Genomic DNA, 72,089 nt, shown 5'->3' with positions numbered 1-72,089 from the left:
GCGTAGGTGTCTAGCGGGATTGTGGCATTTTAGTCGATGGTTGAGGTAGGCAGGTGATAGGTCATTGAGAGATTTGTAGACACCCGTGAGGATCTTGAAACAGCACAGTGGAGGTGGAGTGTGGGTTAGTTTGGGGAGGTACAGGATGAGTCTGGCTGCTGGCTTTCTAAATGGTCTGGAGTCTTCTGAGGTGCTGGATGGAGATGCCAGAGAAAAGGGTATTGCAGTAGTCGAGGCGGCTGAAGATGAGGGACTGAGTGACGGTCTTTCTGGTGTTGGTTGGGATCCATCTGTAGATTAAGGGAGCTCGTGACCTCTCCCATACTAAAGACGAGGCAGTCCTTTAGTAGTACCTTAATGTGATTGTTACTCTGGATGTTTCTGGTTAGATTCCAATAGTTTTCATAATATTTGTTAAATGGATTTTATAACATTAACAATAACTGTTTAATTTTTTTAATATTTTTTTGCTATCTTTATCACATGCACTGTTCTACACCAATTATATGATCATGCCTGCACATTCCTATTAATTGCCTGAGAATTTATACCTGGTGTTGCTATTCAGTTTTTGATGAGACGTACAATGTCACTTAATTCACTGTTACACTCTTAGTGTTTGATTATGTGTTGCTGCTCATATCTGCACTGTGTGTAATAGGACCCATAAGGCACTTCTTTGTCAAAGGAACCATTAGGGATGGCCAAGGCTGATCCTGTACTCCAAGTATGTGCGGCTGATGCCACTGAGTGAGACTGTACTCCGCAGCACTGAATTTACGCCAAGTGAGTGAAACTGTTTCTTGAGGCATAAAGGTCACTCAAAATCAACAACACTAAAGCATGGGAGACACAATGAGTGTGAGTGTGCTCCACAATGCACAACTCACACTCTATCAGTGACATTGTGTTACAAGACATTACACAAACACCAAATTACCAAGACCACTTTCCATTGTATGAAATTCATATTCAGTGATAGAGACTGTGCTCCAATATCTGGGTCTGTGGTTCAGGGCCGGCTTTAATGATGGTGGCGCCGGGTGCGACAATCACCTTTGACGCCCCCTCGTTCCATGACCACCTCCTCGTATTCTCTCAATACCACCTGCAAAAGTGCCCCTCATCTCTCCTATCATAAGATTTTTCAAAACACAGCGCCCCCCTTCACAGGTCAGTGCCCTGTACGGCCGCACCAGTCGCACTGCCCTAAAGCCGGCCCTGCAGAGGTTCATACATTTGGACTCACACAAAAGGAACGAGACTGCACAAAGCTGTGGAACTCACATTACAAAGTGTGTCTGTGATTCAGGGTGCACCATTTTCAAACAGTATGTGAGATTGTGCTGCAAGAAATAAAAATCATGCCTAGTGAGTGAGCTTTGTCCAGAAATTCAAATCATACAGAGTATATGAGACTTCCCTAAGTTGTAAGTTACGCACCCAAAGAGAGTGTAAGGCAACGCAGTGCAAATCGCTGGGTTACCATACACTGTGCTCCAGAGGCGTTCCATGGATGGTGCGGCAGGTGTTGCCACGCAACACCCATGGATTTTGACGCTGCCCCAGTTTTACAAAATCATGTAAACCTGGGTAAACACCAAGGGCCACATGCATCAAGCGTTTTTGCATTCGCAAACGGTGCGAATCGCAAAATTTGGCCGTTTGCGAATGCAAAAACCTTTTTTGGGATGCATCATTTTTTTTCTTCATTTTTTACAATTTTAGAAATCGCTATTTTTGCGATTTCTGGAATTTCGATAGCATTTAAGAAATCGCAAATTTTGCGATTTCTAAAATGCTATGCATGATTTTTTTTAAATTGCGAATTCGCAAATATGAAGGGAAAAATTACCATGAAGTAAACCTTCATGGTAATTTGCGAAAAGTTTCAAAAATGCACAAAAGTGCATTTTTGAAACTTATATTTTACACACACACATGCCCTTGGGACATGTGTGTGAGTAAAATGTACTTACGTGACATTTCAGGGGTGCAGGGGGGGATCCTTTGGACCCCCCTGCACCCTTGAAATTGCATTCTCATTTTGCGATTTCTTAATTGCGAATTCGCAAAATGAGAATGCCTTCCCATTGATTCCCATGGCCCTCTAGGCCCATAGGAATCAATGTAAAGCGATTACTTAATTGCGATTCGCAATTAAGGAATCGCAAATAAGGAAAATTAAGAAATCGCAAAAACTTTTGTGATTTCTTTATGCATAGGAATTTGCGATTCCTAAATTGCGATTCCTTCATTTTTCGCAATTTAGGAATCGCAAATTCCTACAATGATGCATGTACCTGTATATTCTTACGCTGCCCGAGGTGATGCATTGTGAGGAGAAATATCTCTATTTCTCCTTGTTTTTTCCTCTATCTATGTGTGCTGCTTTCTGAAGCACACATAGAAAGAGGAAATGCCTCCTAGGACTGTTTATGTGCAGGAAGGTGCCCCTTCCCGCACAAAAAAAACTTAGCATGTGCCTGCGTTGGCTCAAGACAGCCGAAACGTCACCAGTGTAGGGAGAAAGGACAGAAATGATGACAGGTGACTTGCTGAGCTGCCCTATGCCAAAATCCTGTAAATAAGGGCTTCAACGTTTAAATATACACTAAGATATGGGGCACACATCAAATGAGTGAGACTGTGCTGTAAAAGGCATATAATCAAAAAATAAAACTGTGCGCCAAGAAGTGAGAATCAAACCCACTGAAAGGAACCATGCTTCCTGGATGTATGACATTACAACGCATGCTTTTACCACGCAAGCCTTTACAACGCAGTATTTACAACGCATGCCTTTACAACGCGTAGCACTTTGGGGTGCTGAATAGTGAATAGTTTAATTTACTATTCCAACTCCAGTACCCGTGGATAGTAGGGAAGGTGTTGGATAGTAAATTAAATCTATTCCCTATCCTAGAGCGCCCCCCAGCACAATGCGTTGTAATGGTTTGCGTTGTAAAAGTTGCGTCGTAAGGGCACTGCGTGGTAAAATTTGCGTTGTAAAGGATGTTTCCCATGCTTCCTCCTCCCTGTGCAACCCTCTTGTGTGGGCGATCCTGATCCTTGCTCACTTGCCGTATGGCTCTGTATCTGTATGTTCAATCCCTGTCCAACTAAGCAGGCTCTGGCAGATCTCTCCATTTAGGAGCATGATTTGGTACAATGTGAAATGACTTAGCAATACTTGATGTGAACCTTGGCCCTGATAGACCCTCCATTTGCAAACCAGAGACCTGAATAACATCTCCTCTAAGAGAAATATTCTGACTTGATACCAGTGCTCAAAATATCCTGATGAGAGAGCAAAGTGAGATGATGAAGATGATGGCGAGAAACAAAGACAAACAAAAATCATGTATTTCTTGAATCAGGTTGTTTGTGTCTTTATATTGTGAAATAATAGACATTTAATTAGTAAACAGAGGACTGCCCGAGCAGTCAAATAATACATTTACTTCAATGTCCAAACAAGGTAGATAGTAGTAAGTCCACTTTCAATCCATATATGAGTCCTTGAGTATACAATCACAAAAGATCATCACATTCGGTAGAAATTTTGATACAATCCACAAAAGTTTACCAACAGAGGTGTTATGTATTCATGACTGAAAATCCGCAAAATTAGATAGGAAATGGCCACTAGACACATCCACGCCAATTTTGCGCTGAATGGAGTATTCTCCCCAACATGTTATTTCATTTTTCGCTTCGCTAATACTTTGAGATTTATATATAATACTTGGCTTCAGGTTTTTGCGCTTTCAATGGTTTTTCCAACATTTTCTGGTGGCTATATCCTGTCTAATTTTGCGGATTTTCAGTCAGTTAAGCCCTGATGAAATTATGGTATTATCTACCTAATGATGAAACACGTGTTGGCTGATCTCTTTGTGATGGATTGGTAACACCACTGATGTTGGAAACTTTTATGGATTGTATCACAATTTCGACGGGATGTGAAGATTTTTTGTGATTCTATACTCAAGAACTCATACATGGATTAAAAGTGGACTTACTACTATCTACTTTGTTTGGGCATTGACATACATTTACTATTTGAGTGCTCGGACTGTCCTTTGTAGATTAAAGTGCCCTTGTGTTGAGGGGCCCATTTGGGTTGTAAGGTAACCAACCCCTGTTCTTGAGCACCGTGTACAATACACATTCTATTTACTTGTCCCATACTTATTGCAGAGTGCCTATTACTGTACACCGATTACCATATCCTCATAAAGCATTTAATTAGTAGCTTTAATTAGCTTCAGTTAGTCTGACCTTCCCTTTCTGACTTTGCATTGAAGTGGAGATGTGTGGCTCAATGGTTAGAGCGGCAGACCCTGATGCAGAGGTCTAGCCCAGGACCAGGGTTCAATTCCCGCCTTGGCGGGTCTTGGGCTCAATTTCCTGGGACCTGATAATTCTCGCCTCGGTGCCTATTCCAATCATGGGTCCCACTCTGCAACTCTGGGCAATAGCTTGCTTAATCTCCACAACAGCCCCAACAACGCTAGGATGCCTGGCTTCACCTTGGGGGTGCCCAGGAGTGGGCACCACACAGAGAAAAGCCAGGAAGGGTTCCACAGAGGTATGCGTACAAGTGCCGAGATACCCTCATGGCTCGATTCGTGCGCTATACAAGTACTACTAAAATTGCGTGAAAATATGCGTTGTTCAAGAATTTATATTGAAATTAGAATATTTTATCTCCCTTGAACAAATAATTCTTCCATTTGCTATTCCAATTTCCACCCCCTGTTGTAATTGATAAAGTTCAAGGGAGAAAAATAGATTGTTTAGCCTTTTTTTTATTACAGAGAGATTTCTGTACATGTGAACAGTAAGCTCTAGGACTGACTGAATTTTCCACCTGAACTGGACAAACATGTCCTCTAGTCGTTTGATCATTGAGTATTTTAGTTAAATTGGTGATCAGTGAATCCTCATGATATCACTGCTGTGTAATCACCAAATTACGTGTAAAAAAAGGTTTACTGATAGTCTTAGAGATGGCATGATTGCTCTAGATGAATATCCATATTGTAACAAACCTCTCTGCCAACTGAGATGAGCAAGGATTGGCTACCAAATGCAGTGCTGTAATATGGGACAAAATCCAACAGTTGGCCTGCTGTGTGGTTAGAACCATATTACCACTGTCTGAAAACTAAAGATACAAAAATATTGTTTTAATAAATAACGGGGCGCAAATAGAGTTGAATCACATGGATATTAAACAATAATATTGTTCTCCACTGTTTGGAATTGAAAGGGTGTGAAGAAGAGGCCATCACAACACAATATTTCCTAACGCAGGGGAAAATTTGCCAGGGCTTTATCTCTGTTTTTTTTGGCTTACAAAGCCAAAAAAGTGGAGATAAAACCAGCGCCCTATTTACAAGAGGGTGGTAAGATGCATAATCGCATGTTAGCACCCTTTTCCCCAACGCCTACCTTTGCATCTCCAATGAGATGCAAAGTGGACGTTACTGGGCGTACCCCAGATGGACTACCTTGCAAATATCGCTGATGTTTATATCGCGATATTTACAAAGCAGCCCACATGATGTTAGCACACATTAGATTTTTGCGAAAACTGCATTTTTCGCCAAATTCTAACGTCTACTAAAATCCTGACTTAGTCATCCCTAACATAGGGGGTGGATTATGCTGATATGACCCTGCGGTTGTATCAGCAAGGTTATCGCCCTTTTGCAGGGAACATCGCTGGAAAACCAGCGATGTTCCCTGCAAAAGGGCGATGACCTCGCTATCTCTGCCGATAAATACCAGAGATAGCCTCCAATAAAATAATTATCTCTAAGCACGGCCACCGATAATTATTTGATATTTGATATTTGAAGGGGTATTTCTAAAGCGCAGCGTTCGCTCCGGAGGGAGCATCATGGCGCTGAGATTCCTAAGGCCCAGTGTAAGAGGTTGTTGGAGGCTAGATGGCAGCTTTAGCCCAGTCATCGGGTAGGGAAAAGATCCACGTTTTTAGGAGATGTCTGAAGGGTTTTTCCAGGGTTTGATGTCTCAGATGATTGGGCAGGTTAATCCGGGCTTTGATGGCCAGGAAGCTTAACGTCTTTCAACCTTTCGTCTTCAGGTTGTACCTTGCAGGGGACATGAGGTTGTCATGAGCAGAACGAAGGAGACGAGTCGGGACGTAGTGGTGGAACCGTCTGATTAGATATTTAGGGCCAGAGGTGTTAAATGACCGGAAGGCGATAACAAGCATTTTAAAAAGTATTCTTTTATGCAGAGGGAGCCAATGCAGGGATCTGAGAGCTGCAGAGGCAGAAGATTTACGGGGTAATTTTAAAACCAGTCGGGCAGCAGTATGAAGTACGCTCTGAAGTTTGGTCAGAGTGGACTTTTTTGTTCCTGCCAGGAGGCCGTTACAGTAATCCAGGCGCGAGAGTATGAGGGCCACTGTGACAGTTTTCCTGGCGGCCAGTGGTAAAAAGTCGAAAAACTTTTTTAGGGATTTAATAATCCCAAAACATTTGCCGGCGACATTCCTGGCGTGCTGATCAAAAGAGAGATCCGAGTCGAAAAGCACGCCGAGGTTTCTGGCTGTTGTTACGGTCTGGGGGGGAGGGCAACAGAGTTATCCGGCCACCACAGAGCTGGACAGAAGGAGGTGTTCTTTCCGATGGGAAGGATCTCTGTTTTGTCAGAGTTACATCTAAGATGATTAGAGTCCATCCAGTGGAAGACCGCTGTTAAACAGTTTTTAAAATTGAGCTCAGCTGAGGTTGAGTTGTCCTGTAGGGGTACAATTAGCTGTGTATCATCGGCATACGAGGTGACCGGTATGCCGAATGATTCTATCAGGGATAAAAGAGGGATGAGGTAGACATTAAAAAGAAGGGGACTAAGGATGGATCCCTGGGGTACTCCAGAGGAGACCTTTTTCTCTTTGGATTGAAAGGGGCCAAGAGCAACGGTTTGGCATCTGTCAGTAAGGAATGATTTAATCCATGCTAGGGCAGTGTCAGAGATCCCTATGTCCTTCAATCTGTTGATCAGGATGGAGTGGGATATGGTGTCGAAAGCTGCTGTGAGGTCAAGAAGGATGAGAATAGCCTTCTTCCTCTCATCCTGCAGCAGCTTAATTGTGTCTGATAGTTCGATCAGAGCTGTTTCGGTCGAGTGTTTAGGACGAAAACCCGATTGTTGCGGGTGGAGTATGTTGTGAGCGTCCAGATAGGTTTTAAGTTCTCTATGGACCAACAGTTCTGTTATTTTTCCCAAGGCCGGGAGAAGAGTGATCGGGCGGAGATTAGTCAGGTCCATCGGGGGTTTATTTGCCTTCTTCATGAGAGGTTTCACTATGCCTGTCTTCCAAATGCGGGGTACAGATCCGGTACTGAGAGAGGAATTAACTATGTCGTTAATAATGGGATTCACCACATCTATGAGTTGGTGGAGAATCTTGGGGGGGCAGGGGTCGGCGGGGGAACCGGATTTGCAGGATAGGATTGCTTCTCTGGTTTGCACAAGGGTGACAGGGGTGAAGTATTTGAGTCCGTCAACTGAGGGATCCAGTTGGACAGGACTAGAAGGCCCTGGGGACGTGATTGGGGGGGGAAAGTCATTTTGAATGGAGGCAATTTTTTTCTCAAAGAAGTCTGATATCTTGTCGCAAAAATCTTGGGAAGGGGGAATTTCAGGTTGGAGTGCTCTTGGCTGGGTGAATGATTTGACTATTGAAAACAGGGTTTTTTGTTTATTGCTAGCTTGATTAATGGCGTTAACGTAAAAGATTTTTTTGGCTGATTTGATATCGGAAAAATTATTTTTTCTTTGTTGAATGAAAGAAAGGCGGTCGTCGTTGTCGTAGGATCTGCGCCATTTAAGCTCGGCTTTCCTGCAGAGTAGATGGGCGGTGGCTAAAGCGGGGGTAAACCAAGGGGCGTTGATTTTGTTTTTTTTATGGATTCTACAGGGGCGGTTTGAGGGGTCCCGAGTTTTGATTACTTGTGAAATCCAATTATTAAAGAGTTTTGCGTCTAGTTCGGTATTACCAGATAAGACGGGGGATTGAGTTTGAGGGATGGGATTAAGAGTGAGATTTTTTTGTACTGTTTTCCAATTGACGGAATCGACGCAGAGTGGCTTAAATCTATTGCTGGTTTGAGGATGTACATTGGTGATATGGAAGGGGATTAAACTATGGTCTGTCCATATCATGGGGAGAGGAGGTAGGGTGATGTGTGAAGGGAAATTAGAGCATACCCCATCAAGGGTGTGTCCTAGTGAATGGGTTGGCAGAGTGACACTTTGTTGAAGATTAAAAACTTCAAGGGTCTGCAGGAAGCTATTAGTTTGAGAGTCCGATGAGGATTCAAGGTGTAAATTAAAATCCCCAAGAAGAGTAAAATGTGGATAACGGAGTAGGAAGTGGCCCAGGGAGTCGCTCAAGGAGTCGAGGAATTTAGAAGCATTACCAGGGGGACGGTAGATCAAACCGCCTGAGAAGGAGGAGGATTGGCTAATTTTGATTGAAAAACCTAAGCCTTCAGTGTTGGTTAGGGGGTCTAAATTAAACGTGTGACAGGTGTAAGTATTTTTCAATATGATTGCGACGCCTCCCCCTCTTCCTTTTGGTCTGTCTTGTCTAAAAAGAGCGTATCCCTGGGTTAGGGAGTTGGCTATGTCAGGGTTGCAGTCATCAGTAAGCCAGGTTTCGGTGACCAGGAGACAGTCAAGGTCAGAGTCAATGATGAGGTCATGAATGTCTTGACTATGCTTGCACATTGACCGTGCGTTTATCAAACCGCCGATGAAGGGTGGAAGGGAAGCTTTAGGAAGGGGTGGGGAAGTGAGGAAGTGGGTTGGGTATGAGGTAAGGGACCAGTGACAATATTTGCAGCTGGTCGAGCTAGAGAGAATGGGCAGGTCAATTTTGCATGAGCAGTAGTTCTTACCTCGCAGTAGGTGGAGGGCACTGGAAGAGTACCTGATGTGCGGGGAGACTTGGGCAGAGTTACCTGCGCCTGTCGCGGTCTTGGCGCGGACGGGCGCAGACGGGCTTGCCTTAGGCGCGCCTTCGGCGCGCAAACGGCGCTCCCGCTGCGCTCGTCCGCTGCGCTTCCTATGCATGCACATTTGTATAACAGAAGGGGGCGTGGCCTGTAGGGGGCGTTGTCAGCGCGCACGCCTGTGCTGATGGCGGCCGCTCAAGAAATGCCAAGCGCGAACAGAGTCAAGATCGTCTGTGCGCTGCGAAGAGGTCAAATTGTGGCGTTTTTCAAGCACAGAAAATAAGTAAGTGACACCACACAATATTACAATATTAAAAGCAGTTGTTATTTTTAAAAAATAAATTGAGCAAAGTCCTCGTACCACCAGCTCCCGGCTTTTCGCCTCAGGCCTGGGAAAGCAAGCGATGTTCCCTGCAAAAGGGCGATGACCTCGCTATCTCTGCCGATAAATACCAGAGATAGCCTCCAATAAAATAATTATCTCTAAGCACGGCCACCGATAATTATCATTGGCTGTTGTGAATAAGCCCACTTATTCCTCAAATTAGAGCTGTCCAATGGGGCTACAGCAATATATCATTCTCCAAGAGGTTAACTATGTCCTTCCCGGCATTCAGGAACATAGCTATCACTAATGTAATTAGTCCAGTTGCACCAGGGTCTAGTAGTGTGAGAAGCCAATTGAACCCCAGTTTTGGCAGTATATTATGATGCAACCACTGGGGTGTGAGGAATCACTTCCCTTGTTTGTGTTAGGACACATTTCACCCTTGCACTATTATAGAAGGATCTCTCTAGGACACTTATCTCCATACCACGGATGAGGGTGTAAAGTGACAGAGATGCCAATATTGAACAATATATTTGTTGGATCAGAAGGCCTATATCAGCAATTGCTCTTCATCTGCCAAGCAATTGACTCCCCTGGAGATCCCAACAATCCAATGTCTAGTGGCTACATTGATCTATAGGAGACCTCTCCCTGAATTGTAGGACCATATTGCAGGAAAGGACATATAAAAAAGTAGAAACCCTATTCAGGCCAATATATCCCAGTACAGAAGGGCTACACTGCTGTTAGAACACTCCACCAACAGAGAGTAGCATGTTCCAGTGTGAAGAGGTAGAAACAGAAGAACAATCATTAGAATGTTCAAGCAGAACATCTGGTACCTGTGATTATTGTCCCCCTAGTACTCTTATCTACCGTGCCGCACCCCGCATTCCTTTATTCTAGTATACATTTTACCATTCCAAGCTAGAGTAAACAAATTGTGAAGGCTTGTTAATGGGGGTTGGGGAAGTGCATACTTGTTACTGGGTGTGAATTTATCTTTGCATTGTCTCAATGGATGTACTGTAGGGGTTAATTGTATGCCAGTAATTGCCATACCTTCAAATTCATTTTTACATGGGCATAAACGTGTCAATTAAGTGTCAGTAAAATAAAGAGGTCTCTAAATACACATTGAAAAGAACAAACATGCCATAGTTCCTGTAGGCTGGAATGAAAGTTACGGCCACATGCTTCATTGCACCCGTTTGCGATTCCTAAATTGCGAAAATTAATGAATCGCAATTTAGAAATCGCAAACTGCAATGCATGAAAAAATCGAATTTTTTTGGCGATTCGGTATTTTTCCTTAATTGCGATTCACAATTTGCGAATCGGGAAGGCAGTCACATTTTGCGAATTTCAAATTGCGATTCGCAAAATGTGAATGCAATTTCAAGGGTGCAGGGGGGGATCCAAAGAACCCCTCCTTGCACCCCTGAAATGTAACTTCAACTGCAATTTACACACACACTCATGCCCCAAGGGCATGTGTGTGTGTGTAAATTAATACTTTCAAAAATGCAATTTGTGCATATTTGAACATTTTTGGTAAATTAGCATGAAGGTCAACTTCATGCTATTTTACCACTTCCAAAATGTGAAATCGCAATTAAAAAATGATCATGCATTGCATTTAAGCAATCTGAAATTGCGATTTCTTAAATCCAATTGCATTTTTAGAAATCGCAACATGGTTGCGATTCCTAAAATTGCGAAATGCATGATGCATTCCAAATTAGTCAATTGCATTAGCTAACGGCGAATGCAAATGGCTTTGATGCATGTGGGTGTTAGTGTGTGTGTGTGTGTGTGTGTGCATGTGTGTGTTTGGGTGTGTGTGTGTGTTTTATTCTTTGGGTTCATGTCTTTTCTATGCATCCACTCTCTAACCTGTGTTGCATGTCTGCTGCAGTCTGCTGAGCTCAGTCATCTTTATCTTGCAGGTATTTTTAGAAATCTTGCATGAACAGATCTACTGTCACTTGCTGTGCTAATGCATTTATAGATAATTAAAGTGGTCATTGTCTGGATGATATGATGTCTCTCTTTACTTCTGGTTCATTCACAGGGTATACCATGTTTCATTCCTCTTTTTTGAATGCACGAGAAACCTGTAAGAGCAGGAAGTGATGAAATAAAATATGTCATGATTTGTTTTTATAAATTTCATCTTTTGAATGTCGTTTTTTCCTATAACATGAAAGATACTGTTATTACAAATTGGTCAAAGTATCTCATAATGTGTTAAATTTGTGTTTTTCAATAGTAAAATGTGATAGGGTATGGCCTTCTAGGCTCTGGGGCAGAAAGTGCTCTCTTGTAGCTAGAGCATGGCCCTATCTTTTGGGTCCCACTCTGGGGACAGCTAATAGATAAGCAGGACCAGAAAGGTGCATCAGGCTCCTTCTGGCTCCTCTGTAGATTTGGAGGGGTGCCCCATGAGTGCCCGGGAACACCTGGTCTGCCTGGAGGTGGCGGTATGAGTTCTTCTTCGTGCACCTCAGAAACAAGATTGCGCAGCCTGAGAAGCAGGTCTTGAAGTGGAGTAAACTGACCCTTGTAACTTCAGATGTTGAGTGGTGGAGGGTTCAGTTTGAGTGGAGATCAGCTACCCAAGAGGGCCTAGGATGCCTGGCCAGTGAATTGGTACTGTTGTGCAGATGAGTGGTGGGAAGAAGCATAAGGGGAGTAGATGGGACATTGGGCGAACAAGGCTTATCCAAGGCCGGAAGGATGACTTACTTTTTTCAAATAGTGGGCACACAACAATAGTTTTGATATTCGGAGGGGATATAGTTACTCGTCAGAAAATTCCCCAAGATGTACTAGGAGAAACAGAGGAACAAAAGGAGAGTACTGAAAGACTTTTGTTGCCTGAGTGCAACCACAGTCTGAATCAGTGGATGATGCAGGAAGCATGAAAACCAGAGAGATGGAAGGGAAGAGGTTGGATAATGAATTGCTTGATCTGATACCATTCTGAGACCTGAAAAACATAACTTTCAACACAGGCCTAAAGACTATTTCGATAGACAGAGCTTCTGTACTTCGGAAAAAAAGATTGATGAAAACCAAGAAGAAATACAATAGGTGTTATCGTAGACATTCTGGGTTGAGTGTGCGGTCTTTAAGTATGAACAGGCTATGGAGGATCTCAGTAATTTCAAGAAAAGGTTGAATCCTGTGTTGATTCATGTGGGATACAGCTGGAGTTTGTGGAGAATACCCTGAGGGCTTCTGTAATATTCATTTTCTTGGATTATTTTCAAATGTTTAGTCAAATGGAACACTTCTCATTACAATCCAGAACTTCCACGAGAAAATAATTGTGCAGGATGACACATTTGCAGGGGCAACAGACCTACAAGGCATCTGATACAAATTCAGAATTTAAAGGCACTATAATTACGAACGTAGATACCCGTGGATGGTCTTGATATTTGATATTTGATATTTATGGGATTTTGTAAAGCGCGACTATCGCTCCGGAAGGAGCATCTTGGCGCTAAGCGTGCAGAAAAAAGAAACATAGTGATGAATGAATCAGACCTAAAAAGTGGAGCTGGCGAGGCAAGAGACATGAAATTATTCAGCATATTGCTACTCCTGAGGCGGAAGCCGGGAGGTGAGAGACACGTAGAGAATCAGTGCAGAGGGCTAAAACTTCGATTTTAAGATTTTTAAGCTTGTACTTTTATGTGTATTGTGGAGAAACTGTTGCTATTTTAAAATTACCTATTTTAAACTGCTGATTGTGAGAAACTGTCGAGTGCAGACTTTGGCTCACATTATCTTTTAAATTCACTCACTGGCAAAGCGCTTGATTTCCGCTTCCTCTAAACCTCTGCTGGAACCCCCGCAGCCGATCTGAGCGCTGCTAGGGGGCAGGAAAAACAAGGAAACAGCCGCCATCGTTGGGGAGGTGGGAGGGGAGCGCTGCTGCTGCCTGGCCACGCCCACCCCGAGACACACCTCCAATAAATGTCTGACGGTCACGGGAGGCGCAGCGGACGGGCGCAGCGGGCGCGACGGAAGCGCGCCGAAGGCGCGCCAAAGGCAAGCCCGTCTGTGCCCGTCCGTGACTGCCCGGGAGCAGGGGCAGGACCCCCTGCTGGTTCCAACCTCCGTAAAAGGTACAGCGCCTCGGAAATACGGAAACTTTGTCCCACCCTAGACCATCCCTGCCGACACAGCATTAATGTAAATAATCTAGAGAAAAAATGCGCTCATTGTGCCTTCTCCGTAAACAGAAATCTGGGATCAAGGCAAAAAGGGAAGATATTGAACCTGGCTCTACTAAACTGCCGCTCCCTAGGAAAACACAAGATGGAGGTGCATGACTACCTTACAGATGGCCGAACCGACGCCCTCTTTCTTACGGAAACGTGGCTTAACGCCACCTCGGCACCTGACATTTTGATGGCCCTCCCACCAGGATACGACATCAAAAGAATAGACAGACCAAAGGGAAAAGGGGGTGGGATCGCCATAATTCATAAACAGGACTTGACCTGTATGTTAGAGGGAAGGGATATTGATAAAAGCGAAACTGGTTTTTTCTCCATCTCAGTTCACCAGGGATATTGCATCAGGGGATATCTTATATATCGCCCACCTGGCCCCGCAGCTACTTTTTCCACTCAATTGTTGGAAACCCTTACGCTCTCTGCTCTTGACCATGAAAGACTTCTCCTGCTAGGGGATTTAAACTATCATTTTGATGACCTCAAGAATAACGAGGCTCAGGAAATTAAACAGGAGTTAGCTGGCATCCAGATGCTACTCAAATCAGAACAACCTACTCACTGTCAGGGACATCTCCTAGACCCCATCTTTGCCAGCTGGGATGCCCTAACCATAGACCCTCCCACCCCAGTCATATGGTCCGACCACCACCTAGTAACTTTCAGGGTATCGGTACCAGATGATGGTCTACACAAGGAACCCGCCCACTTCAACAAACGCAGGAAATGGAATAAGTTCTCCACTGAGGCCTTCAATAGAATTATAACACTTGAAGCCCCCCCTGGAGACAAAGATTTAGAATCCGCCTGCTTAAATCTTAATAAAATGATAATGAAGGCGCTGGACCACACAGCACCATGGACGGATAAGGCCCCGGTTAGACGTACCAAATCCGCCCCTTGGTTCAACGGTGAACTCCGGGACCAAAAAGCAAAATGCAAAAACTACGAGAGGATATGGCGGTCACATTACCATGAGGCAGACAGAATAGAGTACAAGAACAGGCTCAAAATATACCACGCACTAATTCGTAAAACTAAGAAGTCCTACCTTTGCAACAGAATTAAAGACGCTGACAATTCCATGAAGGAAATGTTTTTAATTTACAGGGAACTTTCCGACCTTACCTCACTAACCACACCCATGACGGGATCAGTCAAAACATGCGATTTAATAGCAGAGTTTTTTGCTAACAAAGTGGACAAAATCTATGCTAGCGTCCCAGACAAAGCCAGAACAGGCAGGGAACAGGAAGACAACTATCTGCATATACAGGAGGATAAATGCCTCTCAGCATTTACTGTCCCGTCTAAAGAAATCCTTCTCAACATAGCTAACAGTATCAAATCTGGCTCACCTAGTGATCCAGCAACCCCTAAAAGACTCTACGGTAGCATCATCACCCTGGAACCTCATATCAGACACATCCTGGCTCTCTCTTTCAATACAGGACAAGTCCCTACTACATGGAAAAAAGCGACTGTCCTTCCCCTGAGGAAAAAACCCAATATTAGCATTGACAAACTGGATAACCTCAGACCCATCTCTCTCCTGCCCTACTTCGCTAAAATTGCGGAGAAAGCTGTAAATACACAGCTTTCAGCTTTTGCAGAAGCAAGTGGACTCCTCCATCCCTCTCAGTCGGGTTTTCGAGCCCATCACTCGACCGAGTCAGCCCTGTTATCCTCAACAGAAGCCCTACGAGGATATGCTGACAAAGGCCAGACGGCGGCACTAATTCTTCTGGACCTGAGTGCCGCTTTCGACACTGTAGCCCATCACACCCTGCTACAGTGCCTGAAAAAGGGCGGAGTGAGAGGGAAAGCTTGGGAATGGATGAAATCCTTCCTAACAGACCGAACCTTCCAGGTCGCCCAGGGACAGTTCAAGTCTAAGGAAATAGAACTTAATCAGGGAGTACCACAGGGCTCCAGCCTCAGCCCCACCCTCTTCAATCTATATGTAGCCCCCGTAGGAGGAATTACAGAAACGTTTGGGGTTGAAATAGTGTCGTATGCGGACGACACGCAACTGACTGTAACCCTTACACAACCTGAGAAGCAAAGTGCCTCCAACTTTGCAGCCTGCATGCAGAAGGTGGCACTCTGGATGGCAGACAATTGCCTACGATTGAATGGCAATAAAAAGGAGGTACTAATCATAGGCAAAGCTCCATCAGTATGGACTTCAGCGTGGTGGCCGGAAGAGCTGGGAGATCTACCCACACCCACTCACTTAGTAAAGAACTTAGGGATCTGGATAGATAAAAACCTCACGCTCGACCACCAGACAAAACAGGTAGCAGGAACCTGTTTCGGGACACTACGAGTCCTCAGGAAAACGCTCGACCTCATGCCGGTATCAGTGCGCCAAACCATAGTACACAGCCTAATAACGTCTAGGCTGGACTACGGGAACGTCCTGTACCTTGGAGCCACCGAAAAAAGTCTTTCCAGACTCCAACGGATACAGAACGCAGCGGCCCGTCTGATCCTAAAATTACCCAGGAGAGCCTCATCAAAAAAAGCCCTGAAAGCCCTCCACTGGCTCCCGATCAGAGAACGGGTGACTTTTAAGGCCTTATGCACAGGCCATCGCATCCTGCATGACAAAGGTCCGAAATACCTTCACGGTTTATTGCAATGGTATGAACCTACCCGACATCTGAGATCACGTGGGACAGGACAGGTACATGTCCCGAGGGTCCAGACAGCCAAAATGGGGGGGAAATCCTTCAGAGTCCAAACGGCCAAGAAATGGAATCAACTTCCAGTGGAACTGCGAACGGAACCATCTGAGTCTAAATTCAGAAAAGACTTGAAAACTCTACTCTTCCCCAAAAACTAAAATCGTAGGAAGCATCAGCACTGAACATCATCATTAGCATTTACAGCGCGGGGACACACTTGCTAGTGTAACCAGGCGCTCTACAAAATAGTAATAAATAAATAAATAAATAAATGGCTGCGAAAACTGAGGAGTCGGATTGCTGGAATACCCAGGTTTTCAAGAGTTTCCTGAAGTGGCTCTCAGTATCAGCTAGCCTAAGGTTAACGGGGAGGTTGTTCCAAGCTCTTGCTGCTAGGAAGGAAAAGGTCTTCCCCCCTCGCGTTTGTAACTTAAATCTTGGGATAACGACAAGGTTGGTTCCTGAAGATCTCAGGCAGCGCGTAGGATTGTAATACGTAAAGCGCTTGGTGAAATACAGGGGACCTGTTTTTCTAATGGCTTTGAATACAGTGAGTAGAAGTTTAAACAAAATTCTTTTGTGAAGAGGTAGCCAGTGGAGGGTATTGAGGGCGGCTGAGGCTGAGGACCTTCTGGGGAGTTTAAGAACGAGTCTGGCAGCCGCGTGTTGAACGCTTTCCAGTTTCCTAAGGGTGGACTTCTTCAATCCTGCCATTAGTCCGTTGCAATAATCAAGTCGGGAGAGGACTAGAGCAACCGCGACTGATTTTCTGGCTGAGATGGGGAGGAAGTCAAAGAATTTCTTCAGTGTTCTAATGAGACTAAAACAGCTCCCAGCAGTGATGCGGACATGATCATCAAAGCTGAGGGATGCATCGAATTGAATGCCAAGATTACGTGCCGAGGAAACAGCACTCGGCGGAGCTTCTGTGTTTTTTGGCCACCAGTCTTTTGGGGAGAAGGACAAGTCTTTCCCTAGGGGTATGATCTCAGTCTTGGCACTATTACATCTGAGGTGGTTACCATTCAGCCATAGAAAAACCTCGGAGAGACAATTCTTAAATCTAAAAACTGCATCCGTGCAATTTTTATTGATGGTGACGACAAGCTGAGTGTCATCAGCATACGATGTGACGAGGATTCCGTGGGATTCTATCAGTGCAAGGAGGGGGGTCATGTAAATGTTAAAAGAAAGAGGGCTAAGTATGGACCCCTGGGGGACTCCTGATGTGATTGGTCTTTCTCTGGAGAGGTAGGGGCCTAGTGAAACCGTTTGGGATCTATTGGACAGGAACGATGTAATCCATGTCAGCACAGTATCTGTCACACCAATCTCGCGCATTCTATTGATAAGAATGGAATGCGAGATGGTGTCAAACGCTGCTGTTAAGTCGAGCAGGATGAGTACAGCCTGTCTCCCCTCATCCTGCAAGAACTTGATAGAATCAGATAATTCAATCAAGGCGGTTTCAGTGGAGTGGCCGGGACGGAACCCAGATTGTTGGGGGTGCAGAAGGTGATTGTTCTCTACAAAGGTTTTTAACTCGCCGTATACTAGCTGCTCCGTGATTTTACCAAGCGCGGGTAGTAAGGAAATTGGGCGCATGTTAGTGAGGTCAGTGGGGGATTTATTTTGCTTCTTCATTAAAGGCTTCACTATGGCCTTTTTCCAGTCATCGGGAACGATGCCTGATTCGAGGGATTCGTTGATGATAGCGTTAATCGTGGGATTTACAGCCTCGATAAAATGGTGAAGAAGGTTGGCGGGGCATGAGTCCGTGGGGGCTCCCGATTTACAGGCCAAGATAGCCTTACGAGTTTGTTGAAGGGAGACTGGTGAGAAACTGCCGAAGGTGGAGGGAATTGTGACGGCGTCATGGGTGGTGGTAAGGGGTTGAGGGAAATCTTTCTGAATGTTGGCGATTTTATCTATAAAGAAATCAGCAATTTGGTTGCATAAGGTTTGGGATGGAGGAATTTCAGGTAGGAGGGCTTTGGGATGAGTGAAGGACTTAACTATGGAGAAGACTGTTTGTTGTTTTTGCTGGGCTTCCTCTATGGCTTTGGTAAAGTACTACTTTTTAGCCGCTTTAATGCTAGAGAGATAAAGTTTCCTCTGTAGGATGTAGAGTAGTCTAGAGGCTTCGTCGTAAGTTTTTCTCCATTTCCTTTCTAGGATCCTACATTGGAGGTGGCTTTCAGTGAGGGACTGGGTGTACCAGGGGGCATTGGGCTTTCTTTTACGGCGGTCTGGGTGGCGACGATTCGGACTGGAGTTGTCAGAGACGATTTTGTCAATCCAAATGTGGAAGTTACAAGAGTCGGACGTTACATCCCCAACTTGCCTGAGGCCAAGAAAAGTAGATCTGGAGCTTTATCTGGAGATCAAATCCGGATTTTTTCAGATATAGCAGTTACACACTTTTCTTTCCATGCAGTATCAGTCATGATATACTTGCTTCTTAGATGGCCGAACGGGGTACCCCAAACACTTTTGTCTTGCAGTTATTGCTACAGTATATGTCTGAAATTGTGAGTTTAAATGTACCCAATTTTCATGAACGGTACAATGTTATAAATATAACAAGTTACACCTCTTTGACTTCCTCCAACCTCCCACAGCTGTGCACTTGACTTGATGAAGTGTTGTTTCAGTGATCTATTCTGAGTTGGCTAAAGTTTTATATTTCAGTCTATAACAGGGCATACGCTAATTTTCTTTCATTAAAATATGTAATCCTAAGGCAAAAGGTTGTGAACTATGAATCCACTTGGAACTCCAACCTACTGCCACAATTTCCATAACTCTTACAAATATCGGTATGCTATCGCCTATGGCTAGGAATTCCAGTCCTCTAAGGTCTAGTCTTAACGATTACAAGAAGCAAAGAGCGAGGAAACAAGTAAGATTTATTTCAATCATCTGCTTCAATGTGTATATTCTAAATGAGATATCATAAAGTCACACAGTTTTAGTTAGCAGCCATGGTCTCTTCAATCCATTGGTTGTAGTTGCAGACCTTGGCGTAGACTCCAGGATGGTTCTTCTCAGCGCACCCCACTCCCCAGGAGACAACCCCCTGGAGCTCACCGTTGCAGACCATTGGGCCACCGGAGTCCAACTGATGGAGAGAAAAATTCATTCAATAAACTACATTTTAATGGATGCGTTGATGCTTTAAACAGAATTACGTTGAACATTATTCAACCTTACTACAAGTAGTATTTTCTCCATAGAGTGCAGGAAGTAATCAACACTATAGTATCAAGGAACTTAATTAACAGAATTGACCCCAATTATCAATCGAGGCAGAAATCCCAAAGTCTGTGCTCTGATTCAATACTCATATTTAATAACACACTTTAAATATGATGAATCTCATGAAATAAAGACAAACACAACACTAAAACAATACTCATTAGCTTAGGATACTCTGGGAAAATGACCCATTAGAGGCAGCACACAGACATATGTTGATGCTCTGTTTGGTGAATAAAACAAGAATAAATATCTATCTCTGATTTATCAACCCCAAATAAAAATAGGCATCCACCTCTCAAAGACCCAAGCAAGACAGCATCCCCAAATGTCTCTTAAGTAAGTGAGTTAGATCCCATGTCATTTGCCCAGTTTAACAGCCTGGGCTCATAATACCAAAAGCCCCAGTCCCTCAATGGGCCTATGCACCCGCTTTCTGCACCCCATATTATAGTAGGAGCAGAAGGCGCTTGTGCAACCGCTTCTTTAATACAGGTTGTTATATGAAATGCCGGCATGATGTCAAGGGTATTTTCCTCCTCCGGTGCTGTATTACAGATGTGAGTGCAGAGACAAAGGAGTACTTGGAGGCACACTGACTGGGGTTCACTAAGAGGTGGTGCACAGTCAGTGCACCCTCAGTTTTTAGAAAGTTTGCAGATGGGTTCTTGTACTCCAGCAAGAGTATCCCTATGGTCATGCTGGGACACAAGTGGCAGCCCCTATGCTGTTTAACATACTGGTTCTCTTCTCTTCTCTTCTCTTCTCTTCTCTTCTCTTCTCTTCTCTTCTCTTCTCTTCTCTTCTCTTCTCTTCTCTTCTCTTCTCTTCTCTTCGCTTCTCTTCTCTTCTCTCCTCCTCTTCTCTCCTCCTCTTCTCTCCTCCTCTTCACTCCTCCTCTCCCCTCCTGTTTTGGCTGCCTGCGTCAACAAAGGCACCCCTACACCATGGTGCAAGGGTGTCTTTGTGGTTGGCAGGATTGTTTTTGTGCATGTTCCTGCCAAGCCAAGGAGACTTTTTCTCATTCTATGTGTGCTGCAGAATGCTGCACAGGTGGAAAGAGGAAGAAATTAGGAGAAATGAAAACATTTCTTGTCATTTTGCCTGATCATGAGGTTTTGGCGTGCTCCAAGTTTTCCTGATTTTGTAAATCTGGGACAGGGTCTAAATCCATGGGTTTTGCATGTGGACACCCACGTCAACGGCCATGGAATGCTTCCTTGATGCAGAGTACTGCAACGGCGCTGCCTTGCCTTACTCCATATGTATGAGGCCATGAAAAGCCATACAGGGTGGCTTTGCGTCAACTCATAGATATGATTGAGAGGCCTACGCCACCCAAGGATCAAAAAACGGAAGATCCAGTGGCGCAAGCCTCTTGTAAATAAACCCTGTTCTGTTTACTCGTAGTCTCTGTGAAATCAGAAATTCACACATCAAATGCAGCCGAATATCCTGACCATTCCACCTGCAGAGATTGGGTGAATATAAGTGCAGCGCCCTAGGGAAAGTTCTGGGAACTTCCCTGAATTTGCCTATGCAATAAAAAATGTACTCACCTCTATAAAAAGGATCCCTACACTCCCATTGGAGATCGGCTGGTCCCGCTTAATTCTCAAAATGAAAATTAACTTATCGTTGCCCTTAACAGGTCTAAGGTTGCAGGTCTCAACATGGAAATAAATCTTCAAATTGGCAGTTTATTGCTCCTGACTTACTTTTATTGTAGCCTCTTCACTGGAACAACCTCAAATCTACCACTATCCCCTATCATAAAACCGGGAAAAGCTCTGATGGTGGTAAATTCCAGTAACTAAACTAGAAAGTCCTCATAGCTGAACATGTGAGCCAAATACTGGGTGGCACTAACTTTAGGAGTTAAAACCCCTCTTGAAAAGTGTCAGAAACATGGATCTTGTGGGAGCTCTTACCTGGCATGAGTCTTTGCCTCCCTCCAGGAATCCAGCACACATCATGTTATCGGTGATCCCGCCAGGGTAGGAATCTCTGCACTCTTTATCCGTGAGGATCGGAGCGTTGAGGCACTGGAGGAGATCGGGGAACTCAACTGAGGAAGAGAAAGGAGGTAGAGTTACTCGATCTGGGAGCATGACATCTTGCAAGTAACAAACTGTTGGCATTGTTCATCCGGTTGAGAGAAAGAACAATTTAGTGAAGACAGCCTTGTATTTTTTAATTGGCTTCATCTGAGGCATATGGTTCATTATTACAAATAATTGAGGCAAATAGTGCCATTAATAATGTCGATCAAGCCTTGCTCATATGAGGTCAAGTGAGGGTAAAACCATGTTTGCATTAGTACATACATTGAAAGAGAGTGGTGAATGCCTGTGCTGCTGATGTACTGCATGGACACATCGAGACAGGTTAGAGGAGACAGTCGCGGCAGGGATCGGGAGGAGCTGCAGCTTACTTGATCGCCCCTTATAAGGAGTGCCTAAGGGCCATATTAGCAAGGGTGATATCGCCGCTTTAGCAGGACTTTTTCCCACAAAAGAGGCGATATTTTTATCGCCCTATTAGCAAGCTGTCGCTAACAGCAGTTAGCGACAGCTTGTAGGCGATAGCCACAGGTTCGGGGCCCGCTTTGCATGTCAGTGATATTTATTGATAATGACATGCAAAGTGGGTGTACCTAACCTGTTAGTGATTGAAAGCAGTCGCTAACACAGCTATCGCCTATTAGCAAGGCAGGCGAAGCAATAAAAAAACTCACGCTACGTGTGATTATCGCCAAAACCTAACGCCTGCTCAGGCCACATCTTAACCTGTATATCCAATGGGAGGTGGATATTCAGGTTAAGTCCCGATTAGTGATAATGCCTGAATATCCCTGGATTTCCAGCGCTATTCACGCATTGAGCCGCTATCGCCGGATATTTTATCAATTTGGAGATAAACGTTGCTAATAGAACGTTATCTCTGCGATAATATCCGGCGATAAAAAAAATGCGCTAAACACATTTAGCAATAATTATCGCTTTTTGTTGCAAATATGCCCTCAAGTGCCTTAGTTCTCTATTCCACCTAATATTCCAGGCCAGCCACTCAGAGCTTGGCCTGTTCATCGGGGATCACTAATCCCTAAACCAGGGCTCAAGACAAGAAGGTGATTCTAGGAACTGTTGACTCTTTGACACTGGACTTGCCAGAAATATGGGAAAGAGATTATTTTCAAATGAACAATCTGGAGGGAATATGGTGGAGAAAGACGAACATGTTCCCCTGTATCATCACTGATGCTTTCGTAAGCATTATGACTTGTGTCTGTTCAGCCTTCACTTCCATCAATGACAGAAGGTCAACAATTCAGCTGTTAACTACTCACTTACAGCCATGACATTGTCTGGTGATTTAAACTTGGTGCAGCATATCTCATTCCCATTCAAGCAAGTAAAATTTGCATTTCCTATGTTAGGTTTGATGTTCTGTATAATATCAGCTAAATACTCTTAATTTACATAATATATCTTAAGCAATATTCTGTACACTAAGGTTAGGAAGGGCGTACTCACCCCCATTGCTGAGGGTGTTGCCCCATCCTGAGATCAGACAGTTGGTTCCGGCTGGTGCGCAGCTGGTGGGCAGGGGGATCGCCTGGACGCGTGCGCTGAAGGTGGCGGGTGAATCGAGCTTGATCAGCATTATGTCATTGTCAACGGTCCTGGAGTTGAAATTTGGGTGCATGATCACTTTGGCATAATTGATGAACAGTTCATTGCCTTCGATAACTTGAATGTTGTGTTCACCGAGTCTGACCTGGAAACCGCTGTAGAGGGAAAATTGAAAGTTTTTCTTTGAAATATACGTTACATAGCTCATAATCAATTTAATTATAGATCGCTTTGGACCTTTAGAGATGGTGTGTGTGGACCAAATCCATGCAAACCTTAACCTCAGCATTTGCAGTGAAAGACAGGTGCAATGATCATGTTTGCACTTCTCAGGTGGGATAAGTTTTACTTCTAAATGTCAAAAGGACGCATGCAGGCTTTGATAGGGTGACTCCCTAACTTCATTTCATCATGGACAGGATTTCCAATCTTGAGCTTTTGTGCAACAACCAAATGCATTTCGGGTATTATAGACTTTTTTGCATCCGTTTACTAGCACAATTGATAACAGAAATTTAGAGCTGTAAAGCCCAGGGCTGGAAACAGTATCTGTAATATTATTGAGGGGAAACAACCTTTACAACGCAACTTTTACCACGCAGTGCCTTTACGACGCAACTTTTACAAAGCAAACCATTACAACGCATTGTGCTGGGGGGCGCTCTAGGATAGGGAATGTGTTTAATGTACTATCCAACACCTTCCCTACTATCCACGGGGACTGGAGTTGGAATAGTAAATTAAACAATTCACTATCCAGCGCCTAAAAGCACTATGCGTTGTAATGGTATGCGTTGTAAAAACCATGTTGTAAAAGCATGCGATGTAAAAGCATGCGTTGTAATGTCATACATCCATTAAAGGTTGTGCAAAAGGCTATATAGTGATGCAATCTATATAATCTGGTCCCTCCTACATAACGTTGTCATGAATGATTAAACATGTTCAGATTTTGTAACTGGAAATATGATGATTGTTGACTTATGCTCATTTAGATATTAACATTTACGCTGTTGGTGACTGCAAAATGCTCTATGGGTGGCAGACTGCCTTTCCACAGATAATCTGACATGTGTATTTATTTATTTTTGTGGTTTTATGTGCGTGGGTTAAGCCCTGGGGCATCACAGCGCTTTATAGTAGATTCACCACGGATCAATACCAATGGCTAAAACAAACGTATATTCTGAGGAGTGTGAGCAAGAGGGGTGAAAATGCATATAGTCTCAACACAAACATAGACCAAACTACAGATAATATTAGCCAATATGGAGGACAGTGTCTCATGTAAGGTTCATCAATAAACAGTTTAAAGGAAGGCTGAGGTGCATCCGAAGGAGGAAACAACCTTTACAACGCAACTTTTACATCGCACTACTATTACAACGCAGTCGTTACATCGCAACATCCTTTACATCTCATACCATTACAATCCAACCATTACATCACATGGCACTACAACGCATACCATTAAAACGCATGTCATTACAACGCAGTCATTACAATGGATACCATTACAACGCATACCATTACAATGCATAGTACCCTTACACTATCCAACACTTACCCCACTGTTGCACCCATTGGAGCTAGAATAGTAATTTTTACCCCTACACTATCCAACACTTACCCTACTCTTGTACGCCCTGGAGTTAGAATAGTAATTTGTACCCCTATTCTATCCAACACTTACCCTACTGTTGCACCCCCTGGAGTTAGAATAGTATTTTTTACCCCTATTCTATCCAATACTTACCATAAATGCAATGTAATGGTATGCGTTGTAATGGTATGCGTTGTAAAGGTAGTATGCGATGTAATGGAATGCGTTGTAAAGGTAGTTTCATAAAATGTGATGTGGTGTCATGCTATGTAATGGAATGCAGTGTAAAGGATGTTGTGATGTAAAAAATACGTTGTAAAAGTATGCATTGTAACGTCATACAACCATCCGAAGGTGGTGTGAAAAAGTGTGTCATTAACCCAAAAGCCGTTCAAATAAGACAGCTTTGAGGTCCCTTTTGAAGGCAACTTAGTATGAGGTTGTGTGGAGACTCTGAAGGAGGGAGTTCCAGATACTTGAGGCACTTCCAGAAAGGTATTGGGACATGTTGACCTTCCTCTTGAAGGTGTGGGGTTCAAAGAGAAGGGAATCAGCACATATAGAGTCCTGATTAGCTCTTGAAAGTTTCAGTTTCTCAGTTAGGTATGAGGCTGAGGAGGAGGATAGTGCTTTTTGCGTAATGTACGCTGTTTTAAATTGGTATCTCGCCTTCATCAGAAGCCACTGTAGGAACGTAGAAGAGGAGTGGTTTTATCACATTTCTGACCTAAAATGAGAGTGATTCCATACTTAAGTCTGGAGAGGTCAAGCTCCTCGATAACTACTTTTAGCTCCTATTCTGGGGTGAGGTGCTTGCATCCTTAGCTGCAATCCACTACTCTCGGTCATGGATGATATATGATTCTGGAGGTTGAAACATTACGGCGGGCGGTGCATTCAGCAACGCCAGCCGCAATGTTAAAAGTACAGGATGCGCCCGCCACTGTGGCGGGCGCTTCCTAATTCCCCCCGCGGGACCCCCGCCCTTATGGCGGGCAGTCCCGTTATCCGATAGGATGGCGGACAGACAAAGTCTGCCCGTCATCCTAATGACCCCCAGAGTGTGTATAAATCATTGCCATGTTACAAAAATGTCAAGGAACGTGTCACCAAGAAGTCTTATCCAGGTCTGTGGAGTATATGGGACCCTTACACCAGCAGGATTGAGGTCCTGCCATCCTATGTTTGATACATGCTAGAATCAGCAAAGTCTTTGTATTAAACCTTCAAAGTGTACAGTACTCTATACTTTCTTATCACAGGTCATTATGGGAAAAGCCTGAGGGGATCAGTGAGAAGAATGCAGGAGCCATGATTTTTTGCTATTTATCTGCACTCTAAACAGTTACACAGGTTGTGTTAGTCACTACCTGCAGAGGTGGCCGTAACCTGCCTTATACCTGCTGCTGTGATCGTGGAAAGACTGTGGTTCACCATAGTTCATACAAGGCAGACCGAGGAAAATCATGGTTTAGCATTGCTTTTGCTTGTCCATTTGACTTGGGAATTGGGCCACCATCTCTATGTGCAAAATCACATTTGCCACTGAATCACTCCTTTCGAGGGAGAACCGATCTTTGTAATGCAATTAACGTTCACCTCGGCACCTCCTCTTTAAAATAATAAAAAATAATTCAGTCATTACTATCAAAATACTTAAAGAGCGTCATGGGGTAGATATAAAGTGAGCATTACTCATAACTAGTGTAGAGTAATCACATTTCATTTGAACTAATTGCAAATTGGCTCCATAATACACTAATTGCTTGCCTAATTTGCAAAACACCATATAGATAATGCACTGTAAACACTTAGGGGCTTATTTACAAGGCCCTTGCGCCACCAGTGTGTCACTTGTTATTACAGTCTTGCTGTGAAGAGTACACACCCATATCTACAATACCACAAAAAGGTTTTTCATGGCCTTTTAGACATGGTGTAAGGCAACGCAGCACAAGTTGCTGCATTCCCTTAGCCGCTATTTCTGTTGATGCAGAAAAAGCCTTTGATAGAGTAGATTGGTCCTTTTTGTTTGCTTCATTATGCTGGCATGGTTTTGCCCCAAATGTATTTCTCTCATCTCTTTGTTATATTCCGCCCCTAATGCCTCAGTTCTTGGGAATGGCCAGATTTCCTCATCGTTCACTCTTCAAAGAGGTGTACGTCAGGGTTGTCCTCTTTCCACGCTTCTCTTTATTCTCGCTCTTGAACCATTTCTTTCTTCCATTCGGAATAATAAATCCACCTTTGGCTTCCCCTATGGTGATGATCAATTTAAACTCTCCGCATATGCGGATGATATCCTTTTGTTTATTTCCAACCCAAAATTGTCTATTCCTCCCTTATTATCCAGATTTGACGATTTTTTCTCTGTCTTGGGCTATAAGATCAATTCCGATAAGACTGAATATCTCCCTTTGACCAACACTTGTCTTCCACATATCTTCTCCTTGACTGTCTTTGCCTGGAATAGTACAAAGATCAAATATCTCGGAATTTGGTTTTCTAAGTCTATTTCCTCCTCCGTCTCATTAAATATGTCTGCAGTTTTATCTAGAATTGATAAATTATTTTCCTCCTGGAACCCCCTTTTTATCTCCTGGTGGGGTCGGCTCGATTCCATCAAATGATGGTCGCTCCTATTCTTATTTATATTTTTTCTATGTTACCTGTTCATATCCCTGCTCTCTATTTTAAACGTATTGACTCCTCTCTCTCAAAATTTCTCTGGAACAATAAAAAAGCTAGAATTTCTCTGGCTGCTCTTCGCAGACCTAAGTCGAATGGTGGTGTTAACTTTCCAGACTTCCGCCTGTATCATAAATCTTTCTCTCTGCGACAAGCTTCCCGTTGGCTTTCCTCCACCTTTTCTCCCTTTTCTCATCTTTGGCTCACTATTGAACAAACCTTATTATTACCCTTTTCTTTTGAAGAGGTTTTGAGCTTATCTACCAAAACCACTTATACCTCCCTTCCTCTGTTAAAACATACTTATTCTGCCTTAAAATTTTCGCTCTTTCCGCATGTCATCTCGCGAGAATCTTTTTTAAATACTCCCATTTGGTATAACTCACTTATACTTTTTAATAATAGGCCCATTTGTTGGAAATTTTGAAGTTTAAGAGGTATTATTTGGGTCAATCATCTCTTTGATGGTGTCTCACCTCGTTCTTTCCCCCAATTTCAGCTTTTGTTTCGCTGTCCTCATTCCTTCCTACATACATTTACTATTTTCATGGAGACAATTCTTGATCGCTATTATTCTCTTCCTTATTCAACTTCCCCAGCTCCTCAATCCCCTCTCCTTGTTGTTCTTGCTACCCTTCCTAGAGCTTCTCTGATTCATAAATTATTTTCCTCTCCTAACCCAGATCGTGCTAAGACTAAAGTGGAACTTTCTTGGGAAAAATATTTTGATTGTATCTGGTCTGTTGCTCTTTGGGACAATCTTTGGTCTAGATCTTTACAAATTTCTCGCTCTGCTTCTCTCACTCAATATTTATTTTTTCTATATCACAGATTTTATCTCTCTCCTCTCTCTCTATCTCATTTTTCTTCCTCCTCCGATTCTAAATGCTGGACCTGCGGCTCTTTAAATGCTGATCTCCTCCATCTATTCTTTTTCTGTCCTCCTGTATCCATTTTTTGTAACAGAGTATGGTCTTATTTTTCTCGCATTTTCACTCTTTCTATTCCGTTTTCAATCACTTATCTTTTTCTGGGCAGCCTTTCAGAACCTTTAGACCTTCCTACACACTCACATGGTCTCTTTGATCTCATGATTGCACTTGCATTCCAACACATTTCTTCCAACTGGAAATCCCTTACAAAAATTTCAATACAACAGTGGTGGAATTCCTTAGGTCATTTTCACAGACTTGATGTTGCTTTTGCTTCTTCTTGTAAACCTAAACGCAATGTGGATCTTTATTGGTTACCTCTTACCACATATCTAGACAAATTAGCTCATAGTTTCCCCATTCATACCGCATCAGAGAACCTTAAATACCCTTGAAGGACTTATACTCTCTCCTTTTTGCTTATTTGATGTTTTATGCAATTTTCTTATCATATATACTTTTATACAATGTATATTGTTGTATGGTCGAATGTTTATTCTCATGACCTTCATTGCCGTTGTTCTTTATATTATTAACCTGTTGTAGCATTACTTTTTCGTCCCCCCCTCCTATAATTTTAACATTCCATAAAATGCTTTTATTTCTCTGTTATGACATTAGCAATAATATTACTTCAGATTTTGTTTCTTATATTCTCTCTTTTATTGCTGATGACTACTGTTGATTATCATTTTTGCTCTTCAATAAAGCTTTCAAACGTAAAAACAAGTTGCTGCATTGCCCTACACGGTGTCAGGGAGGCATTCCATTGGCGTTGCAGTGGGTAATGCATTCCCAGATTTATAGGGATCTGCAAACCTGGGAATGTGTCATAGCTGTACGCCTCCCCAGAGCAGGCGTAACAAGGAGAAATATGATTATTACTTCTAGGTTTTTCCTCTTCCTGCCGCACACATCGATAGAGGAAAACGCCTCCATGGATTGTTTTCGTACAGGAAAGTGCACAAAAACAATCGTGCCAACAATGTAGCCATGGTGCGAGGGTGCCTGCGTTTGCACTAGGCACCAAATTGTGCGGCAGCACTGGCTGAAAGGACAGGAATGCACGCAAATACATTATACCTAATCAATACCCTACATTATACCTGCTCTACGCCAAATCCTTGTAAATTAGGAACTTAATAAAGTTAGTAGGTCATGCTAGCTCAACAGTGTACAAACAAGACTATTTTCTTGAATGGGGCTACTATTATTCTCTTTTTTCCTTTGAAAAGATGTTTTTTCTCTAAAGATGTGCAGTTGCCCCATCATGTACTTGACAGTATCTCCTGACAAACTGTTTTGCTGACTGGTGAGTGTGAAAAGCTTTTAAAAATAAACATAATTTTAATCAATATTCTGTAACTGGTCCAATGACTTACGATCGGTAGCAGTGAGCAGCGGAGACCACCCATTCGCTGTTAATCACAGACCCACCGCAGAAGTGGTAGCCAGAGTTCAGGGACGCCTGGTAGGGGACAGAATGTGCAGGACAGGTGTACCCTCCGACGATTTTGTCATCATCCTCAAAAGGAAAGGCAACTGGAAAGAAAAGTAATGTGAATGTAGAATTATTCTACAAAGATAAGTAATATTTGTACACAGACAACACATTTCATATGCCTAGTCTCAAAATATGTGTTTCTAAAATGTGATAGTTATTTCACGTACAGTTCCTTTTGTGTTCCTCTTTTATTCATTCTTTCTTTTGCTGGAAATAGGAAGCTCTTCTACAATAGTTAGATATTCCCACTAGTTGGGATACTTTTCTCCTCATACAGACTTCACCAATTTCCTTCCCACCCCCCATCCACAACCACAACACCCGCTATCTCATAGGGCCATATATATCATCAACCTGATTTGCGATTCTCAAATAGCAATTTTTAATAAATCGCTATTTGAAAATCGCAAACAGGTATGTATGTACAAAATCGCATATTTTTTTGCAATTTCTTAAAATTTCTTAATTGCGATTCGCAAGTTGCGAATCGCAATTAAGGAATACTTTCTCATTCATTTCTATGGGCCAGGAGGCCCATAGGAATGAATAGGAAGTTATTCTCAATTTGCGATTCACAAATTGCTAATCGCAAATTGAGAATAATTTCAAGGGTGCAGGGGTGTCCAAAGGACACCCTGTTGCACCCCTGAAATATGCATGGGTGCACATGTGGTGCACATACATGCCCTAAGGGCATGTATGTGCGTCACATGGCACTTTCAAAAATGCAAAAATTTGCATTTTTCAAGGAATTCACAACTTACCACCAACTAGAAGTTGGTGGTAATTTGCGACCCTTAAGGACTTTTTGCAAAAAATTTTTGCTTCATACACTGCATTTAAGGAATCGCTAAATTTGCGATTCCTTAAATGCAATTGCAAAATAAGGAATCACAAATTTTGCGATTCCTTTTTTTGCACCAGATTTTGCTTTATACATACCATTTAGCAAATTCGAATTTCGGCCTTTGCGAATACGAATTTGCTTGATACATATGGCCCATAGCATCGGTGTAGTACCAGAGTATCGTGGGACAAGTTTTGCTGCACGATAGCACCATAACAAAATATAGATTATAAATATATTGTGACATTATGTCCATATAGGTATTTACAGGTTTACTAAGCTTAACTCCATCTACATGTCAATCAATCAATCTGGATTCATAAGGAGCGGCAGATCAACCAGGCCGTCAGGGTCTCAAGGCACAGCTTCTTGGTGAGAAAAGAGAAAGCACTCAGAGAAATGGGGAAAGGAAAGAGAAAGCAGTCAAAAACGAGGCAAAAGCAGGAGAAAGCCCTCAGAAAAATGAGGGGACAGGAAGGAGAAAGCAGAAAAAAACCTAACCAAAATTTTGAGAAAACACTCAGAAAAAAGGGTGAGAGAAGGATAAAGCAGTAAACAAATAAAACAAAAGCAGGAGAAAGCACTAAAAGATGGAGAAAAGGAAGAAAAAACTGTAAAAAACTAGGCAAAAGCAGAAGAAACTCCTCAGAAAAATGAGGGGACTGGAAGGAGAAAGCAGAAAAAAAAAGTTGGAGAAAACACTCAGAAAAAAGGGTGAGAGAAGGAGAAAGCAGTAAACAAATTAAACAAAAGCAGGAGAAAGCACTAAACGATGAAGAAAAGGAAGAAAAAACTGTAAAAAAACGAGGCAAAAGCAGTAGAAAGTCCTCAGAAAAATGAGGGGACAGGAAGGAGAAAGCAGAAAAAACCCAACCAAAAGTTGGAGAAAACACTCATAAGAAAGGGTGAGAGAAGGAGAAAGCAGTAAACAAATGAAACAAAAGCAGGAGAAAGCATTAAAAGATGGAGAAAAGGAAGAAAAAACTGTAAAAAACGAGGCAAAAGCAGAAGAAAGTCCTCAGAAAAATGAGGGGACAGGAAGGAGAAAGCAGAAAAAAAAAAACAAAGTTGGAGAAAACACTCAGAAAAAAGGGTGAGAGAAGGAGAAAGCAGTAGACAAATGAAACAAAAGCAGGAGAAAGCACCAAAACCTGGAGAAAAGGAAGAAAAACTGTAAAAAACGAGGCAAGCAGAAGAAAACAATCAGAAAACAGGGTGGAAGCAGGGCGGTGCAGCAGCATGGGAATGTGTTCAACCCGCCCCACAGTTGCGGGGAGGGGGGTGGGGTGGAGGTCAGGATGCTAGTGAGAATAACCGCTCCTGATGCACCACTCCACTTTTGTTACAGGGGGCAATATTCCAGCACTGCTGTAAAACCAGCCCCCATAACAAAACAGGCCACCAAAGTGCCAAAACTGGCCCCCACCCTTCCAGACCACCTGGAAAACACCTGGTGCCCGCTACGACAAGTCCAGCACTGGCTGAGCCTCGGACCTGCTCTATGGGGTTGCGCTTTTGCCTCCATTATGTAGGTCCTGGAAGGAAGAAGGGGCACTGGGAGAGAGTGGGCGAGGCTAGGTGGGAGGCAGGAAAATGTGCAGGGTTTGTGAATGAAGAAAAAGCAAGGAGAAGTAGTGGAAAATGAGGAAAAAGTAGGAGAATGCACTCAGTCAAATGGGGAAAAGAAAGGAAAAAGCAGTAACTTAACAAGAGCAGGAAAGAATACTCATAGACATGGGGGAAACGAAGGAGACGGCAGTAAAAAAAAGGCAAAAGCAGAAGAAAATACTCAGAAAAACACAGTGAAAGGAAAGAGGAAGCAGTAAAAACGAGGCAAAAGCAGAAGAAAGCAATCAGAAAAACGGGAAAGTAAGGAAAAAGCTGTAAAAAACAACGCAAAACATGAAAAAGCACTCAGAAAACAGGGCGGAAGGAGAGTGGTGCAGCATGGGAGAGCTGCTTTTGTGTGTGAAGATACGTATCTGAATGCTTGTGTATGAATCTGATTGTACAAAAGTTGTGTTTGAGTGTATGAGTGAATGGACCTTGTGCCTTTTTTGAATTATCTTTGCGTGTCCTAGTTTTTATATTGTAATTCTGTATATGATCATGAAAAGTTTTTTAGATATTATTTCACTGTCTAAATGAAACTAATTTTCTATGAAAACAATGTATATATAAAAAACCCCAAATTTTTTTTTTTGAATAAATACATTTTCTGTGTGGTGTTGTAGGTTAGCTGTATGTGCGATTAGAACTTTGTTCCTCTGGTATTTAGGGAACACCCATTTCCATGTTTTTCTCTAGAGCTGAGAATGGGACCTGCTCTATGGGGTTCCGCTTCGGCCTCCATTAAGTAGGTTCTTGGAGGAGGGAGGGGCACTGGGTGGGCTAAAGGTGGGATGCTGTAAAAAGGACGGAAGCTGCAGATTAGGAAAAAACAATGAGAACGCAGTAAAAAATAAAAAGGCCAAAGCAGGAGAAGGCACTCAGAAAAACAGAGGAAAAGGAAGGAAAAGGAGTAAAAAAGAAGCAAAAGCAGGAGAAAGCACTCATAAAAACAGAGAGGAAGCAGAGCAGTGCAGCAGCACAGGAGGGCTCGGACCTGTACCTTTGAAATTTACATACCTTCCAGGTACATAAATATTGAGCAAAGAATAGTAAATATATGCGTAGCTGTATGTTAGCTTGATAACAATATTTCGGATACAGTCGCTTTGCACATAGACTGTTGCCTGCTGCTATTCACTAGTGTACTCCTGCTACAAGCCAAGGTGAGCCCGAGGTGAGATCTAGATTTAAATGTCCCCTCTTCTACATATAAGTAAACACAATTAAAAAAAAATGCATCGCTGTAGTGAAGGGACTGATCTTGCAGAAGCGCAGGAGGTTGGACGGGGGGGGGGCTTCGAGCGAGTGTCCAATATGCCTGTCTCCATGTGATGACATCTTCTCAGCCTCAAGCACTGAGTCCTGCAGGCACCCTGGTCTCAAAGTGGACAGTCTGGCAGAACTTCTATCCATGTAAGTTTGAGCAGCAGATCATTAGAAGATCATGGTTAAGGCCTGAGAACCAGGGGCACAACAGCAGCATTAAAATCTGGGCTTATGACTAGCGGAGTGATCTAATTTCTTTATCCCAGCCTCTGTATTTACAAGAAACGTGTGTGACATGTGTTGGAGTTTTGTGTCATTCGCTTGTCTGGACCGGATGTATGTCAGTACAACACGATCTTTTAGATCGCGGTACTTTACAACGCGGTTTCTACAACGCAAGTCGTTACAACGACTTGCGTTGGTGTGCGCGGATTGTGAATTAATATAATTTTATATTCCAACACCAGCCCACGTAACAGTAGGGAAGGTGTTGGAATATAAAATTACAATATTCCTTAACCAACAGCGCCATCCAGCGCAAGTTGTAGTAACGACTTGCGTTGTAATGGCAGTGTGGTAAAGGTAGTGCGGTGTAAACACCGCGTTGTAAACAATGTTTCCCGTCTGGACCACACCTCAGCAGGACCTTTGTCCTTCCTTTTCCCATTCTTGCCAAATGAAGGGTTGAATAATATAGGCAACCCTCATGTGGATCCACCGGTGGTCCTGGATCCTCTTTCTTGGCCATTCATCTACTCTTCTGAGAACCTAGGATAGCTGAGACCTCTCTGCTGAATTAACAACTTGTAATTTGTGCACTCTGAATGTCCTAAAGACTGCAGGGCAGTTACCTACTTCCAGAGCTAATGCAGGATAGTGGAGGCCTCACTGTTAGGAGAGAATCCAATGGGTTTCTCGTGTGTGACTATGTCAGCTGCAGATTGCCGGGTTTGGATGAGCTGGGGTAGAACCCGGACTTCAAGCAACAACTCTCCTTGTGAACCATGCTAAATATCTGTAGGGACATGAAACTACTGTCGTGTAGGAAGCCTCTATAGAAAGGAACACCCTTTACTTAATGAACCATGTTCAATGGACCTCCATTGTGTGTCATGGCACCTGTTGAGGATCCCTGCTCTCTGTATACAGTGTAAAGATCCCACAGCAGTCTGCAGCAGAAACCCACCAGGGACTGGGCCCACCCATCACTACAAATACTTATGATGCTGCCGCACAGCCCCGCACTACCATGTTCAGTGCTCTGACACTTCATGTCTGCTTTGCCCGTGCCATATAATGCTGCAGCAAATGCCAATAAATAAGATAACTAAATCATTTAGTTATATGTTCACTTCTAGTATATTTAGTAGAGCACTATACATTTTCTTATGGGTAAGTTTGGAGAACATACAAGATCCTGTACATGGAGTAAGGATTTCACAACTACATTATGTTCAACACATTTTCTAGGCACAGGGACTTTAAGTGACTAGAATCACACTGGTGTTTTGGTCAAGGTTCGACGCTAAGATTAAAACCTTGGGGCTCAATAGGATGGTGTAACGATTGCCACCACCGGGCTGGCAGTGGTGATCGTTATGCCATCCTCATGTGAATTACCCTGCGCCATATTATGATGGCGGTGGGCATCGTGGTGGACGCAATGTCCGTCTGCCGCTTTTCCACCGGTCACCAATCGTTACGATTGCCGGCCGGGTGGAGCTAGGTCACTAATATGGTGGTAGTTCCCAGCAGGCACCGCCAGCCATATTTGGATGTGGGTGGTTTAAAGTCCTTTACATGGCGGCGCTGCCACCATGGAAAGGCTGGCGGAGATTGGCTTTGCGGGCCCCCAGGGTGGGAAGGTAGGGGGGTGCATGGGTACCCCCCTGCAGTTCCCTGCACCAAGTGGTAGGCGTCACATGGTGCAGAGAAATGCTGTGCATGCCCGTTTACCATTGCAGAGGGTGCTGCAGCCAGCAGCACCCCACGCGATGATAAAAGGCCAGGATGCGCCCGCCAGTAGGGCGGGCGCATCCTAATTGGGCTGGTGGGACCGCTAGACGTCTGTTGGCCGGTCACATCACCGTTATGATGGCGGGCGGACATAAAGAGCCCCCTTGTAAGGTTCCAAAGTGAATGGTTTTTGTCACTAGACCACACTTTAACTTACTATAGGGTTACTCTATAGCAGCTCATTATCAATGTGGGGGATATTTTGGCAGGCAGGCGAGAATAGAGTCAATAGCCATCCTGAAAGAAAGCAGAACATTTTAAAAGTTTCTGGAAATAATAGCATCGAAATAACTTACCAGCTGCTCCCAAGAGGGTGCATAGCAGGAAAAGATGCATGATGGCTCGGGGACGGGAGCAGGGAATGGAGAGAGCTGGAGACCTGTGAGCATTTATACCCGAGAAATAACCCCATGCTGGTCCCTCAAGGTCTTTCCCATCTGCTCTCTTTCCCAGGCGATTATGTCGTTTGTGTAGATTGTCAGCGCCTGGAAGACCTTGCAGCCAGGACCCCGGAAGTAGCTGATGTGTACAATGCACTCGAGTAAAGGCAGCTGATGGAAAGAGCATTAAATGTAGAATACAGTGAGGTCTCTGGTGCATAAATAAGCAAGGACGTTTCTGCTCAAGGATGCCTTGCTAGAAAGGTCAACAAACGAGGGATCCCGTCTGTTCTTTGTGCATTGTACAAGAAAAAGAAATGAAACATGGAGAGGGCTTTGTTGAATTCGAAACAAGATACCATTCAAAACAGTTGACTAAGACTTGTTGACTATGAAATAGTTGTATACTTTTGGGTTGTTTTAGATACTAGTCGTTTGCCTAAACCAACATTCTATTGCCTCACACAATAGAGAAACAATTGTCAGTTTTCTTTTTTCATTACTGTTATATGGTTACAAATATTTAAAAGGAAACAACGTACAAACGTAAAGTTATCATTTGTTAACAAACATGAACATTGCAGATTTTCAGGAACTGGTGTTAACCATTCAACCATTTGTAACCACTGGTTTAGGCACTCCCAAAGGAGACAATCCTAAAGATATCACAGAGTGACAGTGTTTTATTGCAAAACATGAACAAAATTATATGAAGAAAGCTATTAGAAATAATGAGAATGAAAAGCCACGGATTGATTGTAAATGTTGGCACAAGGAATACACACCGTGGAAAAATAAGAAACCATCATGTAGCATAGGAGCAGGTATTAAGGACATCCAAGAGCAACAATTAGAAGGAATTTTATAGGTTGGTTGCATCGAATTGTCAAGGGAAAACCCAAAACAGAAAAAAACACATGGGTGAAGCACTTCACAAACTTGTAGTAAACGACTAACATGGGAACAATAAAGGACACTCATGTGAGTCAAGTAGAACTCGAAGGAACTAGGGAATCAAAAAAGAGCTTTGTGACAGAGTGAGTACCTTGTCTGTCAAACTTCTATCAGGCCCTATGACTTGTCTTAGTTGGGAGCAGTCCCTCACAGTAGACCGTCGTCCAAAATTGTGTCCTTTGCACATTCAGTCTGCTTATGGTTGCTCCCCCCTTCACATCATTTTTTTCAATTTTTAGATTTTGTCCTGTAAATATAAGCTATAGGCCACATACATCTGAGAACCTTACCAAGGAGGACCTTTGGAAATCAGGATTAAACCATAAAACAATATATGGGACTTATGCCATGCAAATAACAATGAACACTGTTATATAGGGTCCTAGTCTCTCGGATGTTTTGTTGTTCTTTTCCCTTTTTTAGTATTTTTGCACAGTATGAGAGTGTGTATGCATGAGAAGAATGGGTGGTGAGCTAGTTTAGAATGAATGGACATTATGGATAATGTTTAAGGATTCTTTTTTTTTAAAACGGTCTATTGGGGTTGTTTTGATCTTGTGTGTATAATAAATGTGTCAAATAATGTATTTTTACTTGTGACAATAATGGTTTAAAAAAATTATTTCTGAATGAAATAATGCAATAATAATAAAAAGAATGAAAACCATTTACTTGTTGGTAAAAGTGTGCATCATCAATGAACAATAGAGATTTGATATCCATGTGAAAAATTTGATAGATCAGAGGTCCTTTCTTATATAGATTTTGTCCTGTTACTGTTATTGTTCAAACATCCCCATTTTATATATTGATACATATATAATGTATTTTGACTACATTTATAAATTGCAGGGTGAGAAGGAAGAAAAAGTCAGGCACAGCTGCAGGAGGTCAGCCAAAAAGTACCTTCCACATGTTAATCAGCAGGGAATTGTGTCATTTAATTTGTCTTTGAAACAAAATCCAGCATTATTTAATATGAAAATTAACTTGTATTTTTTAAGGGCCTCTTCTTTAAACTGATGTTGAAGTTCATGCTTTTTATGCATTTAAGCTCTTTCCCTTGATTGGTTTGTCCACTGTGTTTGACACTGTGATGCTCTGCTTGGTTGTCTGTAGGATAAAGAGCAGGTGTAACACCAAAGAGGTTCCATTCTTTTCTGACAAGCTGGATCAACTTATGAAGCTAGGTGAATTCCATTGCTCTCAATCAGGAGTGCAGTATGAGGGTGCTGAGTAGTTACTGCTCTCTGCTTCATTTCAACATCGTCATTATGAAGTAATTCTTCAGGCTCATAAGGCTCAGGCCGCATTTGATACCGTGGATCATGATAGGCTGGTACATCGGCTTACAGCAATTGGGCTGCGTGACCAGGCACTTGGCTGGTTGCAGTCCTATTTATCGAATAGAACACAGAAGGTGGCACTAGGCCAATGCTCCTCGAGGCGCAGGACGTTGAGTTGTGGGGTCCCACAGGGGTCGGCTTTAAGCCCCCTACTATTCAATATCTATCTTGCCCCACTTTTTACACTCTTTGCCAACTGGGGAGTCACCGCTATATCATACCCGGATGACACCCAGTTGGTTTTCCCCTACTCAGAAGTGTCAGAGGTGGCCTTTGCGCGCTTTAAGGGCTGCCTCCAAGATGTGGCAACTTGGATGAATACAAATAAGTTGAAATTGAATCCGGGAAAACGGAAGTGATCTTCTTTGGCAAAAGCCCCCCCCCCCCGGCAGAATTATAGTGGCCGGCTGGGATGGGGACCCCCCCACCCCCAGCCATTGGACAAAGAACCTTGGGGTAAAATGGGACGATAATCTTTCTTTCGCGCCTCAAATGCAGCAAGTCACCGGATGTTGCTTGAGTAAAATGAGGAACCTCCGACAAATTTTGAAACTACTGCCTGAGTCCTGTCGGAAAACGGTGATCCATGCCACAATTACATCGAGGCTGGACTATGCCAATGGCCTGTATATGGGTCTTCCTAAATATCTGACCCAACGGCTGCAAACTGTACGGAATGCGGCGGCTAGGCTGCTGAAGCATATACCGTTTAAAGAGCACGTCTCCCCCATCTTCGTTCTCTGCACTGGCTGCCGATATCCAGCAGGATTAAATTTAAAGCTCTTACACTGGCCTTTAGGGCTCTGCACGGTTCATGCCCTAACTATCTGAGATCACGACTCCCTAGATACACTCAGTCCCGCTCTCTTCGCTCGAATGATCGGGTTTTACTGAGTGTGCCACGAGTCAATAGGGCAAGACTGGGTGGTCGGACTTTTTCAGCTAACACGGCTCGACTGTGGAACACCCTACCACTTGATTTGCAAAGGGCCCAGTCAGAACAGAGCTTTAGGAAACAGCTCAAGTTTTGGTTATTTTCACTGGATCATTAACTTTGCTCGCTTAATGGGCAGTCTGGCTTTGTTTTGCTCTCACAGCGCCGGGACACCACCTAGTTGAGGTAGCTGCAGAAAATACAGTATTATTATTATTATTATTATAAGAGCCATGGTACTCTGGTACTCCAATTCCATTCCCAGTCAGTGAAATACAAATGACCAGTAATACATGGAAGCTGCAGCAAACGAGAGGTCAGCAGTGGAAATGTCCTTTGTATGTTGGTAGGGGCAACATGGCTGAACTTAGATAGCGTTTGAAGATTTGAAGACCAGTATAAGCAAAGGAATGATCTTCCCAGATCATTTATGTAATTAAAAGGACCAGAAGATAGTTTTTTTCTGAGAAGCATAGGAGTAGAACAATAGGGGAGGAGGAAACCTGGGGATTTTGGTTCACTTTTCTTAGTGATAAATTATTTCTGGCCTGATAATATAATTTAAAATGCCATAAGTGTGCCACTCCAATGAGAGAGCTGCCTCCAGTACCATCTTGGACATTTGGGACCAGTAATGTGTCAGGGCTTGTGCTGCCAGCCTATTGCGACTCCCAAGCATAGAAAGGTCCTGAGAAACATATTTGATGGCTTTGAGTGCACAAGGTTTTCTCAACAGAGGGAGCTGTGGTCTGCAAGCAGTGCAATTTGAATTGGAAAGTGAGCCTGCCTGCCCCAAGAAACTTCTACCACCGTCTGTCCCTATGCTAGGAATGAATACACCAGCAAAGGCCCATGTTACTACTCAGATTGACAGTAATACTGCATTGTGTAACTGTTCTGTAACTATGATGAGCCCCTATATGGGGCCCCACCCGCAATAGTACCCCAAGAAATTGATGACTTCCTAGACAGCTAATGCTGCCGCTGGTCACAGCTTGTGACAGATGGACCTTGGGCACACTGGTGCCTTCTACAGAGATAAAAAAGGCCATCAGGGCACTTTCCCACAATAAAACCCCGGATCTAGATGGCTTATCGGTTGAGTTTTTTGCTACCATCACTACCCATTTAATCCCCCAGTTAGAAAGGCTAGACCAGGCAGCGTTCTATAAAGGTGCTTTGCCCCCACCAAAGTGCAGACCCTGATGACCTTTCTGCCAAAACCTGGCCGGGACTACACGGATATTACTTCCTTCCATCCCTTCTCATTACTAAGCATGGAGTATAAAATACTGAGTAAGGTGTTGGCCCGCTGACTTTTTCCACTTCTAATAAAAGTCCTACACATGGATCAATGCAGGTTTGTGCTGGGCCGGAGTACCTTCCTAAATATACGGAGACTTTACCACGTAATGGATGCCGCCTGGCGGGCTCCCTACGGCAGGGTGTATTTCGCTTGATCCTCACCAAGCATTTGACTCCCTGAACTAGGATTATATGCTAGCTGCCCTTTGCAAATACAACCTCCATACAGTTTATCTATGCTTGATTAAAGTAATATATGCCTCTCCTACGGCATGTGCACGTACGGTAGCCCACATATCTAATGCCTACTCAATACACAGGAGCAGGAGACAGTGCTGTCCGATGTCCCCAATGTTGTTTGTTCTGGCGTTAGAGCCTCCTATGCAGCACATGCACCGAGGGCCCCTGGGCGGGGAATCCCAGTAGCGCCTACTACACACGCAGTGACAGCATACGATGACAACATAATATTGTATGTCAAAAACCTCACTGAAGATTTACACACAGTGGTTAATACCTTTTCATTATTTGAACATATCTCTAAATTGGCAGCAAACGTGGAAAAATCACATGCCTTTTACTTCAAGAGTGGCCTACAGCTCCCAACAGTTGCATTCGGAGAGCAAACACTTAAAGCCGTGTCTATTAGCTTTGAATATCTAGGGGTACAAGTATATAGGGATACCTATGACCTCTAGAAGGAAGCCTTCAGAAAGCAATCACCTCAATTGCACTCACCAGTGTCCTTCTGGACAACCCTCCTTCACTAGATTGCAGGGCACCTCACAATCTTGCAAATGCTCCCACGCGTATTGTATTACTTTGCCAACCTATCTACGGTGGTCCTGATGCATTTCTTCAAAGCTCTAAATGCGTTATTGATAGAAATGGTCTATGGTGCTAGCCAGAGGTGGGTAGGACTAACTAATTTGCAGCTACCGTCTGGAGAGGGCAGTATGGGAGCACCAGATTTTAAGTCATACTCCAGGGCTGCCCAATTACAATGGCCTGCGTAATGGTTGGCGGGGCAAAACCTGCATGAAATAGCCTTCACGCCCAAATGCTCGCTCAGGGTTCTGTACACCAGTTGTTGTGCACCAAGGCAGGGCCCCAGCGGCGGCACCCCTACTACTAAAAATTAACATTCAGTACTGGAAACAGTCCCTGAAATATACTGAACAGACTGTTCCTTATGCCCCTAATAAACCCCTATTGGGACTCCCCACTCCAACAAGCTTGCTGAAATAATGAAGATTGCACACTTGGGAACAGGTGGGAGTAACAATGGCTGGAGCACTGTTTGGAGATGGCATGCTGTTGAACCATGCAGACTTTATACATGAGCAGGGCCTACCAGACTCACTATTCCTTACGAATGCAAATGTTACACGATACATTAAACTACACTGGGCCCATGATGGCACATAACCCACCAAGCACAGATCTAAGCACTCAGTATATTTAATGGGCAATGGCAGACACCTTATAGGATAGTTGTACTGCGGCCCATGAATACACGCAGCAGAACCACTCCAATCTAACTTAACACAGGGAAGGTGCTGGACACTAAGGCAACATGAACCATTCCCGCTGCAAAAAAAGGCATCTCAGGGAAGGTTTTGGACACTAAAGGGTAACATTTACTATTCCCACTCCAATTTATCCTACCTCAGGAAAGGTGCTGTACACTAAAGGGGAAACATTATACATTCCCACTGTAATAAAACGTATTTCAAGGAATGTTTTGGGCACTACATGGGTTAAATATACTATTCTCACTCCAAGATAAAATAAGTCAAGGAAGGTTAAACACTAAAGGGGCAACATTTTCTATTCCCACACCAACCTAACTTAACACAGGGAAAGTGCTAGACACTAAAGAGGACAGATGAATCATTCCCACTGCAACAAAACTAAGCTCAGGGAAGGTTTTGAACACAAAAGGGGCAACATTTACCGTTCCCACTCCAAAGTAACTTAAAATGTTCATAAATATTTCCAATTCTTACAACATTAAACCAAAATGTATTACAATTTTTAATAATGTTTGTATTTTTTTAATACAAGAAAGTAATATTAATAATTTATCGTCAAATATCACATAACACAATTCATTTGAAAATATTTTATATTGATTTTAAAAGAAAATAATGTAACACTTTTTATTTTTTCAAAGTGTACTCTTTAAAAAATGAATACATTTTTAACAAAATTCAAATTCGAAAAAAATATTTTCAATTATTTTAATTATTCAAAAAAACACTCTTATTCAATATTAGTTATACACCCACTTCAAACATGTTTTTAATTAATTTATTTTAATAAACACACATCAAAAATGAACACTAGCAGATATTCTTTTTGAACACTCCCCAACCTTATTCCCTATAAACTCAACATCGGGCTACTAAATGTTCTGCATTTAAAAAAAATATATTTTTATTACTTTAACATAAAAAATACACAATAATACTTACATTTATAAAAATACTTCCCACCATTATCCCCTCTAAATCCCAAGATCCTGCTTCTAGTTTTTTTTACTTTATTTTAAAAACAATTGAAAATAAACATAACAATATGTACACTAATACATTATTTTAAAAATACTTTCCATTTATCAACTCTAAACCGAACATGCTGCTCCTAAAAAATATTACTTTCTAAATAAAACATAAAAAATTAAACAAATTAAATTGCAAAAAAGATTCTTATTAAGTACAAATTTGTAAAACAATTATAACCAATTAATATGAATAAAAAATTATTAAAAAAAAAATAGAATATATTACAAAATATTTATCACTCAAAACAATAATACGGACAAAGATATTAACTACATCGATATTAAACACATCAAGATTAAATACAACACCTTAAATTGATATTTTTGACAACAATATTAAATACGGTATTTATGTGTCAAGTTATACTTGACATGATATTTATGTTACACAAAATTTGCATTTTGATATTTGGTCCTAACAGTGGGTGGAACAATGCAATTAGGATGTTTCAGGACAAGACAGTTGCATGCATGTGTTGGTTTGACATGGTTGTGATCCTGAGCTGAACTTTGTACACATGCAACATATCAATGCTTACCCAAGTAGATTATTTTGCCATTGCAAAGTTCAGATGCAAATACAAATATACCTAGTTAGATGTGAGATATACTAAAGCAGACACTCAGTTTCTGATTTGTGTATTTATTGAGGTGGTAAAGGTGAAGAGATTCATTGTGCGAAAGCAAACCGAAAATAAAGTGAAGTAGTCAGTCATGGTGAATTAATCAATAGTTGTAGCTTTCAAATTATTTAAAATCCAAAGTCCAAAACACTACTCCCATCACAAAGGGAAATGTGTCCAGAAGTAATCCACACAGCACATGTTTGGCATACACTGCAGGAAATAAAGGTTGAAGTTTCTTGCTGGCTGTAGTGGGTGTCTTGCCATCCTCACCTCCTGAAGTTTTGCGTGGCTGTTCCTGCTTGCTAACGCAGGGAGATCCACTGCTGCAGGCACAGGGGTGTCTGTAGGTGTGTCTTCCTCTGGCAGGGCCGCCCTTTCTGTGGCTGCCACATGTAGATGGGCTGGATGTAGTTGGACCACAGAAAGAGGTGGATGGTGGTGGAAAAGACCTGCACAGGGTTATGTTAATGTCCTGCAGCACCCCAATTAGAGAGGCCATGTTGGTGTAGTGAGGGGCCAGCTCCTGGTGCATGACCTTCTGCAGATGCTTCTTCTCCCAGAATTTGGTCAATACCTGGCCCATCACTTCTTGGGACTCATGGTAGACTGACAATACGTGCTCAACCCAGCTGGCCCACAGTACCTGTCCAATGACTCCCACCCCCCCAAGCCTGTGCCCTAGTCCCAGGGTGACCTCTTCCACTGGGTCCTGAATCCTCTGTAGCTTGGCTGGTGATTGTTAGCTCAGGATCCAGGACTGGGGTCACATAATGGTGTTAACTGTTACACCATTTAAATCAAGCCCCTTTCACATGCAAGGTAACTGTGATTGGGACTGCCTGTTTAGTAATATAATTTAGCAAATCTAGGTAGTTAGAGGAGTTCTGACAACTTTTTGGCCCAGTGCCACTGCACCTGATGCACCATTTGAATCGTGACCCTAGATCCTGAACAATAATGACACTTATGACTACCTGTTTAGTTGTAAAATATAGCAATAATCAATGTTTAGTGGGTGCCTTGAGTTTTTGGGCCCGTTGCCACTGCACATGCTTCACTATTAAAATCATGCTCCTAGCGCTTGCTAGATAACTTTGCTTGTGACTGCCTGATTAGTCTTTTTCCTACAGAGGGGGACAGTCTGGCATCTAGCATTCAAGGAGCACAAAAGTCTCGGGGGGAAGTATTCATGAATCATTGTATTCAAGGGATTCCGTGGAGTGCACGATGAGCAACCGCAAGTGCTTTTTTTGACTGGAAGCCAGTGCAATTGTCTACGAAGGACTGTTAAGGACAAGCAAATGTTAATCAATCATGTAGCATTTTATTTTAGTATGAAATGATGAAATGCAAATGCCTCTTCATGTCAATTTTTGACCCAAAATCACATTTCAAACAAAATAATTAATGAACAACAGCCCCTCTTGCTCAGTTGTGCTAATGCAGTCATTGTAAATATTGACCACAAGTGACTCATAATTAAATCGGAAGGCTACATTTCTGCAAATTCATGCACTAAGAGTCATGTGAAATTCACAACATAAATTTCTCCCAGGCCAAGTTGCATCCCAGCGCACCTCTCAGTGAATTGAATTAATGCCATTTGGTGTAATTCAGAGATAGTCCCAGAACGTTAAGATTTCTAAAATGAAAATCTTAACGAAGTAAAGATCTCCTAAGTTACTCTGCTAATATTTGATAGAGAGTGGATTTAGGCACCAGGATCTATGACAGAAACCTTGATAGTCGTAGTTAGTATCTTTAGAAGAGCTATATTAGACATCTTTGAAGAATATACAGTGTTGGACTTGGCCCTCTCCACAGGGTCATCCCCAGACTTTTTTGTTGCCTTCACCCTCCTGTTTTCTGACTCTTTCTTGTTGGTTTTAGGATTATATGCACTGCACCACTCCTAACCAGTACTAAAGGGCTTGTGCTCTCTCCTCTAAATATGGTAAAATTGTCTTGGCACCTTTAATGCACTTGTAAGCCCCTAGTAAAATGGTACATCATGTATGGAGCACCATAAATTAAATGCTACTAGTGGGCCTGCAGCACTGATTGTGTCACTCAAATAGGAAGCCTATTAAACAGGTCTCAGGACTGTCATTGCAGCCTGTGTGTGCAGGTTCAAACTGCAATTTTGACATGGAAAGTAACCGTTTTGCCAGGCCCAAACCATCCTTTTAAATTAATATTTTATCCTAAGTTAGGCCCTTACAGCCGAGAAAGCATTTTTTGAGAACGATGTTGCGGGTAGGACAAGAATTATCTCGTCCTACCAGTGCCATTGATGCCAGGGCAGTTTTTGAGGTTCAGGTAAAGCTCGTTGATTTACTATATCAAATGCCGCCGACAGGTCAAGTAGGATTAAGAGGCATGAGTCTATTTCGTCCACAGATCTGTGGATGTCATCTGAAATATTGAGCAAGGCGGTTTCTGTGCTGCAGCCTTTCCTGAAAACTGATCTGAATGTGTTGTCGGTGCAGTGTGCTGTTGAATTCCTCTCTGTGTTGGTTGAGTTGTAACAGGGCACACTTTTTGGCTAAGAAGGGGAGGTTAATGATCATATTTCTGAATGTGGCAACAGAGAAGCATGATGCCAACAGGTACAGGATGAAGTGGAATTAGGCATACAAAGGATACATGTGTCAGGTAGCTAACACATTGACTAGATCAGAGTTTATGTATATACGTTTATTGCTGATTTGTCCAGTTAAACTAGTGAGGACAGAGAAGACACCAAGGTGAACATGATGATTCAAGACTTAGACAACATAAGATGCTCTGCTGAATTGGCAGGCAGGCATTTCTCTTCATATTCCCCTTTCTCATCTGAATCCCTCACCAGTGCCTTATTCTTCAGGGACTGGTGTGTGATTTCGGAGGGTGAGATTTTAATTGACTACTGGATTTTTGGAGATTAGGGTGTGTACAGCAGGCACTTGACAACTTATAGATCATTCAATTACCACGCTTGCAGTGATCCGCTGTGGCCATGATGAATGAGCCTTCTGTCGGCTTTGTGACCAATAAACAAGAGAAACTTCAGACTTCTGCTTTAGCTTCTGTAACCCCTTGAGGCTTGAGGGAAGCCTCATTTAGCTTGTCATTGCCTCTTTCTTGCTTCTCCCTCCTTACTTTGTTAGCTTCCTGTTGGACATGGGCCTTCTTGGGGGGATTTCCCTAAAACATTTTTCATTTTTTGTCCTTCCGGTTTTGCCAACTCTCTTTTCCTGACCTTAGGGGTCTGGGCACTTTCATACTATACTGCAGTGGGAAAGCACATGGGCCCATCATACCCATCTCAGAATAGGGTGGTCCCTTGATTGGTTGAGGGATCGCACCTCTGAGTGCCCGGTAAGAAGGTTGATTTCTTGCCAGAAGACCACTTTGTTTGACATTGGTTTTCCCTGTGCAGCCCGGTGGTGGTAAAAGCTGGTATAATTCTGTGAATGTACATATGTCTGACAGTGTGTACCCTCTAACTGTGTAGTATTGAATTATACACATTTCTGGGGAGGGCCTAAGATGGACAATGTGTTGCACCACATAAGGATTCTGGGGGGGTATAAAATAGTATCTTTCCCAAGTGTGCATATTGCTGATTCATTCGACCATAGTTGAGCCTAGTACTGCTAGTAATACTTCCAAGTGTGATTTATGACCAGAAATACATGATAATCATGTGTGTTAATTTTTATGTGGGTTGAATACAAACATTATTTACATACATCGGTTGTGAAGCCTCTTTTGTGACGCTCAAGATATTTATTATGACTCAGTGCTGTGCCAATGCTTTGCACATTACCTCTGTGGTAAGACTGACTTTGCAGTGCTAAGCTACCCAAGAATGAGCGCAGGTTATACAGTGTGTGTAATCATCCGCCCCTGATGGGAGTGGTAGGTTCTGCCTGGCTGGGATATTGTCTCCGCTAACCAGAAGGTGCCTTTTACAACACTTCCTAGCTAACATTTGGATCCTAAAAAGCCTGGCCAACGGATTGGGCCTGTGGTGCAGACAGGTGATGGGGGGAAGGCACCACTGTAGTAGGCCGGGCAAATAAGTCCTATCACTGCTTGCTGGTTGACTTATTGTTTCAACGTGGGCACACAAAAATAACTTAATTATTCAAATTTACAGTAGTTACTTGCAGAAAATTCCCCAAGCTGTACTAGGATAAACAGAAAAAGGTATGGTGAGAATTGAAAGACATTGGTTGCCTGATTGCAACCACAGACTGAATTAGTGGATGATGCAGGATGCATGATAACCAGAGGGAAGTAAGTAAAGAGGTTGGATAACAGACCCCTTAATCTAATGGCATTCTGAGACCTTCAAAACAATAACTTTCAATGTATGCCACAAAGTAATTTTGATAAACACAGCTCCAGTGCCTTCAAAAAAAAGATTCCTGAAAATCAAGAGTAAACACAAGAGGTGATAGCGAGGACCTCCTGGGTGGACTCTGTGGTCTGTGAGTATGAAGAGGTTAAGGAGGTTTCTCAGTGAATTCAAGAAAAGGCAGGTAAAGAGCCTACCCTGCATTGATTCATATGTGAACACAGCAGGAGTTTGTGGAGGATACATGAGGACTGATAATATTAGTTTTCTTGGAGTATTTTGCAAACTTTAGTCAAATGGATTTCTTCCCATTCCAATCCAGGGCTTCCACTAGATAAGTAAGAACTTCTGCATGATGGCAACTTTGCAGGGGGTAAAGACTGAAATGACTTCTGGCTCCCTACAAGAGGATCTGATATAAATGAGACATTTAAGGGCTTCATGATTACTATTTTTGCTGCAATGTTATAACTATATAGAGTTACCCCTCTGTGCCTTCCTTCAACCTTCCCCAGCTGCACACTTGCCATATGTGCTGGAGTGTTCTCTCAGTGATATATTCAGTGTTGGTTAAAGTTTTATATTTTAGTCTTTCACAGTGCCTACGCTTGTTGGCACACTTGGGCTGTAGCTGTATTTTATTTCAATAAAATATTTATTCCTAAAATAGGTGGTGAGCAAGAAAATCTACAGCCTGTTGGAACTCCATATTTTTGCAAAAATCTTCATGAATTTTCGCAGTTATCTTAGCCAAATATTAGTACATTACATCATATGAATAGGAATTCCAGTCCTCCAAGGTCTAGTCTTAAAAATTACAAAAAGCTAATAGTGAAGAGAGCAAAGACAAAAAATGAGTTAAGATGCTTTAATTCAATCAACTGCTTCACTAACAATAAGTATATTATAAGTGTGATATCATAAAGTCACAAAGTTTTAGTTAGAAGCCATGGTGTCTTCAATCCATTGGTTGTAGTTGCAGACCTTGGCCTAGACTCCAGGGTAGTTCTTCTGAGCGCACCCGTATCCCCAGGAGACAACGCCCTGGAGCTCGCCGTTGCAGACCACAGGGCCACCAGAGTCACCCTGACAGAGAGAAGACATTTTTAAATAAAAAACATTTTAATGGATATGTTGATGCTTTCAACAGAGTTTAAATAAACATGCTGAACATCAATCAGCCTTACTACTCTATCTTACAAGTGGTAATATTTTCTCAGTAGAGCCAGAAGTGCAAGAAAGTAAACAATTTACTAGCATGGAAATTCTTCAACAGAACAGATGACAATGATCAAGGGAGACGAATACACCAAAGTCCATGCTCGCACAATAATCACATGTACTGCCAAGGTTTAAGAATGTGGGGGCATACTATCAAGCGGCAGCGATTATTATCGCTGGCTGCGCTTAGCGTGAGATTTTTTATTACTGAAAATTATCGCCATGCTAGCGCTGGACTAACAACGCATAGTGCAATGACGATAATTATTCCAGCAATAGCGGTGTTTTCCATGGAACATCGCTGGTTTTCCAGCGATGTTCCATGAAAACTGCGATATCCGTGATAATAGAGCCTGTGGTCTTAGCCACACAATCCATCCCCCATGTTAGGTATGCCTTAGTCTGGAATTTAACAGATGTTAAATTACAGCGTAAAGGCCCAGTTAGCGCGAAACAAATCAGCGCTAAACCGGACGGGGCTTCGTTGTAAATACAGCGAAGCACCGTTAGTGATATTTTATAATGTAGTTGTAAGAAGCATGCCTACCTTGCATCTCATTAGCGATGGGAGGCGGGGCGATAGGAAACCGGGCGCTAAGGCAAGGAAACACGCGCTAGTATGTCCTTGTTAAAAAAGCGATATAATTATCGCCTCTTTTTGCCAGAAAATGGACTCTAAAGCGGTGATAATGTTATTTACAACCCTTGATAATATGCCCCGTGGAAACTCAGAAAATGAAGACCAACACAACACTTAAATTTAAAGAATTTCAAGCCCTTATAGAGTCGAATGGAAACAAGCATGTGTTCGAAATTCGAAATTAAATGCATTATTTCTTACTGCACCTAAAATAGCACTAATTTGCTCTTTACACTCTGGAATAATAACCCTTTCAATGGCGACACTCAATTCCACGCTGATGCTCTGTTTGGTGGATAACACAAGACAAGCAGTGTCCTGGATGGAGTAGGCTCAAGGATAAATAAGTCTTCTACCTTTCAAACTCATCAAGACCCATGTGAGACAGTAACCCAAATTCATGCCTTCCTGGTGACTTGTATCACATATTTGGCCCAGGCTTGGGGCCACAATACAGTTAAAGCCCCAAGGGCTCAAGGGGCGTGTGCACCCTTCTTCTGCACCCCAAGGACAATGGTATTACAGAAGTAGCTGCAGGCACTTATGCAACCTCTTCTAAAGGACAGGTTTGTCCAGTGCAAATGTAGTGCCAGCATGGTCTCCAGGGCTGCTCCCTCATTTGCATGGAACACTTTGCCTCTTTTCTTGTGGAGTATTACAGAGAAAGGAACAGCTGAAGTCACACTGACTGTGCTCCAGTCCACAGTGCATCCCCTAAAAGTGTCCTTTTACAGGGTGTAATATAATCTATGGACCCCTTCCTCCCAGACATCCTTCTGGAGATGGGGGCAGTCACTCACTACACACTCCTGCAAGGGGATCTATGTCCAGCTTTGAAATTGAGGCTGTGTTTCTATTGACAAAGTGAAAGATGGACCGGCTGCTTTAATCAGCCAGTCTGCCTATCAAAAATCAGTAACCCAGAGGGCAGGTGAAAGTTCATACTCAGGTTACGGTAGGACTTTCTCGGGTGGGAAAAGAGATGATGTGGCAGAGTTGCATCCTTTGTGTATAGCTGTTATAACAATGACAGCTAGAATTCACAAATACCTGCATCTTAATATCCTGCCCTCATTGAGCCAGTGCTCCACCTGCAGAGATATAATGGTGCTGGCCTAGGGAATGTCCTTGAAATGTCATTGAGTATGCCTGTCTTATTTAACATGTACCTACCTTTAGAAAAAAATATCACTACATCTCCACTAAGTATCAGGTGTTCCCTCTTAATTCCCTACAAAAAATATACTTGCTATTACCAGTAACAAGGCTAAAGCTGCACATCATTTCAGAGAGGGACTATACCTTCAAATGCACACGTTTTTGGGTACTTACTGATTTTCCCAGCAGCCCCTTTGCCAAAGCACCCACAAATCTACCCTTGGCCTTGGATTTGCAAATGCCTAATCTCTAAACACTCCTGGTGACGTTTTGATGCTCTCAAACAAACAATTAATCATTCCTTAATATGTGAACCAAATGATGAGTGTGGCCACATAAATTGTGAGTCAAACCCCTCTAGGGTACCTCTTACCTGGCATGAATCTTTGCCTCCTTCCAAGTATCCCACACAGATCATGTTATCAGTGATTTCCCCAGGATATGCATCGTGGCACTGTTTGTCAGTGAGGATTGGAGCCTTGACGCACTGGAGGAGATCTGGGTAGTTAGCTTCAGAAGAGGATGGTGGTAGGGTTACTCAATCTGAGAGCATTAAACCTTGCAAGCATTTACTTGGTTTATGTGTTTATGCATTTGAAAGAAAGAGAAATTTAGTGAAAACACACTGCAGTCTTTTTGATCTTCTTCACCAGATGCATATGGTTGAATGTTTAAAACAATAAATGCAAATTTTACCATTTATAATGTTGATTGAAGCATGCTCACAGTGCACAACTGGTGACATTTGAAACTGGTGAGCGTAAAAATTCAGGATGAGTGACCTGCTGCGAGTGAGCATAGCGAGCGAACCCAACTGTCATAACGGGGTTTTGCAGGGAGTCCCCCCCCCCTCCGTCCCGATATAAGTTTTCAAGCAAATTTGAGAAAGCAGGAAGGTTAAAGGCAGTTGAGATTGTGTAGGTATCGACATTCATGAAGAGATTTCATTTGATAATGAAAACGAAAGCACAATGCAAGGTCTCCTGTGAGCAAGTTATTAAACGTGTTCAAGTCATGCCATGCATCCTTGTTCTTGTTGGCCAAACGAAGTGACAATACTACAATGGCACCTTTGGTCTCATGCCCCAAGTAAATGAATGAAAATTCAACCAACCAAGCAGCCTCCTGACATTGATGTGTGCAGTCAGTGCTCATGTGTACTGCGTCCCTCTCCTCTAAAACATTTGTCAAATAAATTCTACTCAGCAGAGTAGGGCGTACTGCACAGTCTAGTTTATTTAACTCTCCATTTCCAGAGATAGGCCAAATGGGGACCCAGTTTTCTATGCAAGTCAGGTGACGCAAAATGAATGATCATATGACCTTGGATCACCATCAGCTCAGTTAGAACTGAAGAAACAATTATAAAACACTCCGGTGAGATTCTTCAAGGCAATGGTATATATATTGAAAACCTAAAAAACCTCCAAGGCCTTTGTAACTCATTGCTCCATGTCTTTAGGTCACCAGGCTGGATTTACTTTGGCTTTGCTCCGGTGCTAAGGAAGCGTACATTGGCACGCAGCGGCCCATGCTAAGATCCAGCAAGGCGTAACAAGACAGATTTGTTTTGGAGCACCAGCCCAGGGGATGATGCCAGCAGAGGGTCAACCTTAGGAGATATCGCTCTACTTGGGTGTTCCCCTTGTGTAATCATCTGTAACGGTGAAACAGTGCAGTGTGTATATATTTACTAGTTACCCAAAGTATGCTTTGATCTATACTAAATCCAGTAGAGCTAGGATTTCCACATTACAAAACGTACACACAACTTTCAGTAAGCATAAATGTCAACTCAGGGCACAGAGAATATTTGTGCCACTGATAGCTGTTTTTTTGTGGTTTGTTCACAGTTTGCTGAAATAAGGGGCACAGTGAACACAGACTATTTTGCCAACCATTTTGGATATGTAATTTCCTTTTTTCACATGATTAGCACTATATAACATGCTAAAAAGGACAGATATGGTAAATACTGTTGGCCTAGAATTCCTGGTCTGTAATCAATGCTGAAGCCTGACCCGTAGTGGAAGTTAGAGGCTGACTTAGTCTACTGAAGTTTAGTTATAATTTATAGGGTGACAAAAGCCACAGGTATCCAGACAGGAGAAGAAACAGCCACAAAGGCACATCAATCGTATAGCTTGAGAGACACAGGAGGAACGTTTAAACCAACTCTTCAACTGTTCCATACTCACAATTTTTATTATTGATGACGCGACCAAACCACCAACTACACCGAACGTTACCAAACAAAACCTCACCTTGCTTCTCCTTCCCATCACCACTAAACACTTGCTGAGACACCATTACTGCTTTCCTTTCGCCAGTTCCTCTTCCATTTAACATACACAATGACAATATTAAATGTTTACACAATAATTGGTGCCACCTACTGGCTGCTAGTGACCCAAGTCCACTGACTGTCCACTCGACTCTGGAGTAGGATCATTGTGGTGGCGATCACAGTCACACACAAGGCTCGACTTGACCCTCCCCGGCCACAGCAACTGTAAGGTCACAGGTGTGGTCTGACTCTGTCCTTCTCCCTCGCCGAGAGGGCGAGAGGGAGAGACAGGAAGTGGCCAAGAGCAGTCCAGCAATGGCAGAAATGGCCATTGCAGTGATTAATCATTTCTTCACGGGCAGAACCTCCCACCTCAGTGGCGCCATGTGCAAAAACTGTGCACTGGAGGCCTAGACTATGCACCAGCAACCACATCTCTCAGCCAATCCTGACCCTGATCCCTTGCTGTTACACAGCAAGAGATCCGTGCCAGGATTGGCTTGAGCAGACAAACACACTGCTCATTAGGAGATTGGGGGACTGTGGATTTGAGCAACCCAGCTTACTAATGTGCTGAGTGGAGAAGCCTCTAGTGCACATGTCGGGTTGGCCGGAGAAATGTAGCCATCCAGCCCAACATGCACACTTGCCTGCCTGTGACCCATGTGTGCCTGGCTATCTAATTAATTGAAGCTCCAACCACTTCAGAGATTCTACCATACCCACGGCTGAATGCTGACTTGTGAGTCACACTTTTTGAATCAGTTTAACTTATTTTAAGTGTACTTTACATTATATTTATTAACATGTAAGAGTCAGAGGGCCAAAAATCAGTGGGGCAACAGCCCAACACCCTAAGGGAGGAACCACCAATGCATGCTTGTATGAGGTCAAATGAGCATAAAGCCATGCTCACAGAAGTGAACAAACTGAAAGAGACAGGTGAATGCCTGAGCTGTTGGTGTACTGTGTGCTGCATGGACAACTGCAGACAGGTGACAGGAAGCAGTCGCTGCTGCGGGTGCAGTGTGTACTCAATCCACCCTTATGAGGAGGTCATAAGTATACCAATTCCCCTCTTGTCTGTGATTATTCTGGGCCATCCTCTCATCTTTGGTTTGTATCACTGATTTTGGAGGGGGCATCAAGGATAATATCCAAGCTGGGCACTGCTTCTTGAGCTTCAGAACTTTGCAAAACTACTGGGGATCCCTAATCCTTAAACCAGGGCTCAAAGCAAGAAGGTGACTCAAGGAACTGTGGACTCATTGACACTGGACACATCAGAAATGTGGGCAAGAGAGTCTTTTCGAATGTTAAGGAATCAGAGAAACATGAGTAGCAGGTGACTAGTCAGAAGTGAACGTGATGGAGAAAAGAAAACATTTTCCTCTACATCACAACTTCTGCTGTGGCAGCCCTTCGACTTGAGCCTGTTCAGATGTCACTTCAGCCACTGACAGAAGGTCAACACTTTAGTGGTTTTCTGACCACTTACAACCCTGACAATATCTGCTCTGATACACTTGGTGTAGCAGATCGAAGGGCCAGAGGGAGGAAGGCTATTACTGGTCGGTAACGGCCGGAATTGGCCGTTACCGACCGGTAATAGCCTTTTCAGATGTAGGTGGTATATTTACCTATTTGGTAAATAACAAATCGGTATTTACCGAATCATCATTTACCGATTCGGTATTTACCGAATCGGTAAATGAGATGTAGGAAGCACTTTAAAGAGTGCTTTTGTGCTTTAAGGAGTCGTTATTTACCACCAACTATTAGTTGGTGGTAAATAAGGAATTCCTCTGTAAATGCAAATCTATGCATTTACACCTGTGTCATGTGACATACATACATGCCCTTAGGGCATGTATGTATGCCAAATGTGCACACCAGCACTATTCAGGGGTGCAATAGGGTGTCAAAGTGCCACCCTGCCACCCTTGACTCTTTCCCTATTTTACCGAATCGGCATTTACCAATTCGGTAATTGACATTCATTCCTATGGGCCTGCAGGCCCATAGGAATGAATGGCAATTACCGAATCGGTAAATACCGATTCGGTAAATACCGAATCTTAACGATTCGGTATTTTTTACCGACTTTTTATCTACATTGCATTTACCAATTCAAAAATACCGAATCGGTAAAACTCGGTATTTTCGAATCGGTAAATTACAATTACCTACATCTAGCCCTAAATTCCGTTCAAGCATGTCATATTTGCAATAGCCAATGTTAGGTACAGAAACGTTAGCATTTTTTGCAGTTCTGTATTTTACCAACCAAAAACTACCAATTCAAATAATATTTCTAAAGAGATATTCTGTACTCATGGTTATGTAGGGTGTACTCACTGCCACTGCTGAGGGTGTTGCCCCATCCTGAGATGAGACAGTCAGTTCCAGCTGTTGCACAGGTGGTGGGCAGGGGGATGGACTGGACACGTGCGCTGAAGGTGGCCGGTGAAGACAGCTTGATCAGCATGCTGTCGTTATCAATGGTCCAGGAGTTGTAGCCCGGGTGCCTGATCACTTTGGCGGAGTCGATGAACACTTCACTGCCTTCGATAACTTCAATGTTGTGTTCACCCAGTCTGACCTAGATACGGCTACAGAGGGAGCATTGAAAGCTTAAAACGTATTCCTTTGATATATAAGGTAGACAGATCATGAACATTATCATTCACCTTTAAAAAATGTAAATAAAGCTGTGGACCTGTGGAGCTGGCTTATAGGGGTGCAATGTTACACTCGTAGTTAGCATTTGCAGTGGTCTTGTTCTGACTTGTCAGATGGGTTGTTTTGTTGGAAAATTACATGGAGACACATAGGACCTTTGACAAGGTGACAACCTCACTCTATGTCATTGTGGACAATGATTGAAGTGTTGGGTTTTTGTGTGGCAACCTTATGCATTCTAGGTATTATAGTTATTTTACATCCATTGAACTAATTGAACTAACACATTTGAGTAAGTTTAATACCAGTTATTTGAAAGTGAAAAGCCCAGGACTGAAAAATAATGTCTGCAATGTCATGGAGTGAGGTGACCACCCTAACCTTTGACATATGTAAATGCTGGTATAAAAAGGGTCTGGAATTTATACCATCTACATAATCTTGCCCCTCCTAATCAAGGTTGTCATGAAATGAGGAAATATGCTTAGATGTGCACACCAGAGGTTTTAAGATTGTTGGCTCATGCCTACATAGATATTAACATAGCACTGGGGCTGGTTGCAGAAATGCATAAGTTGAATTTTTGTAGCATGCTCCCTGAGTGGAAGACAGCCTTGCCACATATAACTGGACATGTTAGCAGGAGAATCGCCCTTTGACTCCTCCCTGTCGTTATGACCTGTATGTATATGTAACAAAGGCTGTTATCAATACTGTTAAAAAGTGTGTGTGTCTTCACCACATCACACAAGAGTCCCTGACATGTTTCTTCAGTAGTTGTGCAAACAATCAGTAAAGCGCCTCGGGGAGTACATAGACATTGAAGGGTTACCATCCTGCCCACCTGTATTTTCAAAGTGCTTGTGTTTGTATTAAAACTACAGAGCATACAGTGGCTAATGCTTTCTTATCACAGTATATTATGTGAATAGCTTGAAGGTGGCCATCTTGAAACATGCATGAGCTATGATCACTTCCTACTAAGTTTGCACAGTAGATAGGCCCACCGGCCTGACCTTCTGGCTTGCTACCTACAGAAACAGCCATAATCTGCCTTTCCCCTGTTTCTGATTTCATGGCCAGACCATGGGTAACCATGGTTCCTACAAGGCTGACCAAGAAAGATCATGATTTAGCATTATTTTTGCTTGACCTTTTGGCCAGTGGCTTTCTACACCCTCTGTATGCAGTACAGAAGTGGTAAATCATATTTACTTCTGAATCACACATTTAAAGGGAGAAATTATCTTTGCAATTCTTGGACTTGTTTGCCAAAACAGCTATTAATATGCAGCCAAACAAGTACATTTCACCTCTAAACCCCTTCGTGATACGATCTAAATTAGATTGGTCATTACCATCAAAATGCTCAATTAAATGGTGGTTTCTGTATACATCGAGGGGAAGATTTACTAACATTTTGCATTGTGGATGTGTCACACAGAATGTTATTTGTGATTTGGAAAACCATGCAAATCACACTTGTGTGGCTTTGAGTGGGATTTTTCCCACAAAGTAATGCATGGCAGTTCATAGACATGCCTTGCATTACCTTGCGTTGGGAAGGTGTTCCATGAATGAAGCATGGGCGTTCCCTGCATCCTCCCATGCATTGTGGCACATTCAGAGATGTACTAAAGCTAGAAAAATGGGAATGTGTTAAAAACCTACTCTGAATCAGGCATAATGATGGGAAATAGCTTTGTGTCTCCTCGTTACTTCCTCGTTCTAAGTGTGTTGTATTCTGCAGCTCACATAGAAGAAGTGATATGCATTTAAGAATTGTGTTTGTGCAGGGTGTTCCTGCTTGCATAAAAACAATCTTCTCTGTAACAAAGACACCCTTGCACCATGGTGTGAGGGTGCCTGCATTGGTTCTATGATAAGGTAGAAGTGCCTTTAAGGGATTTATTCAAGTGTTCTAATTTAGATTGTTTGTCTAGTTAATTTATACGGTCAGATGGATGGTTTCCTTAAATGGTAATTAATGCCGACTATTTGATACCTCAGTATACTAGTGTGCAAAGATCACAAAGAGAGACATTTATCAATCATAATCCAAATTATAAATACAAAAGTATGCAAACAAAGTATACAAAAAAGAGAATAAAATAAGGTGTATACAAAGAAATATACACTTTTATCCTAGTCAGATTAGGGTACTGTTCATACAACAATGTAACAGCAAGGTAGCAGTCTAAATTTGAAGCCTTCTCTGTGACAAATGTAAACACCTATCTTCTTAATAGGAATACAAACAAATTATAGAAGAAAAAGGCATAGGTCGACGTTTCGGTCTCTACTTTTCCATAACTCCGACCATCTTCAGGACTGGAGGGTATTGTAAGAGTTGACCCCTGAGTTTTTAGAGTATTTAGACTGCTACCTTCCTGTTACATTGTTTGTATGAGAAGTACCCTAATCTGACTAATATAAAAGCAAATATTTCTTTATATACACCTGTGTTTGTTCTCTTTTTTGTATACTTTGTTTGCATACTTTTGTATTTATGATTTGATCATGCTTGATAAATGTCTCTCTTTGTGATCTTTGCACACTAGTGTACTGAGGTATCAAATAGTCAGAATTAATTACCATTTAAGGAAACCATCCATCTGATCTTACAAATTAACTAGACAAACAATTTAAATTAGAACACTTGAATAAATCCATTGAAGGCACTTCTACCTTATCATTTACTTTTCCCGAGCCCTCAAGGGTAGTTTGGGTTGCCCATTTCGTTTTGTATTGCATTGGTTCTAGGCAGCATACAGTGTGCTAGGGCTAGTAGACAGACATTTGTTACACCTTACTTGATATGGAGCATTTCTGGGGTCTCCCTTTCAAGCAATACAACACAGTAACTTTGCTCGACGTCCTGTGTTGCATGACAAAGTTGGAAATTTTTCCTGAAATGTGTATTACTTTTGACTAGTATGGAGTGCTCACATACCATTTGCACTTTTTGTGAACTGGCTGCATAATACAGTAATCGAGTGCCGAATCTGCCACCCACCGTAACCAAAATGCATTCTAAACACATTTTGAGGTCAGAAGGGCATGCTGGTTTAACACTGTGCAGACTGAAATATTTTCCAAAAAGTAGGCTAATCCAACTGCTTTTTTTTTCTTTTTAATGTCATTTAATTATTTTTTTCTGTAAAAAAAGTTCAGCTGCCCAGTCATGTGTTTGATAGTATTCCATGCTATGAAATCTTTGTTGGCTGGTGGCTGTGAAAAGCTTTTAAAAATTAACATTATTTTAATCAATTTTCTGTAGTGTGGCCCTATGACTTACGATTTGTAGCAGTGAGCGGCGGAGACCACCCATTCGCTGTTAATCACAGACCCACCGCAGAAGTGGTAGGCAGAGTTCAAAGACACCTGGTAAGGGACAGAGTTTTCCGGACAGGTGTACCCTCCGTCGATTTTGTCGTCATCTTCGAAAGGGAAGGCAACTGGAAACAAAGGCCGAGAGAATGTAGGGTTGATCAATCAAGAGAATGAATCTATGTACACAAACAACCCATTTCAAATGGCTAGACCCAAAATAAGTTTTCAAAAAAAATGTATAGCTATTTTCACAGACTGCTCCAGTTGGGTTCCTGCTTCTTTCACTGAAATTCATTGGGCAAAGTTCTACCATAAATTGTAAATCGCACCATTTTGAGCCCACGTGACCTAAAAACACCCCAACCAATGTTATTCCCACAATCAAACAATGTTATTCCAGCTATTTCATAAGGTGCTTCGTAAGCGAAGGACCGGAATGTTCTGGAAGAAATATTGCGCTACAATAGTGTCATAATGAAGTTGTTGATTACCAAAAACAGTGGCATTAAGTATATGTCCGTAATGATAGGTTTAAGGAATTTAACTTCACCTATATTTACCTTGACTATTTTCATATTATTAATCCATTCTTAGCTTTATGTACATACCTTAACTGTATATCGGTACAATGATGTTATTTTGGTTGTCTATATTTCAGCTAAAGTCACTATAAAAATCCACTATCGCATTTTGTTCATTTAAACATACAGCATATTTGTATCTTTTGAAACTGCTTTCAACAAAAAATCACTAATTTTTAGTCTTAGGGCCAGATGTATGATGCTTTTTAGCATGTGTATGCGGGTCTTAGAAAGCAGGATGCAGTTAAAGAAATAAAGGAAATGTTTTCTTTTCATTTTTTAAAAGTAGACAGTACTCCGTGAGACAAATGCCTGCTCTTAAAACATGTTTTTACAAACATTCACAAAGGAGAAGAGGTCCCTTGGGCATTCTTTCACATTTGCGAATGGGTTACCACCTGCAAATGTTTTGCGACCGCATTTCAATTGCATAACATTCACACATACCTCTGTAATTCGGTATTCGGAAGGGATGCCCTAAACATGCCCCTTGCCAATTGCAAATCGGAATCCCAATTAGCTATTTGGTAATACGTTACAGAATTGCAAATAGGGCTTGCACATGTGAAAAAGCCTTTTTGCGTTCACAAGTGACCCGATTCTGCAAATTAGACTATTTGCAACCACAAAAAATCTTTGCACGTGCTGTCCTAACATTCCTATTAATGCAACATTCAGCTCCCTACTGTTGCTGAAGATTTGCATAAATCCTCACCTCTCACAAAAAAGTCAAATAGCACAAATACTTACAAATGTACTCAATACATATCCATCAGCAATGCTGCTCATAACTGGAGATTTTAATATGCAATGTATGAAGGACTCAGAAGATGCAGATTTTGTAACCCTATAGAACCATCGATGGAATATCCCAAAAAAAGTATTCCAATTGACGCAGATGGAAAAATAGGTGACATTGGATATGTCTATCCACCTAAGATCAGCATTCCTCAAAGCATAAATTCATGCTCCTATTGACATCATCACCCACTTCTCCATTCATTTACTCAAGTATCAACATAGAAATTGAAAGGTCCACCATAACATGACATAACATGCACTTGTAAACACACCTTCACCCTAGGCGCATCTTGGCACTGAAATGACGGATGTCTATCCTCAACTGACCATACTTAACCATTTCAGTTGCTCAACCTTCGATGCATTTACCGAGCTTTGCGACCATACTGAAATATACACATCAAACAGGCAAGGGTGTTTGCACTGATGCTACAGACTGTGCTGTAATTGTTATTTGTGAGAGGAGGCTTCTCTGATACGTCATGTGATTTTCCGGCTCTGTGAGAGTAGGACGTTTATACTACTGCTGTAGTGTCAAGGAGGGATGCTTCCACTGCTGTTATTCTGCTGCACCTCTTGAATGAAGTAGGGAGCTTCCATGCCTGCCCATATGGTATCTGTTCCATGACTGCTACAAGCATGCATTGCTGTTGCCACTTGTGTGTGTTGATGAATGCTATGGTATACTTCTTCTTAGAAGATGCAAAGCTTGGGAAACTTGCACAAGCAAGCCTGACTATTGCTGATCAGTGAGTGGTGCTGCATTGCTGATGGAGGGCTCTACCCATTCTGCAAGGGAGGGAAGCTTGTTCTCTCATGTTTGATTGAGAAGTATTTATCATGCACACTATTACATATCTGCCTGTATGTGCCAATGGTGTGCCGCTCACTCTGAGGGTTCTAAGCATGATTGTGAGCATTCACTCGGTGTCCCTGTCTTCTTGGAAGACCTGTAGGAGGGTTGCCAGCCTTCTCAGTGAAGAATGCTTGTCATGTCTGTGTATGCAGAGGTGATGGAGGAGCAAGGAGATGGTACTTAAATAGTACTTTGTGTCAACCCCTCTGTACTCAATTTCTTTAAGATAGAAATGCTGCCTCTGTTTAAAACTATTAAAGTACTCTAGACAACTCAAAAATACTTGTGGCTTGCTTTATGTAGGAACTTCTGCTTTAAGTGTACATTTATAGAGGTTAAATAAACACTTGTGATTATTTCTGTGATTTTATTTGTGTGACTTGCCAGCTTGATATAAAAATGTTGGCCAAACCAATAGTCACCCTTCAGTCCTCCTACAATAGCTTGGATGATTAATATACCTGGACCAGGGATTGCATGGGTTAGAACTCACATTAGTAGTCTAATTAAGATAGCTTAATGTGTTTCAGAAATCCTTGTGTAAACTTTGCACCCACTAAGTCCCTTCCTTTTGCGACTGCCTAAATACCCCTCATCATCTGCTGCACAGAGGGAGGTCGTTATTATATATGGGGTAACCCGAAATGAGTCCTAGGACCTGGGTATCAAGTATTACAGATATAGTGGTCCTAGACATAGAATTCTATACACAAATCTTCAAACAATTTTTAACTCAGTTATTATTCATACCGGAAATTGATTCCTAAAGTGAAAAAGCAAAAAACATAAGAGCCCAAAAACACAGGTGTCCAATATACATATACACAAAGCAGATTATCGTTATTAAAAGTAGAGGAGAGAGCTCTACTATTTATTCATAATAAAAATCTCCTCATATGGCAGTACACAAATGTTACAATATCTACAAATCCAGACAGAAGGGGTTACGGAGAGAAAACAAAGGTGTATTTAGAGTGAAATTCAAGTGCTCGTGCAAAGGATAGAAAGGACCAAGCGGTCAGGGGATATTGATTGGTATGATGACCAAGAAATTTGTTAGCTTAGATGTAGACAGAGCCAGCCCTCAAACGTTAGTTCGTAATGAAGTTTGTAATTGTCTTAGCAAAGGTCCCTTTGCTTAGATGGTTTTTTGATCTTCAAGGAAGGGTTGATGGGCAGGGGCATAAGAGATGCCGGCTCACTGTAGGGAAAAGCTGTCGACGTTTCGACCCAAGGATAAACAGGGCAAATTATATCCTCATGGACGGGTCTTCATCAGGACGGGGCGATGAAGGGGAAAGAGGATAGTTACATTGGATTCATGTAACCCCAGTAGTTAAGTAGGACACCTGTAACACAAATGTAGGGGCTCAGTTTGTTTAAAACCAACAACATGAAAGTTGATGATAAGCACTCCAGAAGCACTCACCCTGTTAGTGGTGTGCCTATATGCCAACTGGACAATTCGTTAAAAGAGAGCCGAGCAAGCGTGCTCTCGAGTACTAGGAGGAAAAAATAAGAAACATAAAGCCATCAGTGCTGTGTTTCTTACGTAGTGATTTGTCAAATACAAAACATGGACTAGACAAAGACAAAACATGAATGAACAGTGTGAAGCTAGCTAATTGGACTCACCCTCGCTCAGTCGGCGAAAAGATGATGAGTTGGGTTTTCTGTGAAGCAATATACACGCTGTGTCTGTGGACAAGAATGTATAATGAACTAAGTGGGTCAACAGTTACAAAGTCGGATTGGTTACATGTAACATCAGGGGATGTTGGTTAGTCATAACATACCTCTTCCGTAGAACTGCGTGGCCTATCAATGGGGCTCTGTCTGTCAATGACTGCTGAGAGAAGCTCGATCAGCGTCAGGTTAAGTACTAGACGTGCCGTCAACGTGCACGCTACTGACATATCACGCTATGGCAGGGGCTGTTGCCTAGCAACATACGTGGCGTGGAATGGAAGACAGACTCTAGGCGTCTTAGAGGTTCGGAAAACATAGTAAACATGGAGGCATTCGCATGCAACGGAACATGATACACATTATATGCCTTATACAGTACATGTTTACAAAGTACATATAAAATATGCATCCTGATCACAAAGTTCCATATATTTTCCAATTAAAGTGCGAGCGTAAACAACAGGTCAAGCAATCAGCCATTGTACAGGGTGGACATTTGTCTTGTTGTTTCTTCGTATTCATTAAGACCCCGATTCACTGTGTCAAATATGTGCATCCATTTGCACTCTCTGAGACTCAGGGTACTGGCAAAGTTCCCACCCCTGATGTTTACCGCTACTTTTTCTAGGATCCACCACCGGAGACTTTCAGGTGGGTGACCGAAGGTCAGAAAATGTTCCACCAAAGGAGCGCCTTGTACTTTGCAGCGTATTCTGCTTACATGTTGCAAAATTCGAGCTTTAACTTTTTGTACGGTCTGGCCCACATACAGGAAATCACACGGGCATTTGATGGCATATATGACACCCGTCGAGTTGCAGTTCGTTTGGTGGCGTAAGGTGTGGGTGTAGTTGTTATGTGTACACTGCTTGATTTCCAGAGTCAAAGGGCAGGCCTTGCAACCACCACATTTGTAATGGCCGACTACTGGTTGGGTGTTCCACAGAGTTGTTTGTGAGTTGCTCGGTCTGCTATGTAGTAGGGATTGGACAACATAGTCCCTGACGCTTTTCCCTTTCCTAAAAGCATGCATAGGGGGTTCTGGGATCCCTATCTCATCTGCCACCAGATGCCAATGACTATTAATAACTCTCTTAATATCATTGCTCCTGGTGTTGAAAGTAGTCACACAGGTCATTCTAGTGTTGGTGTCCTTGTCTTTGGTTTTGGGCTCAAGGAGAAATTCCCTGTGGCAAAACCATGCCTTCTTGCGAGATTTTTTGAGCAGTCTACGGGGGTATCCTCTGTCTGCTAGTCTTTCAATGAGTAAAGACGATTCTGTGAAGTAATCCACCTTGCGGCTACAATTCCTACGTAACCTCAGAAATTGTCCGTAAGGCAAGTTATCTCTGAGGTTACGTGGATGGTGGCTTGAGTAGCGGAGCAGGGTGTTTCTCTCGCTGGGTTTTCTAAAGAGTGTGGTACGCAAGTACCCCTCATCCTGAACTATGCTGATATCTAGGAAGTTGATTTGATGGTTGCTGAAGTCCAGGGAGAATTGGATGTCGTTGGAACAGTTGTTAAGCCAAGTATGAAAATTCTTCAAAAGCTCCTCACTGCCCTGCCATATCATCAGCACATCGTCTATGTAACGACGCCATAGCACGATGTTGTCATGGAAGGGGTTGGTTCCATTAAGTACAAAGGTTTGTTCGTATGCATCCATGAAGATTATGGCCAGGTCTGGGGCAAAGCTTGCCCCCATGGCCACGCCCTTTGTTTGGACATAGTACTCTCCATCGAAATAGAAGAAGTTCTTCTTCATGGCGATCTCAAGGAGATCCAAGATGAAGGCTGTAGGAACTTGGCAGGGTCTTGGCCTCTCGTCCAGGACACCTCTAATGACATCAAGTGCTGCTTCTTGAGGGATGTTAGTATAGAGTGTGGTTACATCCATAGTGACCAACAGATTGTTAGTTTGGTCAAAAGGGTACTCATCTACTAGCTGTATAACCTGCATGGTGTCTCTTAGATAAGCTGTGGTTGCCTCAGCAATAGGCTTCAGGAATATGTCCACATACTTACACAGGGGTTCTAGCACCGAGCCACACCCGGAGACGATTGGTCTTCCCGGGGGTTTCTCCAAACGTTTGTGGACCTTAGGGAGCGTGTAAATGGTAGGTAACCTAGGGTGACTGTTATTAAGGTAGTCGTGTTCGTGTTTGCTTAGGAAGCCATCATCCAGGGCCTTCCTGGTAATAGATTTTATGTCAGCACTTATTTCTTTAGTGGGGTCAGCCTGCAGTTTTTTATAGTTACCCTCCACCCCTAGTTGTGAGAGTATTTCAGACTTATAGTCATCCCTACTTTGAATGACGATCGCCCCACCCTTGTCGGCTGGTTTGATCACGATGTCAGAGTTTTGTTTAAGCGCTTCCAATGCCAATTTTTCTTGTTTGTTGGTATTGAACTTGATATATTTCTTCGATAAGGGTCTCTCCTTTGTCCCTACCAGCCTCCCTAATACCTTCAATCTGAAAACGGAGTTACACCAGTTTTTCAGGAAGGTAAGGTTAAAACATCATTTTAACAAAGTACCTTTTAAACCGGTATTCAGTAATACTGGTTTACGGCCCCCGTCCACTTTCACACCACCCGCGCAAATGATGTCCAACAAAATCCTGGCATTTGAGCAAGTGGTGATGAGAGATATCAACCAGGTATTAGCCAAGAAGAAATATATCAAGTTCAATACCAACAAACAAGAAAAATTGGCATTGGAAGCGCTTAAACAAAACTCTGACATCGTGATCAAACCAGCCGACAAGGGTGGGGCGATCGTCATTCAAAGTAGGGATGACTATAAGTCTGAAATACTCTCACAACTAGGGGTGGAGGGTAACTATAAAAAACTGCAGGCTGACCCCACTAAAGAAATAAGTGCTGACATAAAATCTATTACCAGGAAGGCCCTGGATGATGGCTTCCTAAGCAAACACGAACACGACTACCTTAATAACAGTCAGCCTAGGTTACCTACCATTTACACGCTCCCTAAGGTCCACAAACGTTTGGAGAAACCCCCGGGAAGACCAATCGTCTCCGGGTGTGGCTCGGTGCTAGAACCCCTGTGTAAGTATGTGGACATATTCCTGAAGCCTATTGCTGAGGCAACCACAGCTTATCTAAGAGACACCATGCAGGTTATACAGCTAGTAGATGAGTACCCTTTTGACCAAACTAACAATCTGTTGGTCACTATGGATGTAACCACACTCTATACTAACATCCCTCAAGAAGCAGCACTTGATGTCATTAGAGGTGTCCTGGACGAGAGGCCAAGACCCTGCCAAGTTCCTACAGCCTTCATCTTGGATCTCCTTGAGATCGCCATGAAGAAGAACTTCTTCTATTTCGATGGAGAGTACTATGTCCAAACAAAGGGCGTGGCCATGGGGGCAAGCTTTGCCCCAGACCTGGCCATAATCTTCATGGATGCATACGAACAAACCTTTGTACTTAATGGAACCAACCCCTTCCATGACAACATCGTGCTATGGCGTCGTTACATAGACGATGTGCTGATGATATGGCAGGGCAGTGAGGAGCTTTTGAAGAATTTTCATACTTGGCTTAACAACTGTTCCAACGACATCCAATTCTCCCTGGACTTCAGCAACCATCAAATCAACTTCCTAGATATCAGCATAGTTCAGGATGAGGGGTACTTGCGTACCACACTCTTTAGAAAACCCAGCGAGAGAAACACCCTGCTCCGCTACTCAAGCCACCATCCACGTAACCTCAGAGATAACTTGCCTTACGGACAATTTCTGAGGTTACGTAGGAATTGTAGCCGCAAGGTGGATTACTTCACAGAATCGTCTTTACTCATTGAAAGACTAGCAGACAGAGGATACCCCCGTAGACTGCTCAAAAAATCTCGCAAGAAGGCATGGTTTTGCCACAGGGAATTTCTCCTTGAGCCCAAAACCAAAGACAAGGACACCAACACTAGAATGACCTGTGTGACTACTTTCAACACCAGGAGCAATGATATTAAGAGAGTTATTAATAGTCATTGGCATCTGGTGGCAGATGAGATAGGGATCCCAGAACCCCCTATGCATGCTTTTAGGAAAGGGAAAAGCGTCAGGGACTATGTTGTCCAATCCCTACTACATAGCAGACCGAGCAACTCACAAACAACTCTGTGGAACACCCAACCAGTAGTCGGCCATTACAAATGTGGTGGTTGCAAGGCCTGCCCTTTGACTCTGGAAATCAAGCAGTGTACACATAACAACTACACCCACACCTTACGCCACCAAACGAACTGCAACTCGACGGGTGTCATATATGCCATCAAATGCCCGTGTGATTTCCTGTATGTGGGCCAGACCGTACAAAAAGTTAAAGCTCGAATTTTGCAACATGTAAGCAGAATACGCTGCAAAGTACAAGGCGCTCCTTTGGTGGAACATTTTCTGACCTTCGGTCACCCACCTGAAAGTCTCCGGTGGTGGATCCTAGAAAAAGTAGCGGTAAACATCAGGGGTGGGAACTTTGCCAGTACCCTGAGTCTCAGAGAGTGCAAATGGATGCACATATTTGACACAGTGAATCGGGGTCTTAATGAATACGAAGAAACAACAAGACAAATGTCCACCCTGTACAATGGCTGATTGCTTGACCTGTTGTTTACGCTCGCACTTTAATTGGAAAATATATGGAACTTTGTGATCAGGATGCATATTTTATATGTACTTTGTAAACATGTACTGTATAAGGCATATAATGTGTATCATGTTCCGTTGCATGCGAATGCCTCCATGTTTACTATGTTTTCCGAACCTCTAAGACGCCTAGAGTCTGTCTTCCATTCCACGCCACGTATGTTGCTAGGCAACAGCCCCTGCCATAGCGTGATATGTCAGTAGCGTGCACGTTGACGGCACGTCTAGTACTTAACCTGACGCTGATCGAGCTTCTCTCAGCAGTCATTGACAGACAGAGCCCCATTGATAGGCCACGCAGTTCTACGGAAGAGGTATGTTATGACTAACCAACATCCCCTGATGTTACATGTAACCAATCCGACTTTGTAACTGTTGACCCACTTAGTTCATTATACATTCTTGTCCACAGACACAGCGTGTATATTGCTTCACAGAAAACCCAACTCATCATCTTTTCGCCGACTGAGCGAGGGTGAGTCCAATTAGCTAGCTTCACACTGTTCATTCATGTTTTGTCTTTGTCTAGTCCATGTTTTGTATTTGACAAATCACTACGTAAGAAACACAGCACTGATGGCTTTATGTTTCTTATTTTTTCCTCCTAGTACTCGAGAGCACGCTTGCTCGGCTCTCTTTTAACGAATTGTCCAGTTGGCATATAGGCACACCACTAACAGGGTGAGTGCTTCTGGAGTGCTTATCATCAACTTTCATGTTGTTGGTTTTAAACAAACTGAGCCCCTACATTTGTGTTACAGGTGTCCTACTTAACTACTGGGGTTACATGAATCCAATGTAACTATCCTCTTTCCCCTTCATCGCCCCGTCCTGATGAAGACCCGTCCATGAGGATATAATTTGCCCTGTTTATCCTTGGGTCGAAACGTCGACAGCTTTTCCCTACAGTGAGCCGGCATCTCTTATGCCCCTGCCCATCAACCCTTCCTTGAAGATCAAAAAACCATCTAAGCAAAGGGACCTTTGCTAAGACAATTACAAACTTCATTACGAACTAACGTTTGAGGGCTGGCTCTGTCTACATCTAAGCTAACAAATTTCTTGGTCATCATACCAATCAATATCCCCTGACCGCTTGGTCCTTTCTATCCTTTGCACGAGCACTTGAATTTCACTCTAAATACACCTTTGTTTTCTCTCCGTAACCCCTTCTGTCTGGATTTGTAGATATTGTAACATTTGTGTACTGCCATATGAGGAGATTTTTATTATGAATAAATAGTAGAGCTCTCTCCTCTACTTTTAATAACGATAATCTGCTTTGTGTATATGTATATTGGACACCTGTGTTTTTGGGCTCTTATGTTTTTTGCTTTTTCACTTTAGGAATCAATTTCCGGTATGAATAATAACTGAGTTAAAAATTGTTTGAAGATTTGTGTATAGAATTCTATGTCTAGGACCACTATATCTGTAATAGCACAGAGGGAGGTGGCTGAAAGGCTAACTTGAAATTGGTGTCCTCCATCCTCTTTCTTCCTCAGTCTGGTTCTATATACCCCAGTTACTTCCCTTAAAGTCATCACACCATGGTGGCCTGCCACATCCCTATGGGTGAGGAAACAACTTCTGGGACAATCAATCAGCTGCAAACCATTCAGATAGTCAGATGATTCATAGATCAGTAGTGCATCCAGCCTAAGCCACACTAACACATCACCCTGCAACAATGGTGCTAAAACAACTCGGCACGACTGATCCTCAATGTACCACGACACGGCCACATCACCCCCCACCTGAGAAACCTGCACTGGCTTCACATCAACAAGAGGATATCCTTCAAGCTCCTCATCCACGCACACAAGGCACTTCACAATACCGACCCAGCCTACCTCAACAGACAGCTCTCCTTCTACACCCCCAACCACCAGCTACGCTCCGCCGACCTCTCGCCACTGTCCCGCACATCCGAAGAACAACCACCGGCGGGAGATCCTTCTGCCACCTCGCCACCAAGACATGGAACACCCTCCCACTGAGCCTACAACAGACCCAAGACCTGCTGACCTTCAGGAGGACACTAAAGACCTGGCTGTTCGAACAGTAGCGGCCCCCACTCCCCCCCAACGCCTTGAAACCCTCATGGGTATGTAGTGCGCTTAACAACCGACTGAATGATTGGTTGAATTCTGGTCACCATAATATGCACAATACAGCTCAAAGTCATACAGCTGTCCAAGTATTTGTTCACTCAGCGGTACATTTGTTCATGTTATAATAACCAACTTTAACCTGTCATTAATCACAATATCCATAGAGAAAAGTAAGAGCAACCCTACTATATTCCCACACACTGACATTAAAGGGAAATGGAGTGACCAAGGGATGCCAAGCAAAGGACAACTATACACCTCAGTGAAATGATACAAACTTCAAAGTCCTTCAGTAGACTACACCACACATCTCGTGCATATCCTTAGATTTGTGATACCATTTCTATATGTTGAATTAAAATGGAGAGAGAATGAGGAATCACTGGTTCCTTGTTGTGTAGCTCACCACAGTATACAAGGTTGTTGTGCTCAAGGTAGTTTAAAACTTTTCTTTCCTGGAGTTTTAGTTGCCTTATGTCTTAATATTCTGCAGCATTTTTCAACTGTTTGGCATCTTTTTCATAGCATACGATCCCTGATTCCACTCCTCTTCCAAGGGTGGCTGTCTGCTGGCCTGGGTTACTACAAAACCTCCTGTTGCTGCCAATCCTAAGCCTGCTCTGCTGAAGCATTATACTAGCATGGTATTCTGGGCTTCTCTGCCCAACACTGCTGAGGAGGAACTGGACTAGAATGGACAGCATATTACAGACTATCTGATAGAGGCGCTTCACTGGCTGGCCTTACTCTTTCAAATAACTGGAAACTAACACATTTAACCCTGCCTGCTACAATCCCTCTAGTAGTCCCAGCCTGCGCTATCTTTTTAGTTGCATACACCCAGGGCCGGACTGGGAACCAACACCGACCCTGACAAACTGCTCGGCCGGCCTCCCCTGGGGTGAAAGGGGGTGCAGCCGAGCAGTTTGCGAGGGCCCGTGTCGGACGATTTTGTTACAGGTGGCAATATGCCGACCCCCAGTAAGAAAAATGGCTCCCAGGGGCCCCATTCTGGCCCTGCATACACCTCATTCCTTCTTGGAAACTCTTCTATTCACACCCCCTAACATTATTGAACAAGCTACGCCTCTGCAAATAGGGTGAGAATAGAGTCATCTTCAAACAAAGGGAAACATTTTAAGCGTTTCATAAAATAATAGCATTGAATTAACTCACCAGCTGCTCCCAAGAAAGCAAATAGCAGGAAATGATGCATGTTTCCTGGGAGTCTATTGAGCAGGGAAGATAAAGAGCTGAACAATTGTGGAGTATCTATACCAGTCAAATAATTCCATATTAGTCACTCAAGGTCTTCTCCATCTGCTCAGTTTCCCAGGCACAATTCAGTTCAATTAAATTGAGTGATTTCTCATGGCATGTCAGCTCTTGGAAGACCTTGCTGCAGGTAAATCCAAGAACTATTTGATAAGCAAAATGATCAAGATTAAAGGCATTAGATGGAAACAGCATTAAACATTGCCGGTAGTGTGACCTTTGGGATTTTAAAACCTCAATTCTGCTCAACGATGACTTACGAATGTCACAACTTTTGCAATTTTTCAAAAATATAAAGTTGGCAACATTTGTAAATCTTTGACCGTGGGGTTATTTTTCCACAAATAAATGTTTGAGAATATTTCCCTCAAATATTTTTCTTTTATATCATCTCTATAACTTGGGCTATTGCCTGTTCCTCAGAGAAGAATCAAAGGACCTGATTTAGATATTGGTGGACATGTCACTCCATCACAACGGTAACAGATATCCTGTTTGTCGACATATAAATGCCAAAGGATACAAGGGTATTTATATTTCAGTGAATCAGATATCCATCAGCGCTGTGATGGAGTATCCCGTCTGCCAAAGTCTTAACCTGGACCTAAATCCTTTCTGTCACAAATTACTCGAAGGCTGGATTTCTTAGCATTTCAAAGTTCAGCGAGGGGTTTTGATTGTTCAGAA

General features: G+C 42.7%; 2 protein-coding genes and 1 pseudogene across 2 annotated transcripts in view; all 3 read right to left on the bottom strand.

The window, feature by feature from the left end:
* Window positions 1-13,251, bottom strand: part of LOC144769918 (trypsin-like) — a 58,788-nt gene extending 45,537 nt beyond the window's left edge. Inside the window, exon 1 of the mRNA XM_078654113.1 lies at window positions 13,149-13,251. Within this exon, the coding sequence (XP_078510239.1) occupies window positions 13,149-13,251 (103 nt within the window). The remainder of the gene's footprint in view (window positions 1-13,148) is intronic.
* A 5,923-nt stretch (window positions 13,252-19,174) lies between these two features.
* LOC144770883 (trypsin-like) lies at window positions 19,175-23,264 on the bottom strand. Its single transcript, XM_078655675.1, has 3 exons — window positions 23,068-23,264; window positions 21,463-21,599; window positions 19,175-19,394 (listed from the first exon to the last, which is right to left on the bottom strand). The coding sequence occupies exons 1-3, from the start codon at window positions 23,237-23,239 to the stop codon at window positions 19,245-19,247; spliced, it is 459 nt and encodes a 152-aa protein (XP_078511801.1). The 5' UTR covers window positions 23,240-23,264; the 3' UTR covers window positions 19,175-19,244.
* Window positions 23,265-49,025: 25,761 nt separating this feature from the next.
* On the bottom strand, window positions 49,026-62,910 carry LOC144770881 (trypsin-like; annotated as a pseudogene).
* Between the last annotated feature and the right edge of the window lie 9,179 nt (window positions 62,911-72,089).

The sequence above is a fragment of the Lissotriton helveticus genome, chromosome 7 (assembly GCF_964261635.1).
Source record: "Lissotriton helveticus chromosome 7, aLisHel1.1, whole genome shotgun sequence".
NCBI classification, from domain to species: domain Eukaryota; kingdom Metazoa; phylum Chordata; class Amphibia; order Caudata; family Salamandridae; genus Lissotriton; species Lissotriton helveticus.
This window is presented reverse-complemented; position numbering and strand designations above follow the sequence as displayed.

What these genes read in the sequence shown, in the direction of transcription:
- LOC144770883 (XM_078655675.1), bottom strand. Translation starts at nt 23,239, where the DNA reads ATGCACCCAAATTTCAACTCCAGGACCGTTGACAATGACATAATGCTG. An exon ending in CAACACCCTCAGCAATGGGG is followed by an intron (nt 21,600 to 23,067) that starts GTGAGTACGCCC and finishes TCTCTTCCTCAG; the next exon opens with TTGAGTTCCCCGATCTCCTC. An exon ending in GAGGCAAAGACTCATGCCAG is followed by an intron (nt 19,395 to 21,462) that starts GTAAGAGCTCCC and finishes TCTCTCCATCAG; the next exon opens with TTGGACTCCGGTGGCCCAAT.